Source organism: Scardinius erythrophthalmus (genome assembly GCF_964197995.2).
Source record: "Scardinius erythrophthalmus genome assembly, chromosome: 9".
Taxonomy (NCBI): Eukaryota; Metazoa; Chordata; class Actinopteri; order Cypriniformes; family Leuciscidae; genus Scardinius; species Scardinius erythrophthalmus.
This window is the reverse complement of record NC_138229.1, coordinates 47,791,078-47,852,799: the sequence shown is the minus strand read 5'-3', so window position 1 is coordinate 47,852,799 and position 61,722 is coordinate 47,791,078. Positions and strand designations below refer to the sequence as shown.

Here is a 61,722-nt window from a genome sequence, read left to right as displayed (position 1 = left end):
CCCAATCGGAGAAGAGCCCTTCTAGCCAATCAGAGGCGAAAAGGGCGGTACCTTCCCCTACCATCCTGGGAAAAAAATACAAGTGGGGCTCGATGCAGAGCCAAGTGGGAGGAGCTAGAGCTCCAGCCCCTCCCCTCGCTGGAGCTCCAGCCCCTCCCCTCGCTGGATTTAGTGGGCGGGGCCGCGCATGCGCAGGTAAACTTTCTCGCTATCAAAGAGTTACGTCACGATCTTTTCCCGCAGCGTTGCATTCCGGGAAGGCGCCGCCATTTTAGGTGGTAACTCTATAGAGAGCCTAAGTCCCGCCCCTCCGCTTCCGGCTCATGGGACCTTACTTCGGAAAAAATATGTATGGAAGTCAATGGCGAGAGATAACTTATCTTTTTATTCCGTCTGAACTGTGCCCTGAACTACACATATGATGTTTGTCAATTTAAAAGGTAATTATGAAAGTCAAGAAAGTCGCAGTTTGTCATAAAACAGAAGAGTAACGTTTAGTTTTATGTGAAAATCGCTCAATGAACTACATCTCTCGTCTCGCACTATGTACGTCACAAGATCCGTTGCTCGTATGTGTGTATTCTGGCTCAAAACACTCAGGCATGACGGCGTAACGTTACGATTATAATGTAAGACTATAGAATAAAATGACAGACGTTAGCTTCAGTAAAGTTAGCTTCATTCATTGAGAGAAAAGGTATGACGTCGCATGTGCGCCTTCTGGGTTTGTAGTCTTTGTAATTACGTATTTTCACAGTCTTATACCTCAGCAGTTTTACATCAAGCTGCGACTTTCTTGACTTTAAAATGTATCTTTTAAATTGACAAACATCATATGTGTAAATCAGGGCACAATTCAAACGAGATCAAAATATTTGTTGTCTCTCGCCATTGACTACCATACAATATTTTTCCGAAATAAGGTCCCATGGTGGTCGACCGGAAGGGGAGGGACTTAGGCTCTCTATCAGTTGATCAGTTGCCATGGTTACTTCTACAGTGAGGCCAAGATAAATAGCAAAAGAGAGAGAAAAGATCAGTTTGATATGCGTTTGCATTTTAGCGATATTCCACAGTTTCTTGGGAAGATATGGAGAAGGAAAAAGCTTAAATAAACGGCCTATCACGTTAATGACGTAGCCTACGACATTGCCAGAATGTACGATCTGTCCGCACACGGCAGGTCCAAAATGCACATCCAATATCAGATTTATTTCCACATATAAATAAAACAAATAAAGGCCCTATTTTTAAATATATTTTATATAGTCCTATAATGTTTTTTATATAGGCTAATATATTAAAATGTATATTTGTTAATAGGCTATCTTCATAATTAAACAAAAACACATCTAACATAACATAACCTGAGTTGTTCATTTTTTTCAATATGTTCTTATTTATTTCATTAACGAAATATCAATCTTCGTCTTTATACCAGAAGATAGCCTACAAAAATCTTCAAGATAGCCTACAGTATAACGGATTATCACCTTATAAACAGTCCTTTGTGGAATAAGGCCTGCTATATAGAAATAGCATAGCCTTTTATAGCATCTTAATTTAAACTTTATTTTGTTATTAGGTTAATAAAATGCTAACTCGTCTAATGTAATGTAAAGAGCTGGATACTAATACTTAAATAGGCTTTATGTCATTAGATAAGGCCATCTAATTTGATTAGAGTTGATAGACTAAATATTTTTAACGTTAGTCATTCATTTAGCCTAAGCAATTACTATATCGCATTAATCCATCCTGGGTGCAGTTCAAGCAAGCACCGGCAAAAGTAGGCTAATGATAATAAATGTGTCTGAAAAAAATAACGAAGCATTTTCATTATGTATTAATAGGCTGTGTACAGTAGGCTATCATAACACTGAACAATTCAACATAAATCTGGGGTAGCCTAGTGTCTCAACTCTCCCCCACTGGCCACCCCGCACATTTCTTTTGCATTTACCTTGCATGACACAATACCATGAAATATTTTTTATTAAGTTTTTAGAGCACAGAATAGCCTAATGTTTGATGCATCCGTTGTTCAAATTGCAGGGGACACAATATGTAGGCTATGCACAGTAAAAATTTAACATGAATGTCCATTGGGGGCTATTGCTTGAACGTAGAAGTTGCCTATGATAAAGACATGATAGCCTATAGGCCTACTAGCATATAGGATCGAGCTGTAGCCTATGATGCATTTGCACAATGATAACATAAAAACAGTTACCAATAGGATACTCTGCTCATTTCGTTATTTCAGGTTAGAAGCCAACAGGAAGAATTTCCATCGGAGTAACCCCGGCGACAGCTGACAGCCCCAGACCCAGACCAGACCCCTCCCCAACACACACACACACACACACACACACACACACACACACACACACACACACACACACACACACACACACACACACACACACTCACTCACCCTCACACACACTCACCCTCACCTGTACAATTGTTCAGTTAAAATAAAATCTTTGGTCCTTACAATTTCTCACTTGTCTTCTATGGCTGTTTTCTTTTGGTAAAAAAAGTAAAAAACCATAAAAGTCCCATAAACGTTCCGAAAGGCCGCTGTTGGTCATGTGAACGTCCTTTTGAACGTCCGGAGGAGGACGGGGACGTTCGGGGGGACGTTCGCACAGGCCATTTAGGGGACGTTCTGGGGACCTTTTTTTGTTAGCTGGGTAGCACCTCCATCCCCAGCATCAGCAGCACCACCTCCATCCAGGCGCGCTGGAAGCTGTTTCATGCGAACGGGGCTGAGGGCTGGGTTGGAAAATATGTGACGTCATTATGTTGTGGCTGACAAGGTCACGTAAATGCGGTGGACAAAAAATAAATAGGGGTGCACTATCTAAGCTTTTACATTGCCTTTTAAGTCTAGTAATTTACATAATCAAGCAGACGCTTTTGTCCAAAGCAGCTTTAAAAGTGAGGAAAACAACGAAACCGTTATAAAGATAAAATAATAAATAGATACAAAGTTTCAACCGTTTTTAGAAACAAACACAAACACACACACACACACACACAGTGTGAGTAATGTTCTTATTAGGTGTTTACGCGTTTGTCACAGAAACGATAAATATTTAATCATAATCACGACAAATATTAGAGAAAAATACAATATGATGTATGCCAGCATCTTGCGCATCAAAACAAACTTGTCCTTCCATCACGGTTGAACTCGCACTAGATCCAGCAAGGGTGAGCTAGACCTCTAGCTGCAGCGAATCCCCGCTCACTAAATCCAGCGAGGGGAGGGGCTGGAGCTCCAGCGAGGGGAGGGGCTGGAGCTCTAGCTCCTCCCATTTGGCTCTGCATCGAGCACCATCTCAAAAAATATCGCGTGCGGCACGCTTGGTTTCCTCCCTCACCAGCACACACACACACACACACACACACAGGAGAAGAAGAGCGAGTCCAGGAGCAACAGAGCGAGTCTCCTGCTGAGATGAAGATGGAGTTTATTAAAGAGGAGTGTGAAGACATGAGTGAAGGAGTGAGAGATGAAGATACTGAGGAACAAAGAGGTTCGTGATCTTTCTTCAGTAGCGATAGTGACTGCAACTGACTGAGCATAACTCGAGAGAGAGAGAGAGAGAGAGAGAGAGAGAGAGAGAGAGTTTGCACTAGAATGATAGTATCGCATTAATATCATGATCTACAAACGAGATCCGTCTTCATGATCTGTGAACACGAACGTCTATTTACAATAAACACGAATCCAGCATTAATATTATACAAACACGTGTTTAGATTGAGCATGATTAATGCCGCGTTCCAGGTAACCTGTAACCCGTGTTTTTCCAACTCGTAACTGGGAGTAGGCTACATCGATCTAGTACTAGTTCACGGGAGGGAAGTCACGGGTTTGACTGCCGTTCCAGTGCACTTTCACGGGTATAATAAGGTTGGAAAAACACGGGTTACAGGTTGCCTGGAACACGGCATTATGAACACTTTAACAATCGCCTTTGATATTGTTTCTCTCTGCTTTCTCCTCTCTTACTTAATGAAATACAGGCTGTGCCAATGAACAACGATCCAAGCCATTAGATAAATCAGCTTATTTTAAAAGTTAAAAAAATAGTCGTCTAGTACTAGGCTTGGTCTGTTAACCCAAACCAACACGTGCTTCTCTGAGTAAATATCTGTTTTTAGAGAGGGTCATAGGCATCAACATATGTTTAAACCAATGAGTCTATATATTTATATTAGCCGGGCTGGGTATCGATTCAGATGTTACAATTCGATTCGATTTTCGATTTTTCGATTCTAAATTCGATTTTGATTCCACTCAATGCATATAGATTTAATACAAATCCTATATTTATAAAAAAAAAGAAAAAAGAACAGTGAGCATAGGTTTACAAGTGATTAATTAATAAAAAGAAATTAAGAGCTACAAACCTGTATATTAAACTTTTATTTTATTTTAGGTACACTTGGGTACATTAAAACAGAACCCAACTCTATATTTCAAATGCATACAATGAATAGACCGGATTTTGATGCAAGATGAAAAATTGATGCTGAAAATTGGACAAGTCAGAACAGTCGCATGCCTTGATCAAACAGGTTAACAATCCTCACAAACCCATAAAATAAAAACTCGCATATCATATTTACCTGTGCTCTTCCTGTCTAACAGAAATTGAATAAAGTTATCAAACAGTCTGCGATGCATTAATTATGAATTATATATAGACTAATCCTTATTAAAGTTACAAAAGTTCTTTAGTCAAGAGCAGTGAGTGTTGTTCTCTGTTCCCTTTGTTCTTTCATTAACTTTAACGACAGAGATAATCAGTGGCTACTGTGTACTGTCCCTTTAAGAGCAGCCGCTGCTGACGCGGATCTCACACGCGCCTCATTCTCTCACGAGTCACAACTCTTCACGTTCATCAGACTGCTCTAATGTTATGAAGATACTCGATAAAAATACATTTTGGCATAATTGTGTGTGTTATTGTTCGTTCAAGCGCGAAAGAGAAGTGTATTCTGGGCTGTCTTGTGCACACGATATCAGCGCGAGTCTTTCTGTGCGTCACTGTCAGGACATTCACAGGCAGCGCGCTCTCTTTTGTCTTGAATGGTTTAAAAACATTTGCATGAATAAGAGCGGGATCATGTAACACTAGCCAAAGGATGACAAAAATTAACAGATGCTGCGTTAACAGCACAAATTTGTTTATTTCACATAATATTACAGCATTTTGAGTCATATAATTACGTAGGCTTGACATGGCGATTGCGATATGATTAATCGTGCAGCACTAGTTGAGGTTATTTTATGATAAAGATAAAACAAACATAAAATCTCACAGCATGGAGTTTGCAAGCCTATGAACAGTGGAGGAAAACTAATACTGGCTTTTGGGTAATAGATAAATATGGAAAAAATCGTTTCGTTGCATTTGAGAATCAATTTTGAATCAACCACATTTTAAAAAACGATTAATCGAAAAATCTTTTTTTTTTCTTTTTTTTGCCCAGCCCTAATATATATACATTTATGTATGTCTAATGTGGAAACATCAAACCATGAACCCCGTAGCAGGAATCAGTGGAAACATCCAGACAAGGACCACAAATAGAAAAGTCCTTAGTTGAGCATTAAACAGAATGTTTGTCTGACCAAGGCGGTCGGCCATGCTTTCGTAATCAAGCTAATTTCTTCTGCTGCTCACCTGCTGCTTTATCTGAGCATATACTGAATATTCCTTTAATATTAACTAGGCCTATATGTAGTGCTGGGCGGTGTACCGGTTCATACTGAATACCGGTGTTTATTTTTGTTATGATATGAATTTTTAAAATGCCGCAATAACGATCGGATCGCGGCGCGACACTGTTTGAGAGGGTCCTTTTTCACTGTTGCACTGTGCTGATGCACGTGTTACTAAGCGTGACTTTGAGGGTGGATATAGGTTAAACTATAATTGATAGCTGTCAAATTATATTACAGTGTTTCCCGTACATTGGTTCACAATATCAACACAGCCTTTTGGAAAATCTGTTTGTGGTTGACATTGACATCGTTGAATAAACATGAGCACTGCACGTTTCAAAATCAGAACGCGGCGTGGGTGTTTTTATATGAATGTATCTGAAGTGAACTGACGGTCTTTAGAAAAGTTTCTTTGTTATTACGATTGAATCTTTCTTTATCTTTCCTGATAAAGCAGTGTTTATGAGCGTTGCTGCTTTGTGTACAGCCGTTACCGGGGAAACCGCTATTTCTGCCGCTCCTACAGCGCCTCCTGCTGGCACCTCTTTGTAAACAGCCTTGCAAACCTGTATTAATACTAGTGTGGATTTTTTTCTACAATATTCACTCATGACAGTAGAATAGGGCTTTCTAATGCTGCGTTCCAGTCCACAATTGTCATGCCCTTCACTCGCTAACTTCCCTCCGTCTCGTTCACTCGGATGTACGTCATTGCTTACGCTGCACGAGTGCCCACTACTGGCGGAAACTGCAGTGGGCTGAACTGGAACGTCCTAAGCCCTTGATCACTTGGAATCAGCTGTGGAGTTGATTTATTATTTACATTTTTTTCCTTTAAGAATTTGTTTAATGCAGCATCCAAATGTTTATGTGTGTTTTGGGTTGTTTTAAATAAAATAAAAAATATAATTAATATATCATAGAGTTGTCTGTTGTGGTGGTGATTAGACGAGATATGTGGTGACGTCACAGTCATACTGCATTGTGGGACATATAGGTGCCTGAAGTGTACATTTTAAGTAGACTCGCTCCCTCAGTCAAGATCGAGGGAACGAGGGTCTGTCCATATAAACATGAAGTGGAATGCACTTCAAAATGGCGGCAGAGATTCCCCTGAGAGGAAGTGCTTAGGGAAGTTCTCAAGTGCGTGTCTAAAAGTGGACTGGAACGCAGCACAGGTCAATCTACTGCAGTATTTCCTCTCTCACTCAGTGAAAAACGTGTTTTACATCCAGTCATGCTTGGAAAAAAAAAGTACCGTCATATACCGTGAAACCGGTGTAATTTAGAAAAATACCGTGATGTGGATTTTTGGTCAAACTGCCCAGCACTACCTATATGTAAATATTCCAGGCTGCAACGCATTAACAGTTAATAATTGCATTAACACCAGATATGAGGTTAAAGTTCAACAACTTTTGAGCATACAACTACCTTAAGGAGTTAACTTTTAAAATAGCTTAATTCGTGTTTTCACTGTTATACGGTAGCAGGGTTTTTCCTGGGTCAAAACTGGTCTTCGGTGGTGGCTGACCGACATGGTCATCCACACACAGCAAAGAGTACCCTAGCACCCACATGATCCGCAAGCCCAATATTGACAATAAATGTTACATTTAAAATAAACACAAAGAAACAGTTTGTGATTTTTTTTTTTTTTTTTTAATTTTTTTTTTTTTTTTTATCCATGAAAAAAAGATCACTGTCAGGCTAGATAGTAAAAGAAAGCGATTACAACTTATTTTACATGTAAACATCATCGATACCAAAGTATATTTGAAATGTGATCTATTTGATTTGAAATGTATATATTTACAAATATCACAGCCTGCAGATGAACATTTAACTCGTCTTGATTTGTGCTTTGATCTAGTTTCATCTCACTCCAGTCTTACTTTAAACTAAATGATTGTAGGGCAATTCCACGCAAAAGTCATCCTTACCATGAAAAAATAAAGTTTTTACCTAAAGATCAAAACCCCTTTTAAGTTGTCCATTTGGGTCTGTAATATACTGTTTTAATGTGCTGTATCAGAAATTTTAAGAAAATTGCCTTTTTTTTTCCACCACATATGAGGTGAGCAACAATGCTAAATTTTTCATTTCAACCAGCCATATTTCATGCTTTCAAAAGAGGTATCAAAGATCCCCCTTTTAAAAACTTAATTTGAACATAAAGCATTTTGCTGAAAGATGGAGGCATGCCTGAGAAATAAATACACCAATTTGGTCATAACAGCACTGCCTGTTGAATTTATAAGGGCTTTAATAAAGAGGTCTCGACGCTTCAGTGCTCTGTCACGTCCGTAACGTTTTAAAGATTAAGTTTATATAATATAACAATTATAAATGCAAATAACTTGAAACTTTATATGCAAAGCTAAACTATGTTTATGCTTACTAGGATCGACATTTCATTCCACTACTTTGCTCTGAACAACCATAATAATGCGTTACGGACGTGACCGTTACGGACGCTTCACATCAAAACATATGCACTGATCGGTTTCAGGCTTATCATATATTCAGTGCATATCCAATAATCGCAATAATATTTGTGCTTTGTTAGTTTTAATATGAAAAAATGTCTCAACTTTCAAATCCAGTCTATTTTATAACAAAATGTAAACAATAGAGGCCGCTCTTTAATACGGCGTGGTATATTTCTGTACGCCTCAGTGCGCGGCGGATAAAGCGCACATGAACGGATCTTCTCTTCCTCTGCCAGTTACAGGAGGAAATATGAATATCAGAAGGTAGTATATGATACAGTACAACTTAAAGAAGAACATGTGTCTTATAGCCATAGAAATATGGGATCCTTCCTTCGGGATGTCGCGTTTTTCTCTCTTGGTTAAAACATGAATATTCATCATAATCCCGCGATCAAGCTGACAAAATAATAGTGATATTGCAATCATTTTGACTCAAGACTTAAAAGTAGTTTAAAAGTAGACATTTCAGACGTCCTTTAGATATATTTCTCAGGTATGTGAGGCAAGTAGGCTACATTATACGCGGAGTTTCGGTTCATTTATGAGGCGCGCTCCACTTCACGCTACGGCGCCTCTGTGTCCTGATTAAATTGTCTATAGCCTATTTGCTTCTTATTTAAAAAAATCCAGGCAATTTGTTGATGAATCATTGATTAAAATTAAGATACAATTTATACAAAACGAAATTCACATTAAAGAAAAGATTTCTACAAAAAAAAAAAACTAAATAATTGGTCAAAATCATGTCTGCCCGCTGATATACTGTATCCGATATATTGCGCATCTTATGATCTTACTCATGCTGTTATCCTTTCATATAATCAACATATGAAATAAAAAATACAATTATTTTATTTAAACATTAATATGAGACTCAATGCCTACTCAAATGTAATGTTGGAGCGGGATTTGAGTGAACGCCGTCTTACTGGTGAGTAGGGATGGGTACCGAAACCCGGTATTAAACGGGCCCCGGTGCTGAATTTTGAAATACCGCTGGATCGATAAGCTACTTCTATATATAACAATATTTAACCATTTGACTGTGATGCATTTTTGAGAGAGAGAGAGAGAGAGAGAGAGAGAGAGAGAGAGAATTGAATTTTTTTTTTTTTGAATTTTGAAAGAGACTTTATTACAATTTTTCACATGAACCATTTTTTCAACAAAACAACATTTACCATTTTACATTTACCTTTTATACCACAAAGAAAACCAAAAATTAAGCCAAAAAACAAAGAAAACTTTCTACATTAGTAGAAGAGAAAAAAATATTTTTCCATCAATAACAGAGCACAGAGCCTCATTTTTACACCATTTCATTTCAAATGTGATAACGTCATCCATGGAACTATAAAAACGAAAATCAATGAGTATTCTGGATTTAACTGTGGCTAAAAACAGAATATTAATATCTTGATCTGCACCTATTTCTATCTTGTTTTTTCTACTCATATAGATTGCCAGCTTTGCTTGACCTATAAGAAAATTTAAACACTGGCAAATAAACCTATTTCTTCTAACATATCTAAAACCAATAATAAATACATCTGTAGAAAAAGATTCATTAAAACTATAAAATAAATTATGTAATAAACTAAACAACCTTTTTAGCCTAAAACAATCCATATAAGCATGAAAAACAGTTTCTTTCTTTAAACAAAAAGGGCATTCTGTAGTGACATCAGGGTTTAAAACTGAAATAAAAGCATTAACTGCTATTGCACCATGTAAAAGTCTCCATTGTATGTCCCCAACTCTTTTACTTAAAGGTGGCTTATACAGTGATCTCCATTCTGGTTTATCATCATCACATAGTTTTAAAACATTACGCCATGGTGTATCAACCCTCTTGTCAAGAACTTTTTTGTTAAAAACAAGAACACAAGCTTTATAAAAAACATTACCAGTACTTGAAAAAAAATTAAGACATAGGGATTTTCCAGAGCTTAAAAACATTCCTGAAACATCATCTAACACAGGAAAAATTAAAAACTCAGATAATACATCTTTTTCATTAGGAACACTTTTTTTTTCACAGTAATCTGATAAAAGTCTCAATTCATCAGAAGTAAGTCTTTGTTTCCATTTTTCTAATATACGAAAAACAAATCGTCTAGACTTAATTTTCAGATTCAAAGCAACTTCTTCCACGTTCCCAAAGTCTGGCCCTGTCAAGTTAACTAGACTCCCCATTGTACATATTTTGGAAGCCACAAGTATTTCCGTGAATCCAGGAATTGTACAGTCATTGTGTGTTAAATCAAAACGTGCTCCATGTATTAGCGGTTCTTCAAGGAGCCAGTGAAGAGATTCAAAATGTCCTTCTCTTTGTACTTTGAACATATTCCATACTTTAAAAACATTCCGATAAAAAATAGGCATTCCATTGAGGTTCAGTTTTGACAAGTCCATAAAGAAAAGATTTCTGTCCATTTTCAAATTTCCAAGATTTTGTAGTATTTTACATGCAACTACTTTCCAGCTTGAAATGATTGAACCATTAAGAAGTCTTTGCAAAAACTGTAAACGAAAAGCTGCTGCTCTACTTTGAAGATGTACCAACCCTTGTCCTCCTTCCTCTTTAGGTAAAAACAAAACACTCTGAGGAACCCAATGTAACTTGTCCCAGAAAAAATCAACTAAAACTGCTTGAATCTCTGCTAAGAGACGCAAAGGAGGATCAATGCAGGTTAACTTATGCCATAAAGAAGAAGCTACTAAATTATTTATAACTAAAGTTCGACCTCTGTATGACATATTTGGGATTAACCACTTCCATTTTTCGAGTCGACCTTTAACTTTTTCAAGAGTTCCTTCCCAATTTTTTTGCACAGTTGCTTCATCTCCTAAAAAAACACCCAAATATTTAAAGCCTCCTTTCTTCCATACTAAGCCAGGAGGAAGGGAAAAAGAACCATTTTTCCAATCCCCTATTAGTATTGCTTCACTTTTTTCCAAATTAATTTTAGCAGAGGACAGTTTTTTAAAATCATCAAGTACACTCATTAAAACCTGTACATCACTCTGTTGACTAACAAACACTAAAACATCATCAGCATATGCAGAGACTCTTATACTTTTTCCGAAGTTAGGCAAATTAAAACCTTGTACATTTTTTCTCAATTGTTGTAACAGAGGTTCTATTGCTAGTGAATATAACATTCCAGAGAGCGGGCATCCCTGCCTTACTCCTCTAAAAACTTTAAAAGGAGTGCATAAGCCACCATTAATTTTGAATATGCTCTCAACATCACTGTACAAAACTTTAATTTTATCTATAAAACTTTTACTAAAACCAAAAGCTTTTAACGTTTCCCATAAGTATGTGTGTTCAACCCTGTCGAAAGCTTTTTCTTGGTCGAGCGAAATCAATCCAATATCACTATTTGATAACTTAGAGACATCATACAAATCCCTAATAAGGGAAATATTATCAAAAATTGACCTTTTTGGGACACAGTAAGTTTGGTCTGGATGGATCACCTTATTCATAATTATTGACAATCTATTTGCTAAAATCTTTGAAAGAAGTTTATAGTCACTACACAGAAGTGAAACAGGTCTCCAGTTTTTGATCTCTGTGAGATCTCCTTTTTTGGGAAGGAGGGTCAGGACTGCTCTCCGGCAACTCAAAGGTAGAAGACCTTCGTCCAGACTACCATTGAGTACCTCTAAGAGATCTTCTCCTAAAACTTCCCAAAGACGTTTATAGAGGTCTATTGGTATGCCATCAATTCCAGGCACCCTTCCGGATTCCATGCTCTGAACGGCCTTATGCAGTTCTCCCAGGCTAAGCGCACCTGAAATCTCTGCATTAGCTTCATCAGACACCTGTGGTAAATCCTCAAAGAAGACACTCTCATTGGTATTGTCTGATCCGAGTTCACTTCTGTACAGTTTCTCATAAAAACCAATTGCCCTCCTTCTAATCACGACAGGATTGGACAACAAAATTCCTTCCTCAGATCGCAAAGCGTGAATGATTCTTTTTTGCCCATTTTTCCTTTCAAGGTTAAAAAAATACTTTGAAGGTGCATCCATCTGATCATGACTTATAAATCTTGACCGGACCAAAGCCCCCTGTGTTTTAACCCCTAATAATTCTGCCAATTGATTCTTTTTTTTAGAAAGAATTTTCAAATAACTTTGTTGTTTTGTTGATTCTGCCAATTCCTGTATCTTAATTATGTCATTCTCTAAGTCTTTCATTGACTGATTTAAAACTCTAGTGCTGTTGTGAGCATACTGCTGACAATACTGTTTAATTTGTACTTTGCCAAAATCCCACCATTTTTGTATTGATTGAAAAGATTCTTTTTTTGTTCTGTAATCAGCCCAAAACAATTTAAAAGTGTGTATAAAATCCTTATTATCTAACAAAGTTAAATTAAAATGCCAGTAAGCACTTTTAGGCTTGACAGAATTCAAAATAAAAGAACATTGCACCATGCAATGATCTGAAAAACCAACAGGAAAAATACAACAATTTTTAAAAATACCAACATGATGCTTAAACACATAAAATCTATCCAATCTTGCCAGAGATAAGACATTATCACGTGCATGTGCCCAAGTATACTGTCTTTTATCCTCATGATAAAACCTCCACACGTCACTTAACTCATGCTTATTTATTATTTGAATGAGACGTTTTCTTGAAGGCATATGGGGTTCAATATGATTTCTGTCACAATTACTCACTGTACAATTAAAATCTCCTCCCAGAAATAAATAATCATCATTAGAAACATCTTGTAAAACAGAACATAGTGTATCTAAGAACAACATCCTATCAATTGTTGAGTTGGGGACATACACACAAATAAAAACAAAATTATAATTCTCCATTTGTGCTGTCACTTTTAAAAGTCTACCCTTCAAAAACTCTTTAACTTGATATGAACTTGGATTAAAGTTTTTAGCAAATAATATTGCTACTCCTCCACTTAAAGTGGTGTTGTGGCTGAAAAAAGATAAACCTTCCCATTCCTTCATCCAATCATTAACATTATTCACGTCACTATGCGTTTCCTGAATCAAAGTAACATCTATTTTTTTCTGTTTGATAATTTCATACAGCTCAGCTCTTTTTCTATAATCTCTAGCACCATTAACATTCAAGGAGGCAATCCTCACTTCAGCCATAGTGAAATAAATAAACAAACTAAAAAACACAAGCAAAATCAGATTACTAATGTTCTTAGTCTTCATTTTCATTTAAATCCGTGCCAACTTTCCTCACAATCTTTTTCAAACGATAAACCTCCCTGTTTGAAAGGCACCCGTCTGCTATTAGGCTTTTGGCTTTGTCATGGAACTGCATTAGATCAGGGAAATATTCCTTTACAATCACACCTCTTTTGTTTTTAGTGGTATTAAGAAAACGTTTTATGTCATCAACATCATAACTTCTGCTTATACCTTCAATCTGTGACAACACTGTACTTGAGTCAGACTTTTCACTTTCACTTTCTGACTCTTTCTGATCTTCAAACACTTCTCCTTTTTTAAAACACTTTGCATTACTGATCTTTTCCACATTTTTTTCTTTTTTTTGGTACTTTGAACATCCTATTCTCTGCTTCTGTGTCAGACACATCATCATCCCTCATGTTTTCTACATCACTGTTCAACAACCCAGTTTCTGCAGCTACAGAAGTCTCTGAAGTATCCCTACCTTCATTCACTGATTCCGTCGAGGTCGATCCAGCTTCCACAGGCCCCTCAACAGATGTTCCTTCCCCAGCAGGTTTATCTACGGTCGGCACTGCTTCAGCCAGACCGACCCCAGACGGTTTAACAGCAGTATCTCCAGTTGAAACTCTATCCTTACTACCTCCAGCTGCATTCTTGTCGGGACATGAACGGATTAAATGGCCCGATTTACCACATCCAAAGCACTTTATTTTGTCAGTAGTAACAAACACTACATATTCAAAATCATCCACACGGAAATTTAGTGCCAAGTCCAATTCTGCGTCATCTTTTACGATCATGAATGCAAATCTCCTAAATGAAACAATATGTTTCAATAAAGGAGATTCGCACCCGATCGCAATCTTTTTTATCGGCGAAACCAACTTTCCATAACGTGAAAGCGCTTGTTTCAAAATATCATCACTGAGAAACGGAGGGATATTTGATATTGTGACTTTTTTTGACGGTAACAACAGCGGTAACACAGGTGTGAGTATTTCATCAATGATTATACCTCGCGCAACCACCTCGTTTGCTTTTTCCACCGAATTCAAAAAAATCACGGTCGCGCCATTCATTCTGGATGCAGAGAGAATATTTTGATGGCCAACAATCTCTCCTACACCCAGACAGCAAGCCTCCACACTCGCCACGGACACAATCTTGACTCCGTGACGGCGTGTGAGGACATCAAGCCCCGTCCCAGCCTGAGCTGCCATGCTTTCTAAGAAAGCAGGCACCACAAACAAAAACACACAAAATAAATACTAAATCAAATAAACAACTTAGAAGTAAAAAATAGAAAATATATATAAGGAAAACACACAAGAGAAAAAAACAAATACACGCGCTCAAAGCTCGAGCTCTCACACACGCTCCACAAACGCCGAGAGAGAGAGAGAGAGAGAGAGAGAGAGAGAGAGAGAGAGAGAGAGAGAGAGAGAGAGAGAGAGAGAGAGAGAGATCTTTAACGCGGAGCGACGGCGCGCACATCACAACAGCCCTGCTTAATGAGTGACGATGAGGACAGAACTAAACATTCAAACGGTTAGGCTAAATTTTATTTTAGATTTAGATTGTGGCTTCCAATGATTATAAAAAAGATATTTGAGGTAGCCTATAACCATTAAAAACTAAAGCCGCATTCATTCTGTTTAGCGCAACTTCCCCTCACAGCGGTGCGCTGTCATTTCTCCCTAAAACCCAAACGTAATGTCAGAATCTGCACGATCGGTGATTGTTGTAAAATGTGGTCTATACTGTTGCTAAACTGCGGGACGCGTTTGATAATAAAAGGCAAGTACCAAAATTGAGCAAGAGACGCTGTTTCAAATGCGGCGCGCGCTCCGAAACACACCGCAATGAGACAAGCAACGTATATTTTGGGCTTTGTGCGGATCTAAACGATCAAATATACACAAAAATATATCAAAATGGCCGTCTTGGAGATTCACTTAAACAGTTTATTCACTTAAATACAGTTTATGTCTTAAATGGGCGTAAATAGTTGGGAGAAAATATGAGGCGTAATAATGATTAGATCTGCATTTGGTCTTAAAGAGGCAGCAGTCCAATAATCCTGCTGACGATTGCTCCATTAATGTGAATCAAACAACAAAAGGCAAAGAGAAAATCAGTCGCAGCACTTGAATAAATAATTTTGGCTTTCATAAGCTTTAATCTATCTATGATAAACTATGCAGTGTTATTTTAAATCTGACTTTATTAGATGTCTTTTTAGCCCATATTACTCTTGAACAGTAATGTCAGTAGACATTACTGAAATTAAAGCACTGGGTATATAATTTGTATATTTGTTTTATTGTATACCTTTTTTTTTTGTTTGACCATGTGTTTGTACTTTGTTTTTGGTGTCCTATGTCTTAATATAAATATATAAAACACAAAAGCCTGCACCCTTCTGCATAACATAGCCTACATATTTTATTTGTTTTGTTAAAGCATTGCTTTTTCTTTTGCTATAGATATTTATTTTACATATCAAAATATAAAGCAATATTAATTATGTTCTAAATAATTTTTTTCCTTTTTTAATATAACAAAAAGAACCGATAAGAATACCGTTAAAGTACCGGATCGATAAGGAGTATCGGTAAGAGTAGTAATACCGTTAAAACCTTAACGATACCCATACCTACTGGTGAGCATGTTGGGGGAGAGGTACGATTTTCGAACAAACATCGAATATTATTTTTGCTTATAATGCCAATCCTTAATATTTGGTGTTTTAAATGCCTGTTTGAGGTCTCTGTGAACGTTTTAAAGCAGTATTTTAGTGCCGCTTTCAGAGCGGTCACGTCCGTAACGGAGAACTGTCACGTCCGTAACATTGTTTTTTCCTCATAAATGCGAAAACGAAAAATAACATAAAATGAATATTTTATGTTCTGTGGAGAGCCAACCCTTCTTCATTCGGGGGGGACTATTACTTTTGGTTTGCGCAGTGTAATTCACAGAATTACTAAAAAATATTTTGGCAACAAAAAGAGATTTTTTTTGTCACGTCCGTAACGCATGTGTATTTCCATCATATTAAATATAAAACACATGCGTAGACTGATATTTTTCTAATGTCTGGACTCCTTTATTAACCCTCAGAGGTCGGAGATCACGCCGGCGTGATCTGCTCGCTTTTTTCCTTATGAGTTGAATTGAGACCCGAAATACTCTTTTGACTTTGATTTTACAAAACAAGTTTCATACATCAATCGATTCTGTTAAATGTGTATTATTTTTGTGTATACTCACAATAAAAACAAAGTGTTGTGCTTTTTGCCAAATAAAGAAAAATAAACACGAAGCGAGTTCTGCCTTCTCTCTGCCAGTGTAGTCCATTCTGAAACGCGTCCGAAAATGAACAATAACTCAGCGAATACTCAGTCAAACAGGCATACAGTCACACAGGCATGAAGCTTGAATTCTCTTCTTTTTAATGAAGTAATTTATATAAAAAACAAATATTCTCATCTTGTGAAATCTGTATTAAAAGAGAGCGATTCCAGTCGAGCTAATTACATCTAATTCAGATGTAATGTGACTCCGCCCACGGAGAGCGCACGCTATTCAAACGCAAATGACTGAGGCAATCCGCGCAAACCTGTGAACGCCCCCATATCAGCGCGAGAAAACACAAGTTTATTCAGATCATTACTTGTTTACACCGTCTTGCAGCTGTGAGGAATAATAATGGAAAATGTCCCCCAGAAGTGCGGGTATATCGAGGAGCGAGCTGAGGAATACTAGTAAGTTTTTTCCTTCTCACGTGGGTTTCTGTTTTTGATGAATGAACGGCAGAGATGCGCGCTGTTTACCACAGCTGGCAAAGACAGTTTAAATTTAAATCGCGTGTGTGAATGAATGATGATGTTTCAGCAAACTGTATTGCTATACTGAGATGAGTAAAAATCGACTGAAATATGCTGAAATAAAATGTAGGCTATTTGTATAAGCAACGTATTAAACTGCAAATTAACAATATGCCCTAATATTTCATGAAAACAACGTTACAGTCAGGCGAAATATGAAAGTAATGAATACATAGATAAAATGTAGGCCTAAAATAATTTTTTTTAACAAAGAAAGAGTACACTTGAAATATTGTTGAAATTAAGTCTTCTTCTAAATATATCTTGCATTGTGGCTCAGTCAGTGTCACACCTGAATGAATGGCTAATTATGCAGAGTCATTATGCAGAGTGGGTGGGACATTGTATTCTAAGTTGTAAACCACTCCTCGTTCACGCCCCCTCGCATATTGGCTTTCCAAGCAAAACCTGTTTTACATCAATTTAAATCAATGTCTTGTTTTATGTGAACGATAAAGCAAGACTATTTTCACATAATTTTGAAGAAAAAACACTAGGCGAGGACATCCATTATTCAAAAGTCTTATTGACACATATTTACTATGTGTTTTATGGCCTTATTTCAGAAATTTTATTTTTTATTTTTTTCAATAACCATGCATAAACATTATTCTCTCAAAAATGAAAACATGTACATACACGTGGCTCACATATTATGGTAGCCCTGTTTGTGCTTTATAGAGTGAATTTACACTTTTGCCATTAATATGTTTATAAGCAACTGAAAAAGCACAAATGTCAGGGCATGTCAGAACATCTCAATGGCCCCAAAAACAGCCCAGACCCCAGAGGGTTAAGGGAGTATGGATATATAAACAGACGTTTACAATATATTGGTATTAAATGCATTTTCTGAGAATTTATATTTCAAGTTTTGACTGCAAATGTCACGTCCATAACGCTGGAATTGCCCTGTATAGGTAATTTACTACACATTGCCATAGGCCTATACATACTGTGGATTATTAAGGCTAAATTTGACTAAACACTCTTGCTAAATGAGGTAAGCACATTTACTTTCTCATTTCAGATGTGTGTGTTCTTCTCAGTAATGATTTGTTATACACCGATTCAGACACTGACGGGCAGACCACTTCAAACTGGATAGATTTTTTTTTTTTTTTTTGCGTTTATTTAAAGTTATGTCAGCTGTGCGGAATGCTCGTCACAAGCTGTAAGAGAAGATAAGGCAACTTTTTTTTGACTACAATTCACACCCAGCGCTAATTCAGCTAAAATATTCTCCGAATGCACCACGTGAAACATGGATTCGGTCTTCCGACCTTTAGGGTCAGTTGATTTTGATGCGAGGGAGAGAGCAAAGACAGAACTGAAGACGGGGTGCCCGCGCGGGGGTGGGGCGCTGTGATCGTTCTCTCCGTCACTCCGTCAGTAGAGCCCGCTTCACTCACAAAACCCAATTACAGATCAAATAAGGCTTTGGCGGGACAAAAAAAACGTTTTAGCGGCCACCAAAAAAAGTTCAATGTAGGAAAAACCCTGGGTAGAGGGGCGTTATTACACATCGTCTGAAAGAGTACAGAATCTCCTGATCAAAACACAGATGAAGCAGCAGCAGAAAAAAGCAATATTGTAAAATAATGTGATCAACAATATATAAATCAAAACTGTCTAATGTCACTGAATGAAATGTCGACCCAGGACAAGCTATAGGACTGAAGCTTTGAGGTGTTGATGAACTTGATCTACTCCATCTGAGTTTTATCATCAAAAGACTAAATCCAGGTCGTCAAGCTGGTTCCCCAGTGTCCACTGAATCCCATTTATCCTCCCTGCTGTTGTCGTCTTCAGGATCCAGGCAATTGCCAGGAGAAATAGGAATGGTGACAACAGGCAGCCTTGCCTGACTCCCGTTCTAACCCCGAAGCTCTTTGTGAAATGGCCGCCGTTGGCCACCCTGCAGGTCATTCCTTCATAGGAGTTCTTGATCAGGCTCGTTAGCTTGATTGGTATCCCGTAGTGCCGAAGTAACTGCCTGAGACTTTCTCGGTGGACGCTGTCGAACGCCTTCTCATAGTCAACAAAAATGTTTGTACAGGGACGAACTCCATTCCGTAGACTGTTATAAAATGAGACGCAATGTTGCGATCTGGCCGGTGCATGATCTTTCGTTTGGGAATCCAGCTTGTTCGTCTCTCAGCCGATGGTCCACTGCATCTTTCATTCTGTCTAAGATTATCCCGTTGTAGATTTTGCCTGGGACTGATAGTAGTGTGATTCCCCTGTAGTTTGCACAATTGCTCAAGTCACCCTTCTTTGGTCTCTTAACCCTCTGGGCTTCCTCGCCCGAAAACGGGCGAAAACTTGAATGTTTCGAATTTTTTTGCTTCATCGGATGGGGGTGAAACTTGGTGACTTGTTTTATTACCTATATGAACACACAAAAAAATCAAGGAGATGATTCTGATATGTTAAAGGGTCGTAAAAGAAAAGTCACACTTAGCTTCCTCCCGCCCGAAAACGGGCGACATAGGAAATGAATGGGAAATACGAAAAAATAGGAAAACTCAGAGAAACTTTTGGAGGTACAAGCTACAGATCAGCCACTGTGCTGAAAAAAAGTGTACAGCAATGAAGGGGTGACACTCTAAAACAGCACTTCTCAAAGTCCGGACCCGGAGGGAATTCAATCCGGACCCGCCTCCATTTCGTATTTCAACAGCAGTAATTGCGTGTAAGGGATTAAAAATCTGGATTTCCTACTTTGATAAACGCATGTCAAAATCATTTGTTTAGTGTTTTATGTCTTTTTGGAGATGGTCCGAAATTAAAGCGAAGGCGAGATATTTAAGGTTTTCCTCCGTGATTCAGTTGCCATGACATCCAGTGAGCGTATACTATTGACGTAATCGGGCGCGAGCCGCGCAACGCGACACTTCACCGCAATAAGCGTTTGAAAGGGTGTGGAGGATGTCATTGTCCAGGAAAAGAAAAGTTGACGAAGAAAATAGTTTTCAAAGATGATTGGACAGAGGTATGCGTTCATTTTGCCCCAATCCAGCACAGTGCCATTCTGTTTGATTTGTAACTAGGGCTGGGCAATCGTTTTTTAAAATGTGGTCGATTCAAAATCGATTCTCAAACGCCACGAATCGATTTTTTTTCCATATTTATTTATCTATTACCCAAAAGCCAGTATTAGTTTTCCTCCACTGTTCATAGGCTTGCAAACTCCATTTTATAGCTAATGCTGTGAGATTTTATGTTTGTTTTATCTAAATCATAAAATAACCTCAACTAGTGCTGCACGTTTAATCATATCGCAATCGCAATGTCAAGCCTACGCAATGACTTGAATGTCCTGTGACACACAGAAAGACTCGCGCTGATATCGTGCGTGCGCACAAGACAGCCCAGAATAGAGTTATCTTTTACGCTTGAACGAACAATAACACACACAATTATGCCAAAATGTCTTTTTGTCGAGTATCTTCATAACATAAGAGCAGTCTGATGATGAACGTGAATGATGAGGCGCGTGTGAGATCCGCGTCTCTGTTAGCAGCGGTTGGTCTTTTAACCCTCTGGGGTCTGAGGGGTTTTTGGGGTCCTTGAGATGTTCTGACATGCCCTGACATTTGTGCTTTTTTCAGTTGCTTATAAACATATTAATGGCAAAGGTGTAAATTCACTCTATTTAGCACAAACAGGGCTACCATAATATGTGAACAACTTGCATGTACATGTTTGTATTTTTGATAGAATAATGTTTATGCATGTTTTTTTCAAAAACAAAAAACTGAAGTTTCTGAAATAAGGCCATAAAACACATTCTAAATATATGTAAATAAGACTTCTGACTAATGGATGATGTTGCCTAGAATTTTTTCTTCAAAATTATGTGAAAATCATCCTGCCTAATCATTCACATAACACAATACATTGATTTAAATCTTGTAAAACACTTTTTGTTTGGAAAGGCCATATGCGGGTGGGCGTGATTCACACCTGCGGAGACAATGGGGCCCGCATAATGAGGCTGCATACGTAATGAGCCTTTCATTCAGGTGTGTGACTGAGCCACAAGAATGCAAGGACAATATATAACTGGTTTGTTGTTTTTTTCCACAAATTTTGCTTGCAAATTGTACAATATCCAAGGTAAACATTTCTAGTAATTGTGCAGTTAATTGTTCTCATACTGTATTTTCAGATTTGGAATATATTCTCTTCCCAAATGTGTCACTAATAAAGCATAATAAAATTATTTAAAGAGAAGGCTTATAATGACCTTTTTAAGATTTTGTTTACATCTATCCTTATATATATATAAATATTTATATATATATATTTTAAGGTTATACAATTACAACAACATTTAAAACTGTAACAATATTTCCAGTGTAATCTTTCTTTGTATTCGCGATTCAGATTTAAACAGTATTTTTGCCAGCTGTAGTAGCTCCACAACAGCACGCATCTTTGCGTTCATTCATTCAGATTAGAACAAAGCAAACAGAACTGACCTAATTCCTCAGCGGGATCCGTTTGCTCCTCGAAATGATACTTCCAGAATGATACTTCTGAGTTACAGTTCATTTTCGGACGCGTTTCAGAATTGACTTCACTGACGGAGAGTAGGCAGAACTCGCATCGTTTATTTTTCTTTATTTGGCGAAAAGCACAACACTTTGTTTTTATTATGAGCATACACAAAAAAAATACACACTAAACAGGATCGATTGATGTATAACACAAGCATATAAGATAAAAATTAATATTTTTTATTTATTTATTTTTTTGCACTCATACGGAAAAAAACGAGCCTATCGTGCCGGCGCGACAGCCGACCTCAGGGGGTTAAAGGGACAGTACACAGTAGCCACTAATTATCTCTGTCGTTAAAGTTAATCAAAGAACAAAGGGAACAGAGAACAACACTCACTGCTCTTGACTAAAATCGCAGACTGTTTGATAACTTTATTCAATTTCTGTAGGCCTATATGTCCTACCTAGACAGATAAAATATATGCAAGTTTTTTTTAATGGGTTTATATGAGGATTTTTAACCTGTTTGATCAAGGCATGCAACTGTTCTGACTTGTCCAATTTTCAGCATCAATTTTTCATCTTGCATCAAAATCCTGTCTATTCATTGTATGCATTTGAAATATAGAGTTGGGTTCTGTTTTAATGTACCCAAGTGTACCTAAAATAAATAGTTTAATATACAGGTTGGTAGCTCTTAATTTCTTTTTATTAATTAACCATTTCCAAACTTATGTTCACTTTACTTTATTTTTTATTTTTTTTTATTTAATTTTTTTATAAATATAGGATTTGTATTAAATATATAGGCTATTCATTGAGTGGAATCGTAATCGAATTTAGAATCAGAATCGAGAATCGAAATCGAATCGAATTGAGAGCTTGAGAATCGAAATCGAATCGAATTGAGAGCTTGAGAATCGAAATCGAATCGAATTGAGAGCTTGAGAATCGAAATCGAATCGAATTGAGAGCTTGAGAATCGAAATCGAATCGATTTGTAAAATCTGAATCGATACCCAGCCCTATTTGTAACGAGACAGTTTGGAGTTGTGAAGAGTGGAAATGATAAAACGGCATTATGAAACAAAAAAACGGTCATTTTGAACGGCAATATCCACAAAATACAGAGGTACGGATGGCAAAACTATGACAACTAAAGTCTTAATATGAATCAACAAATAAGTTGCTTGTGAGACAGTGGCGGCTGGTGAAAAATATCTTAGGTGGGGCTGTGTCATATTCAGTCGGTTTCAATAGTCTGTTAATGGGAGTCTTTTAGCGTAACGTCAGTGGCTCCGAGGTTGTGGAATGTTCGTCAAACATCCACCCTTCTCTCCTTCAAAAACACATTTTTTTTATCTGAATATTACTCTTCAGCTCACATTCTGTAAATTCTACATTGTTATTGATATGCTATTTGTTTGAATCCCTCTTTGTTTGTGTCTTTAACCTAACGTTAACTTTGTAAGTGACCTCTGAATATTAGGCCTACTTTCTGCCCTTGGTAAGTTATGTGTATTGTGCTTTGATGTTGATGTTTATTTTGTTCTATTCCTTAACCCAGTCCCAGTGGTTCTCAAAGTTTTTAGAGATGTACCCCATGAGGCTTTTAACTTCCTTCTGCGTACCCCCACTCTCCATTCACACCTCTTTAAGTAAGGGACAATATTTGCCCCCTTAAATCGAATTTTCCAGTGCATTTTTACCTTTACAAATACCTTTATAAAATAAATAATGCTTTAGATTACCTAATTTTTTCATAAAATGAATGTTGATTTGTTATGCATGTTTATTAAAAACAAGTTTTGTAATTACCAATAGTTCCGGACCTTTGTCATTGATGAAAATTCAGATTTTGACCTTTGAATGAAGACTTTGAGAACCCCTGCTTTAGAACATCAAGAGTGCAAATAAGACACCCTCCCCCCCCCCCCCCCCACACACACACACACCCCCACACACACACCCACACACACAAACACACACACACAGAGAGAAATGAACTGGTAAGACTGAAACAGCACATTTTGCCCCAAACTATATAAAAATGATATAATCATAATAACTCCAAAACTATAGCAAGGAGAGTCAAAAGGTAGGTATCGTTTGAAAGAACTCTTTAAATTTTTTGAAAATATAAATTACATTACATTTAGACATTGTCCTGGGCTGCGTTTCCCAAAAGCATCGTAAGCCTAAGTTGATCGTAAAAACGATCGTACGACTGATCTTAATATTATAGTCTGTTTCCCAAAAGCATCATAGCTTAAGTAGCACTTGAAAATCTTCGTAGATCTACGAGTGCTCTGGAGTAATCGTACATCCCCAAGTGCATCGCAAGAAGACAGATTTATGAGGACACCTGCAGGACAACCGGCAGATTACACCTTTAACTTTATTCAAACGCAATGTGATTATAATACAAGGTTTTGATTGTACTTTATTGTACACTTTATTACAGTTTTTTTTGTTGTTGGTTAAATAATGTATAAATTAAATAATTAAAAAGGTCAGAAAACAAAACAAAAAAATAGAAATAATTTAATCTGATAATTTTAATCAAAATTAATGTAATGAACAAAAAAATAAATAAAAAAATCCTTTAAATCTGTTAAAAATTACATCTTTGTTTCACTCTATCTCCTCTAAAAGGACATTAATTTCATCTTTTTGAAAGGTATCTTTTCGTTTTTTTTTTTTTTCAGCCATTTTATCAGTGCCTCCGCCTGTAGGTGCTTTATATAGACTTGTCTTGATTGCTAATCCACAACAGATGACAATTATTAGGTTAAACGTTCAGAATACGATTCCATATAAGGTTATATTTCAGCACTTCACGAATGGACAGCGACTCTTAAGTAGCACGTAGAGCGCGTTCTCGCGCGTTCATGTTAAGTGCATTTTTGGGAAACGCTCGTGGAATTGCTGCGAGCATTCGTAACCTTGCACGTAGAAAGCGCTCTTAAGAGCTAAGATACATCGTTATCGGGAAACCCGGCCCTGGCAAGAAACAGCGGATAAAAGAAATATATATATATATATGTATAATTTTTATTATGATTTTGCATATCTTTCTTATTTGTCATGGAATAACTCAGGAAGGAAATAAGGTAGGAGGAAAATTCTTTTTTAGTGAAGTCCCCCTACATGTTAGCTGCATCTGGATAAAATTTTAAATAAAAATTATTATTATTATTATTATTAATAAATTAATAATTTTTGGATAAAGGAATCAAAAATTACAGCATTTGGAAAAGAGATAGCCTTTTTGTACAGTCTTTGACACCCCCTCATGGGCAATATTTTCTCCATGAAGAATATCTTGTCATAAAAGCAATAGATTATGTTAATTTTGGGCTCATTTTAATTGTAATAATATGCTGTAAAAAATGAAGTGCCATTTTCAATTATCTGAGAATGTTTCATGAGCTGTATGATGTTTTTGACACATTGCAGTACATTATTTTATAGATTATTAAAAAAAAAGAAATTCTATTTATCAGCAAATAACTCAGCAATACTTAAGAGTTTTTCAAAGTGGATACATTCACTGTAAAGTTCAGACTCTAAGCTTTCAAATGACATCAACTTTGTGTTTATCAAGGCAAGATTTTTTAAAAATATGGTAAAGAATATTTTCGCAGCTAGGTGGCGCCTGCTGGCGGTACACTCGGTTTTAGAGGAATTACTCCGCACTCGTTAGGAATTAATAAATGTAATTAGATGCATTACAAAGCTGAGATCCTAAGCTTTAAAATTATATATAATTTGTGTTGTTCCATTCAGTGGTTGCTTAGTAATAATTTTTTTTCTTTCCGAATGGGAATAAATCAAATAAATAAATAAAAAAGCTATAGGCCGCCTATAGGCGGTTATAGGACATGACACAAATTAATACATTTTGAAGCCACTAGATGGCGTTCTTCTCATTTGAAAAACATTTTTTAGGCCTGCACTCTATTTTGATGTGAAATGTTGCATTTATTGAAAAATAAAATAAATAAAATAAAAATATATATTAATTCTAATGGAAAAAATAGCTCATAAAAATTATATAATTAATGCAAAGTATCATAAAAAATTTAAAAAAATCTAAATAATAATCAGAAAACATTATAGAACAAAAATATATTTGATTGGTTATCCTGGGAACAGGGTTTCCGCGGAGTCATAAAAAGTCATAAAACGTCTTAAATTTAATAAGAAGAATTTTAGGCCATAAAAAGTCATAAAAACGTCCGGATTTTCCATACAAGGTCATAAATTTAATTTAGCCACGTCATAAATTGATATGCTCGTTCATTCGTTGGTTCTACCATTGCCTTTTCCCCCTGAAAATGCGCTGGTGGCATAATGTTAAATGCACAGGTTAAATGCGCCAAAAGCGGAACGCTCATTTGAACCGCGCGCCACACGGACCATTTACCCGCTCGGCTCAAAGTCCAAACGGTAGCGCAGCGCGAGCTCAATAGAGCAGACGCGTTTACTCTGATCGGTCTCGGTCACAAGATCCAGTGAGAAGTGCTTGAATTCAGCGAGGAACACAAGTGTCTCCGTGATTTAAACCAGTTTAAAGGCAGATGAAGCAGCGCTGACAAACAGGAGAAACACTGTGCGCAACGATACAGTCAGAAGGCTTTTCCGTCTACAATCTCCCATCATTTATCATGGATATACTGTAACGTTAGCCTAGTAAAATTAACTGCACCATGTGGGATATACATATTGAATTTTATTATATTATTAGTGCTGATAATGTATTAAAGGACTAATGGAATATTTACAGTATTTAATAATGTATTTAGGCTACTGTTTTTCATACATTTCCTGAAGATGCGTGCCATCAAAGTTAGGCAACACAAACCTGTTTCAAGGCTTAACCCCTATTAGCACATGCAGAAACTAAGTAATTATTTTCCCAATAAAGGTAATTATTTTCCCAATAAATATGTTTGAATGTCCTACCTCAGATTTGTGAAATGTTCACCAGTTTGGCAAGTGTTTGTCATTATATTTTCTGACAGTAAAGAGTAAAGTTAGTTTAAAACCACAATTAACGCTCTGGTTTCTACAACTTTCACTTAGAAGCAACAGTCTGCCTTTAAACTTGAAAGAAATAAAGATTTGACATTTATCGTGATAATTATCGATATTGACTAATATAAAACAATTATCGTGATAATTGCCTTTGGCCATATTGCCCAGCCCTAACTGAAATCTCCCGGTCTATCACAATGGGAAAGTGTACATTTAATGATGCCATGGCTCAAAGATGGTGTGTTTAGTAGTTGGCTCAAGCCCGTTGCAAATAATCAGTATCAAGCATATTGCACACTGCAAGAAGGCGTTGGAGCGGTCTTTAGGCATTTAAATAATACATCTTATTACTTTAAATGAAAGTCAATAAAAAAAAACTTTTGAAAGGAATTTTAATGAATTTTTCGTAATTCGTGTAGGTCATAAATTTCAATCATAATGGTCATAAAAAGGTCTTAAAAAGTCTTAAATTTGACTGACCAAACCCTGCAGAAACCCTGTGGGAAAAAGTAAAGTAAAATTTTAAGGCTTCGCCCGTTTTCGGGCGGGAGGAAGCTAAGTGTGACTATTATACGAAGAAGCCCAGAGGGTTAAGGAGGTAGCCCTCTTTCCAATCTGCTGGTATGTCCTCCTCCTCCCAGATCTTCTCAAAGAGAGGGAACAGCAACAGTGGTTTCAGTGTCTGCCTTCAGTGCTTCTGCCGGGATGTCATCAGAGCCCGCAGCTTTACCACTCTTTACCACACTTTGTTTGCAATACGTCTCTGGTTGGTTTGCTGCAGTCTATCGGTAGGTCAGCATCAGATGCCTGGATATCGGGAGGGCTCAAATGTTCTGTCCACCTGCTCAGTTGCTGCTCTATCCCCATGATGACCTGTCCCTCCTTATCCTTGACTGATCTTTCTGGTCTACTGTATTTACCAGTTAGATTCTTGGTAGTGTTGTATAGTTGTTTCATGTTGCCTGTTGCAGCTTGCTCTGCCTCCTCTGCTAGGTTTTTTTTTTTTTTTTTTTTTAGCTTTATTTAACCAGGTAAGCACGTAGAGAACACGTTCTCAATTGAAACGGCGACCTGGCCAAGATAAAGCGAAGGTGCAAGATAACATAAAGTTACACAAAAATACACAAGCAGATAAAAATTATGGATAAAAATTAGAGGTGGGCATAGATTAATTTTTTTAATCTAGATTAATCTAGATTAAAATGGCTCATTTGAATTCTGCCGAAGGCATTCATAATATGTGTGCTACCCAAATAATGACTATAAAAGTAAGTCTTTGAGAACGGGTTTCTCAAGCCAGGTGGCGCATTAGACTAGGGGCTCATCTCCTGTTTCCAAAATGCATCACAAACTGCTTGAGTAAGCTGTTCTACTCATAGACTGTAAAAGGTTACTACTGTACTGTTACCGTCCGTAGGCAACATTTAGGTAGGCCTATGTTATTATCAACTACTATAGGCTATCAATTAGGGATGGACGATATGGCCTAAAATCCATATTGTGATATACATTGCAGCCTCTTGCGATAACGATATTATAATAAAACCATTTCAGAACAGGTTACATAGACCCTGCTAAACAACTGCTAAATGTTTTTTTTTTTTTTTTTTTTTTTTTTAAAGGGTGCATGTAGTTTTGAGAACATATATTGTGCAAAACTGTAAGTATACAACATAATTTTGCAGATAAATAAAATTTAAGTACACTAGCTGCAGAGACTTAAGTAGGTCTAATGTTTATTATGGCTTGGAGCTTATGAAACCCCAAATTTAAAATTAGAATATTCTAACTGATGTCTTTTCAGTTAAAAAGAAACACAACAACGATTCTTTAAATCGGGCGCAGACAGAGATTATGTTCTACACCACTCAGATATATTGGGAATAGTACGCGCGCGCTTCAGTGATATGTTTCGTTTTGAATTTGAGGTGGTAGAACGGATTAGTCGTGTGTTAACTTACCGAACTGTTACACCACACAGTCTACGTCGGACGGCTTAAATCCGAACCAAGTCCAAATAATGGATGCTTTCACTTTCAGCCGTGTTTACTTAAGATGACGACGAATATGATGCGTTGCAGCCGGGTGTAACGTTACCTCGCGGCCGCGGGTAGATTGCGTCATCATAGCTTGTGTAGCTTGAGCCAGCTCCCAACCCAACTTGGAGAATAGATTAACGGCGATATTTTTTTTATCGCGCGATAAGAGTCTTGCGTTAACGCAGCGCATTAACGCCGATAACGGCCCACCACTAATAAAAATACAAGTTTTCTAGGCAGTAGTAAAAACAGCCTTGGTATGCATACAGCTAGTGCATCACAATGTACAATAAAGGATTGAGATGATAATAAAATAACAAGGCAACTACATAAGTAGTAATAATACTGGGCATAATTGTGCAAGGAGAAATTGTGCAAATAGCGTACAACACACAAACAGAGTGCACGAGACTCTCAGCAGGTCACCAACGGACAAAAAGGCACCAGAGCAGAGATAAATTAAGTGCAATATTATAATTAGGGAGATCAACATGTGCAGCGAAGAGGAAAAAGCTCTGATAGTCGTGCTTTAAAAGACGTGAGGGTTGTCGATATAGCTCTGCTTGTCCTCACACTTCACTTTACCTCTTGGTGGGCTTCTGTGTATTCAGCGTGTGCTGCTCTGCTCTTGTGCGGCTAATGTTGAGGGCTTCTTTCTTCTGTTTTCTCACTTGTATCTTGTGCATGGTGCCTGCTGTCTTCCAGTCTTCCTGTTGGGGCTTCTTTGGTCCTCTTACTTCCTGGCAGGTTAAGGCATTTTTAACTCCATTCCACATGGTGTGGAGATCTGTTTCCTCCTCATACAGCTCTTGCTGCAATTGGAACTTATTTGTCAACGTGAGCTGGTAGTCTTTCTGGATCATTGGATCTTTCAGGAAACCAACATTGAACTACTGTCTTTTGGTTTGTGTGTCTGTGAAGTTCTTTTTTTAACTAGTAGATGGTGATCGGTTGCAGCATCTGCACCCCCCTTCAGTCGGACATCTTGGAGTGATCTACTGAACTTTTTGGAGATACACAGGTGGTCTATCTGGTTTTCCATGGCGTGATCCGGAGATGCCCTCGTGGCCTTGTGGATCCTTTTGTGTGCGAAGATGCCGCCCCCGATGAACTTGTTGTTCAGTGCACAGATGTCCGCAAACTTCTCTCGTTTTTCGTTCATTTCACCAATGAACCGCGTCTGGGCCCATCACTGCCATTTAATGCCATTTTGGCATTAAAGACCCCCATCAGGATGTTCACATCTTTGCCCCATCTTCTGTCCAGTACAGCTTGAAGTCTACCATAGAAGTGGTCTTTCGTGTCTTCGCTGCTGTCATCTGTTGAATGTTAAGCTTGATGTTTTTCTTTTTGGTTTTGAACGAGGCAGTCATCATCCTTGGTCCATCGGCTTCCCAGCTGATCAGCGCCTTCAGTGCCTCTCTGGACAGCATAAGTGCCACGCCTTCTGTATGTGCAGTACTGTCGCAGTACTGTCTGTATGTGCAGAGCTGCTAAAACTGTGCATCTCGGCTGCTACTTGCGCTGTTTTCCCTGCCTCCTACATTGTCCTGATGTTCCAGGATCCGATGGTTAAAGCAACACTAAGAAACATTTTTTACCTTAAAAATAATGTTTCCAAAATCATATCAGTGGTCGTAACAGGGTGAAAGGCACTTCTGGATTTGCTTTGCAGCCCCATATCTGCTATAACCACACGATGCAAGTTTGCCAAACCAGGTCACGTTTCTGTAGTTCGAATGAGACCTAAGAAAACTACAAATTTGACTTGCTTTACGTCAAGCATTACAATAGTCTTGGCAAAATTATTTACGACAACAGTAATGGACAATTCTGCTTCCAAAGGAGGAAACGTTCCTTAGTGTTTTCCTGGTTGATAAAAGGGTGGTGGCATTGTGGCTTCCTTTCGGCTTTCACCACAAGACGTCATACGTTCTTGAGACAAGAGCCCTTTCTCTTCCAGGAGCGGAGTTTGATGAATTGTTGTCGACGTTTCTGTAACAAGATGTTTTTTTTTTTTGTTTTTTTTACGGATAGGGTTGTTAGTCCTAAGCCAACCTCTTTATCCTCGAGGAGAGGTGGTCCAGGTCGGTCTGATCTCTATCCTTTGACCTGTCCAGCATGGGTGACCCCTCCAGGAGCACAAGCTCCAGCTGGCTTAGGCACTACTTGGGAGTTAATCAAATTGGCACTTTCACTGTAAAGTTCAGATTCTAAGCTTTCAAGTGACACCTATTTTGTGTTGATCATTTATGATTTACATGATTTACTAGTACTAGTTTTGATAAATATGATTGTGAATTTTTGCGTAGCTAGGTGGCACCCGCGGGTGTTACACTCCGGTTTAGAGGGAATACTCAGCACTCGTTAAGAGTTGTTCATAATGGTTACATGTATTAAAAAGCTGAATTTCTATCTTCACTATTTGGATTTGTAATTGCAATCTGTTAACCCTTCCCTGAGTCCTTTACTTCAGTATTCTGATTTGTGTAATCTTTCACAGTGCAGTTTTGGCATGTTAACCCTTTCTTGAGTCCATAACTTTATATTCTGATTTGTGAAATTTCTCACAGTACAGTTATGGTCAGTTAACCCTTTCCTGGGTGCCTAACTTCCCTATTAGAAAAAAAGTTAATTATGAAAAATGCCTACCTTTCACATTCTTGACTAGCAGACTTAAAAAGAGTTTGATGCTTTGCTGTGAAAAAAATTCACATATCAAGCAGGTCAAGATGAAACCACTTTCAGTCTTCGGTTTGAGCTAAAGGCATTATAAAATTAAGAGTCACTGTGAACAATTTAAAACGCTGATTTCGGACAGAAGGACCGCTTCACTTTTACAATTTCACACATTTTGAAGAATCACATGCGATTATTAGATAAATCAAGAATTTCTGCCTGAATTTCAAACTGGGTAAACTGGGGTAAACTCATTTCATCTTTATTCATCTTCAATTGAATTAAATTTTTGAAAATGGGGATTTAATTAATTTGTTCCTTTTTAGATCTGATTAAAGTGGAAGAGGAAAGTGAAGAACTGAGTGAAGAGGAAAGTGAAGAACTGAGTGAAGTGGAAAGTGAAGAACTGAGTGAAGTGGAAAGTGAAGAACTGAGTGAAGAGGAAAGTGAAGAACTGAGTGAAGTGGAAAGTGAAGAACTGAGTGAAGAGGAAAGTGAAGAACTGAGTGAAGAGGAAGAACATCAGAAATCTCAGAATATCACAACTAGAGGAACATCTTCTAGTCGCTCAAAGACCAAAAAGAATGTTTCACAGAAAATAACTCAAAGATCAGGAGCTAAAAGGCCATCATGCACCTGCCTTCAGTGTGGAAAGAGTTTCACATGTAAAGGAAGCCTTAGGGATCACACAAGGATTCACACTGGAGAAAGACCTTTCACATGCAGTTACTGTGGAATAGGGTTTAAACAAAGCGGAAGCCTTACAGAACACGTAAGAATCCACACTGGAGAGAAGCCTTACACGTGCAGTCAATGTGGGAAGAGTTACAGGCAGAAAGGAAGCCTTGGGATGCACATGAGAACTCACGCTGATGAGAAGCCTTTTACATGCCCGCAGTGTGGGAAATGTTTTACACAGAAGCAAAACCTTAACCTTCACTTAAAAACTCACTCCGGTGTGAAGCCTTTCATCTGTCCTCAGTGTGGAAAAGCTTTTAGTCAGGTGTCACACCTTAAAACGCACCAGGTCGTTCACAGCGAAGTGAAGCCGTTTCACTGCGCACCCTGTGGAAGGAGTTTCAACGAAATGTCTGTCCTTAAAAGACATTTAAAATCATTCATGCATAATAAATACAGGTCCCTGGAAAAATTCATGATCCCAGCTGTAGCCTCAGGTCATGGTTTTCCCTCGGGAGCAAATGTGTCCCAACAGAGCAATATAATAGGGTCGTCTACTAAAGCACATTACCTGCAATGAGAAAGGCAGTACAGGGGACATGAATGTATTAGTTCAGAATACAATCGTGACACACAAATACACAAACGACTCCACTGCCATATTTAAATATTTACTCCACTTGAACACAAGCCTCAGTCATCAGTGTCCGAGCGTCCTGTGTCTGGATTGTGGGGAAACTGGAGCACATGGAGGAAACCCAAACTGCAAACTCCACACAGAAAGAGATGCTGGCTCAGCCGGGACTCCAACCAGCGATCGTTCTGCCGTGTGGAGACATCTCGAGTCTTCGTGTTCCTCTTGAGGTCATGGTCATTTTATTCATATATATATATATATATATATATATATATATATATATATATATATATATATATATATATATATATATATAAATTCTCATCAAACATCATTGATCTGCATTAAGACATTTATGTTTTATTTTTGCAACAGGATGTTTTCTATGCTATAATGTATTTCTATAATAAAAACATATATCTTACCTGTGGTGATTAGTTGGTTTCCCCTAGATGGCAGTAGTACCAAATATACAAGTTGCACATTACCAAATTTATAGGGGTAAATAAATGTATATTAGAGAAGCTATTTTTATTTTTCAGACTGTTTATTCAATGAACACCACATGTTCACAGGAGTACACTGTCTTGTGATGCAGCAGAGTATAGATATTTGTAATTTATAACATTTGGAAAGAAAACAATTTGTTATGTTTGGGGTCAATTTGATCATTACCATCAGAACATCAGGAAGGAACACATGACCGTTCATTAACAAGAAAGAAATATTTACAAAACCACCTATAAAAAATACATTTGAGCATTGTGTCAGGAATTGTTTTATGAGACTTTAAAGCAGCACTCAGTAGCTTCGGGATTTCTTCGCTGTATTCTCGCTTTTTGCTCGCAGGTTTCTCTCTAGAGCTCCCCCCACAGCTTCGGAATAGATATTTGACAACACTGTTGTAAAAACTCGTTGGTGATTCTCAGACACCAGAGGCTAGTAGATCAACGACATCAAAGCAGAGGGGACATTCTTTAAAACGTCTTCTTCATTCGGGTTCGGACAGCGTGAGGGAGCGCAATAATGGCAGCATTTTAGCAGATTTCTTTTGGCCGTAAAGCAATTGTTTACATCGCGAGACCTGATATCACGCGATACTTCCTGCCGCGGCTGCCGGCGGCCCGCCGTCTCAAAGTTGCAAGTGCCAATTTTCCGCTCACGGGCACCAGGGGGGTGCGAAACGACCACCATTCAACCCGAAATAAGTAATATAACCATTCTAATGACTCCGAAGCTGTTCAGTTAAGGTAAAAAAGTTACTTAGTTCACCTTTAAGTGCTTTATGCAAATATGAGTTTGACAGAATATGAACAGCATATTTGTTATTATCCTACAGCCCACAAGGTACGTTCCAGCCTTTCGTCTGCACTACTTTGTCTGCTCACATCAGTGATGTTGAAGAAAATGTCAAGGTGCCAACGGGCAGTCATCGGCAGCTGAAGGTGTGTGACCTTGTCCAAATGATCAACCCCTCCCTTTGTCTCATTGTAGTCTGGGACCATTTGTGGTTTTTGGTCTTCTCTGGTGCATCTTTGTCCATAGTGCTCATTAGCAGGACATTTTTCCCTTTCAATGGGGCAATAGGAGACGACAGTGGCAAAGCAGTGAAGGCAAACATTAAAGATGATAAGCACTAAGTCTACCCTGTCGTTCAAGTGGTGAACGGGACCATAAGAACTTTACATTTTTGGGAGGTTGTAACCGTCCAACTGAGAACTCTCAGAAGGGCACATCACAAATAAATGTATAAGGGAGACATTGAATATAATGGATTTAACCAGACACAGAAACGCTCAAACCAAGTACAAACACAAAAGTAATTGCAGAAGTGTTAATATAAAAATATGTCAAACAAAACCATCAAAACAGTGAGTCAACAATTGAAGATATGCATGTATACGCTTTTCCACTGCATGGTACGGTACGATACGGCTCGCTTCGGCTCGCTTTAAATGGTACCACCTCTGTTGAGGTTCCAAGCGTACCGTACCGATACTAAAATGTGACATGAAAACACTGCAGATCACTGATTGGTCAGACAGAATCATCTCTACCAGCGTCTTTGTATTTACGACACGAGACACTAAACCCGCTAGATTTAAATAGCCAGTAGACAACAGCCAACGCTGTAGCACCTGTTTTAAAAATATTTGCTTCAAAAAAAGAGTATAAACTTCAAAAAAAGAAATGGCTGAATCGTGGTCAGTGGACGAGGTGCAGATGTTCCTCTCGTCGGTTGCCGAGGAGCGGATGGGGAAACGGAATGAAAAATTCGCATTTAATATGATGATGTCATGGCAGTAGAGACGGCAACTATAACGATCAGCCCCACCCACTTTGAAGCGGTACTAACTGCAGTGGAAAAGCAACCGAGCTAAAGCGAACCATGCCGTACCGAGTCGAGTCGTACCACGCATTGGAAAAGCGAAGCGAGCCGAACCGTACCGAGCCGAACCGAGCCGTACCATGCAGTGGAAAAGTGCCATATGTTTTCTAAGTTGTCATAGTGAAAAAAGATATAAAAAACCAAGCTTATTGGGTCATTGTCCATGAAATGGCTTTCCTTGAAAGGTCTTTGCGCAAGGTACAGGTGAAGATAGGGGTTTGTCAAACAAGAAAAGAGCAAAAAGTCCAGTAGTTCATTTCAAATTCTAGCTTCAGTTTAGGGTATGTTGCAACAACAGTGTCCTTGCAGCACTCAAACATCCCAGATGTCAGTTGATTCAATTTATCCAATGATGATATTGGCATGACTAAGTAGAATCCCCACAAGGAACAGTACAGCATAGGATGGAAGAGTTCTCAATCCCGTAGACAGTGGCGCCTCCAGAAATTTTTCATAGGGGTGGCACACCAAAACTATAAACTATAATTTAAGAATTTTATTCTACTGTTGTAGTAAACCAGCCTGTAGAAAACTATCAGAAAGACTTAAGGAAACTCTGATATACTTTGGTTTATTGTGTTATATTTAATGTTACTATTGATATAATGTTAATAGACTAATAACAGTACAGTTAACATTTTGAGTTGCACAACAATTCTGTTTTATTTTGCAATTATATTTGGCATAAGGTGTACATTTATTGCAAACAAAACAGTTACTGGGGAAAAGCAGATACAAATATATTGTATTTATATATTAATGTCAAGAATTCAGAAGTGTATATATTTATATAGCCTACACTACAAAGAAATAATATACAATTAAATTATGCTTATTTTAAATGTATTAAGCAGGCTAGGTATAAAAATATAGGCTTTTAATAATCTTTCAGTGCGCAAAACAATGATAATGTGAAACGCTTCAAAACAGCGCACAAAGCGCGTATGCGCATCGCGGGTGCTGTGATGATGTGCTCAAAGCAACATGGAGTCACAGTGTGCAGCGCTGCACAAGTGCGCATTTAAAAGTTCACGGCACAAAGCAAAGAAATGTCGAGCGCACAAATCCTAGGGTATATCTGTCTAACAGTGTATTGATCATTTGTTTAACAGTTTTAAATTCCAGTTATTGTGCGTTTGATGCCGATTCATAGTCCTTGTGATGTGTGTGTGATCTAACAAGCACACGGTAGTGAGTCGTTTAAAAACAGCAACAAACTCCAACAAAATAAAGTAATTTTATGCAAATCCACAACCTTTTATCTATAGACCATGCATTATAATGTGAATATATCACATTGGAGAGAGTTTTACCATACATCCAGCCGGAAGAGGCGCGCGCGCTGTTTGAATACTGAATGGAGAATGATTGACAGCCGCAGAGGAGGGAAAATGAGTTTCTGTATACTTTAATGATGTAAATAGACTTATGTCCCTCACATTAAGCTATGGAATGACTTTAGATGACTTTGTCACCCGAACTGACGTGAAAAAAGCGGGAGGGACCGAAAAGCGCGCTGTTTGCATCCCTGCTTATCAAAACGTGTCAAAGACACATCAAAAAGCTGTTGTAAAAACAACAGTTTCTCAACCCGGACTCTACACATAATGGCTAGTTCACACTACAGGATTTTAAGCCCGATTTGCAAGTTAAAGGGTTAGTTCACCCAAAAAATAACATTCTGTCAGTAATTACTCACCCTCATGTTGTTCCAACCCCGTAAGACCTTCGTTCATCTTCGGAACACAAATTAAGATATTTTTGATTAATACATTTTCTGGGACAGCAAGTTCCAATCCCTTAGAAGCCTATGGAGGAGTGATCTAGCTCTCAGATTTAATCAAAAAATATCTTAATTTGTGTTCCGAAGATAAACGAAGGTCTTACGGGGTTGGGACAACATGAGGGTGAGTAATTACTGACAGAATTTTCATTTTTGGGTGAACTAACCCTTTAACGAGCTTGCCGACCGGTCGGGCTGTAATCGCGTGCAAATCTGCGGGTGATCCGCGCTCGCCAATCTTTAAGCGTGAAATACTTAACGACGCATCAAAAACGCTCGCTGATGCGTCGCCAACGCCAGACAAATATCTAGCATGCCAAATAACTTGAGCTGTCAGCCTGTGGTGTCATGTGTCGCGACGAGCAATGACATTACAAAAGCCTTTTGTATTTGTAACCATCGTTGCCAAACCACAACAGGCAGCTGCTTTTTCATTATAATGTTTTACTCACTTCCAACTCTCTCTGACAGACAATCCCTGCTGCCCGCGTGTGCTTATCCATCCTTTCACCCATATTCTTTTTTTTTTCGGGGTTCTAAAAAGATCATTGCGCAAACAATATATATATATATATATATATATATATATATATATATATATATATATATATATATATATACAGGGTTGGGGAGTAACGGAATACATGTAACGGCGTTATGTAATCAGGATACAAAAATCCAATAACAGTAATCCGTTACAGTTACGTCAAAAAACGTTGTAATCAGATTATAGTTACATTTTGAAAAAAGGGGGAATACTTTCAGGATTACAATGGTTTCATTTGAAACTAAATAAATAAGTATTTTGGCCTAATAACACTATATTAAGCGCTGCTTGATTATACAGTAGTTCCTGGTTCTGTTGCCAGTAATGACTCACGTGTGCCACGCGCTGGTGCATGCGCAAATAACAGCTTTCTACAATCTCCTCAGACGCAGATTGAATCACTGCTGCTAGTAGAAACGATGCTGCCTGCGGGTAAAATCGCTTTTAATTCATGGAAATCCCGCTGCTATTTTGTAGAAATTAGGAGAGTAGCTTCTTTAGTACCCAAAATGTCCTTTCTTAATCTTTTCTCACGTAACGGGATGTTCACTGTCTAGGTAACGTAGGGGAACTCCCACTGCCAACGCCCCAAGTTCAGTCAGGCAAATTAAGAAAGATCACGGCTTTAGTCAACATGTAGGCCTATTTTAAAATAAACTGTTTTACACAACTAAATGTTGTGTTTTTATTTTTTTTGTTAAAAATTAGTTAAAAATAAAACAAAATAATCTGTAATACCATACATTAGCCACTAGATGTATAAATATAACTAGCTCTTTACATAAATATATATATTCAGGCCTGTGTGTATATTTTGCAAATATTGTACACTGGACCAAATTCTTAATAAATAAAAGTTTACTTATTTATTTTTGTTTATTATTTCTTCTTGCTTGACTTTATTTATATACGTGACCTTGAAGTAATCCAAAAGTAATCAGTTACATTACTTTCATATTATAGTACTTGGATTACGTTACTGAATACTTTTTTTAGGAAGTAATTTGTAACTGTAACGGAATACATTTTTAAAGTAACCCTCCCAAGCCTGTGTATATATATATATATATATATATATATATATATATATATATATATATATATATATATATACTAGGGCTGTGGGAATTAACGTGTTAATCTTTGCGATTAATTTGAGATGCTTAACGCGTTAAAAAAATAATAACACAATTAACGCAGCACTTTTTTTTGCCTTGTTTTGATGACTTCCTGTTGCGGCTGCTATTGAAAAGGCCGAAAATATGCCATCCCGACTCTCCGTGTTCGGCAATCAGGTTTCTTTCTCGCACAGCTTTCATGAGCAGGTCTTTTCCGCTCAGCGTGCGTGTGTGTGTGTCGGCGCACTGCGCTCTCTGCTCAATGTTCCGCTAGGTGATTGCGCTGCGCGTTCTGCTCTGTCGTTAGCGGCCCAAACGCTCAAATCATGTACCGATCACTCACTGGAAAAGCAAAGTCCGCTCAAATAACGTGACATTTCTCAGTAGTAGACTTCTGTTTGCTGAGCTGGTATAGACATGCTGGGCAACAATGGTAAAATGACCTGCTCTGATCACATGCTCTGGTAATAATAGCTTTGTAGGACTATATTTTATTTTGAGAATTATTTAAAAAAAATGTTAAATTGATTGTTTATTGAAAAAGAATAATATATTGATAAATTGATGTTTAATATTATTTTAATATAGGGCGATTTTCTGTTCTTTTTTTCCCCTGTGTTGATTAATTTAATTAGGTTATTCTAAGTTTAAATATTGATGATTACAAGCTTGGGGGAAAGGCAATTAATTGCAATTAATTACAGCAAATTTTGCAATTAATTAGTTAATTTTTTTTAATCGATTCCCAGCCGAATCGATAATCGATAACCCCCTGAGGTCGACGGTATCGCCGGCGATACCAGCTCGCTTTTTTTTTTTATCAGTGTAAAAGAAACTCATAAATACTCTGTTGACTTTGATTTTCCATAGGAGTTTCATACATCAATCGATTCTGTTAAATATGTATTATTTGTGTGTATACTCACAATAAAAACAAAGTGTTGTGCTTTTCGCCAAATAAAGAAAAATAAACGTGATGCGAGTTCTGCCTTCTCTCTGTCCATGTAGTCCATTCTGAAACGCGTCCGAAAATGAACTGTAGCTCAGCGAATACTCAGTCAAACAGACATACAGACACACAGGCATGAAGCTTGAATTCTCTTCTTTTAAATGAAGTAATTTATTTAAAAAACAAATATTCTCAGTTCATGTAATCTGTAAGAAAAGAGCGAGATGTCAGTCGTTCTCATCTCATCTAATTACTTGTAATGTGACTCCGCCCACGGAGAGCGCGCGCTATTCAAACGCAAATGACTGAGCAATCCGTGCAAACTGTGAACGCCCCCCATCAGCTCGAGAAAACAAGTTGGATCAGATCATTGTAGCCTACTTGTTTACACCGTCTCACAGCGCTGTGAGGAATAATAATAATGGAAAATGTCCCTCAGAAGTGCGGGTATATCGAGGAGCGAGCTGAGGAATGGTGTAGTAAGTTTTTTTCCTTCTCACGTGAATCGGGTTTCTGTTTATGAATGAATGAACAGCAGAGATGCGCGCTGTTTACCACAGCTCGCAAAAGACAGTTTAAATTTAAATCGCGTGTGTGAATGAATGATGATGTTTTAGCAAACTGTATTGCTATACTGAGATGAGTAAAATCGACTGAAATATGTTGAAATAAAGTGTCTAGGTTTTGACATAAATGCAAATATAAATGTAATTTTACAAAATATTATCGATTTTCAAATACTGCTGTATTGAATGAACAGCTTTTAGCAAACTCTATTTCTATACTGAGATGAGGAAAAATATCAAAAAAGAATTGTTGTAATTGTAACCTTTTTGATAAAAAATATATATTTATAAGGTAGATGTAAACAAATAAATATAATTTTTTTCTTTAAATAATTTGTATTGTGTTTAATTAGTGACAAATTTGTGGAGAGGATAAATATTCCAAAACTGAAAATACAGTATGAGAATTAACTGCACAATTACTAGACATGTTTACCTTGGATATTATACAATTTGCAAGCACAATTTGTGAAAAAAAAAAATGCGATGCTTCAAACTGTGAACCAATTTGGTAGTGTGTATATATATATATATATATATATATATATATATATATATATATATATATATATATATATACATATATATATATATATATACATATATACATATATATATATATATATATATACATATATACATATATATATATATATATATATATATATATATATATATATATACATATATATATATATATACATATATATATATATATACATATATATATATATATATATATATATATACATATATATATATATATACATATATATATATATATATACATATATATATATATATATATATATATATATATATACATATATATATGTGTGTATATATATGAAGTTCAGATGCAAAAGCCTCAAAATGCCATCTGAAATTTTCTTCTAGAATGATCATTTTTATGAAGCTTTTATATTTAAGTTAGCTATAGGTGACACACCTGAATGAATGGCTCATTAAGTATGCAGGGGCATTGTCTAATCAGGTGTGAACTACTAAATATGCATGATCGTTTACGCCCCATCCGCATATTGGCTTTCCAAACTGAAAGTGTTTTGCAAAACTTAAATCAATGTATCGTTTTATGTGAATGATTAGGCAGGATGATTTTCACATCATTTTGAAGAAAATATTCTAGGCGAGGACATCCATTAGTCAAAAGTCTTATTGACACATATTTAGTATGTGTTTTGTGGCCTTATTTCAGAAACTTTCATTTTTAGTTTTTTCAATAACCATGCATAAACATTATTCTCTCAAAAATGAAAACATGTACATACATGTGGCTCACATATTATTGTAGTCCTGTTTTTTTGCCATTGATATGTTTATAAGCAACTGAAAAAAGCACAAATGTCAGGGCATGTCAGAACATCTCAAGGACCCCAAAAACACCCCAGACTCCAGATGCTTAATAAATATAAATAAATATATATATATATATATATATATATATATATATATATATATATATATATATGTGTGTGTATATATATATTTTTTTTTTCCACCAATTTTGTCCCGCCGTCCATTTTCAAATAGACAATGCGCCATTTCCCATTCCAATTCTTGCGCATGTTTTCGTGACAAAACAGAGTTGTTGTCAGCTCGTGTAGTGTGTAACCCCCTGTTGCAGATCATTTATGTAGTGTCACATAGTGTGAACACCACAACGACTTCAAGACTCCAGAGCAAGTCATGTAGTCTGAACAGCATAGCAATCTGCTGACGTTTAAAGTTGTGTAGTGTGAACTAGGCATTAGGTTAGCAAAGGAGGCCATGCTTCTCTCCAACCAAACATACTCCAACTCTACTTCTCCCTGCATTTTATCCAGAGGAAGAGTAGTCTGGAGAGCCCCCTATTGGTAGTGAACCATATAGACAAAGTGTAGATGATGAAGGAGAACCTTCCGATTCTCCGTCTGAATCTGACTATTCAGATTCTGACCCGAGGGGAGAGCAGAAGTAAGAAAAAGCTCTCTCCTCTTAAACCACAAGTAGATTTGTCTCTTGTGGCAGCCATTGCAAGACAAGAAAGGGGAAGAGTAGAATCGGAATCAGAGGAGGAAGATATGACTCCAAAACCTAGGCGTGGTCCGTCGAGACAGACCAAAGGCGATAGCATCACCTCAATTCAGCTGTTACAGAATATGAGATTCCCAGGGGCAAAAGACAATAAAATGATAAAAGCAAAAATGGTAGCTGATTTGGGGAAAACCCTAAGTGCCTCAACTAGCCTGATCGAACAAATGATTAAATATCATACAGGATTATCCTTAAAACTGGAAATCCTAAATGCCCATCACTCACAAGTGATAGGGACAGACGAAGAAGACTAATTCAGGAAAGAATTAGAAATTATAAGATCTATAGGACTATCTTTCTGAAAAAGCCAGCCAAGGCTGGACTGAAATGAAAATGTTGGCCAAATTAAAAAAGCTAGCCCCAGAACTGCCAGGCTGCAGGGAGATAGCAAGCTGGGGGTCAGAGACTGATTGGTCCGAACTGTCTAAATTTGCAGCAAGATATGACACGGAAACTAACAGAAGAAGTAGGATGAAGGAAAACTCGGGCTAAGACAGGAGTAGACCAGCAGAGGGGGTTAGAGTCAAACAAAAAGCTAACTTTAAAAAATTAAACATCAGACCCAATGATAGAAATCAAATAAGGCCAAGCAGATATGAACCCTCAAAAAACTTGGATCAAAAACCTAAACTGCAGGCCAGACCAGCACAGAATAAGAAGCCTGAAAGAAAAAGTACATTTATAGAATCAGAAGTATGGACAAAAATGACAGAAGAACAGAGAAAACCCCATATGAATAAGAGAAACAAAAAAGCGGAACCAAAAAGAGAGCAGGCACGCGCAGTCAAATCTAATAAAACAGAGAGAGAGAATAAACAATAGGACAATAAGCGACCATCGCCTCTGATCTGGTTGAAGAAACCAATGAGCAGGAATTTTTTATAAATTATAAGGGTATTAGATTCCTTTTGGACACAGGCGCCGAAGTGACGACCGTATTCAAATTGCCTCCAGGTGCTGTTAAACTAAAAAGAAAATATTATATAGCTTTAGTAATGAAATGAAGCCAGTATCCAGAGATAGATATTTCTGGGAGGGATTGCACTGTATAGTGGACAGCTCCAATTTGATGCGTCTAAAAGATGCTATTTTAATTAAAGAAATGAAGGAAAAAGATCCTGATAATGATAACAATCAGATGGCTTAAAAAGGTCGACCTGGAGTCAGAGATTAATAGGGTTATAAATGAGACCCTATTGCCAAAGGACGAGTTAAGAAAATTACTCGAAAAATATAAGAATAACTGCGCAAAAAGCAAAAATGATTGTGGAAAACTATCAGATAAATATGAGTACACCACAATGGGAGGAATTCCAGTACCGCAAAGACTGTACCCGCTAAATAAATCCGCGTATGGAGAGATAAAAGAAACAATAAGTGAATTATCTCGCAAAGGGTAATAAGTGTAGAGGAAAATTGTCCAACAAATTCCCCAATCCAAGCCGGACGGCAGTTGGAGACTAGTCACTAACCCTAACCCTAACTATAAAGCAGGGGTCACCAAACTAAGGCCTGCGGGCCGACTCAGGCCCGCCACCCCCCTTTGACTGGCCCCCCAGCCCCTCTGCCCCCCACTACTTGAACCGGCCCTATGAGGCAATCCCCAAAAGTCGTCATGGTACGGGCGTCACAGTTTGGTGCATACATTTACACGGAGAATACACGGTATAAAAATAAATAAAACTTGCATGCAATTTAATTAATGTAATGCGGAACTACTGTTAGATACGCGGGTTCTTAGGGACACCTAATCTGTAGCTCCACCTCAGCTCTGAAGCTCTGAAGCAGGCTGCGGTGTAAAGATTGCAATGCTGGAATATGTTGAAAGAGAAGTGTGGGCGCGATCGAAAAGTCGTAAAGTGTTTACTTATGTGTGTGTGTGTGTGTGTGTGTGTGTGTGTGTGTGTGTGTGTGTGTGTGTGTGTGTGGCACAGCCACGATCGAACAGTGGAAACATAAAAACATACTCCGTCATTTAGTTTATGCAGGACATCATTCAAACTGCAAAGTGTTTAAGTTACTGTTAATTACATTTTTAAGGAAAACAAATATATTAATCTGAAATGTAGCAGATTAATTTTCAATTAATTCAGGTCCAATTACCAAACATATCAAGGTATTTTTATTAATTGAATTAATGAACTAATTATATAAAACTATTGTCAGTGTTCTACAAATAAACGTACTCGGTTACTAACGTAACCTCGGTTCTCTCTAGAAGAGGTCTCTCGTACTGCGTAAGATATCTTACGCTAGGGGGAAAATCCTTTTCCGCGAGATATTGAAGCCAAAAATTATCCTTAATTTTGTAATAATGCAAAACGCGTTGCAGCAGCAATGCAGACTAGAGGTCTGCACTCCCGCGGGAGTCCCGCGGGACCCGCGGGTCGCGACGCAAAACAGTGCGGCGCGGGACAAATTTTGAAAGGTCATTGCGGGCGCGGGCGGAATGATCCGGTGCACTTGCGGGTGTGGGCGGGAGGGATGATACGCTGCACTCCCGCAAATTAAATATTAGTGTAAAGTAAAATATATAAATGGTTAAAGTAGCGTTCATAATTTGTACTTGTGAGAGAGATTCTGTTTGTCAGCAATAAAAACGTTTTAAACAATCTAAACTTGTGGATGTTGTCGTTTGGGGTAGAGGGGGGCGTAATCTCGCGCACACTTGTTTAGAGACAATTCCTTCCCGCTGCTCCGTGTTCGAATACTTCATTCAAGTTCAAAATAGACATCATGGACGAGGAACAGACTCAGAGCACCTCAGATATAGCCCTAAGCGCTTCAGATGTAAGTACTAATATAAAGAAAGGCACATTTACTACAAAAAAATCACGAAACCTCAAATCAGACATTTGGCAGTCTTTTTCAATTGTGCACGATGGAGAGGGGAATCAACTACCTTTTGCCTGCTGCGATAAATGCCAAAAGGTGTTAACATACAACGGACACAAATCTGGAACATCAGGCCTGAAGCGTCATGTATGTACAGTCTTGAAAGGACAAAGATTGTTGGAGTTTAGAGGAAACACGCCGAAAGTGTCAAGTGCTCTAAAGGCGAAGACAATAGACAAATGTGTGGACTTTGTTTCTGCTGACCTCCGTCCATATGACAGCATTGCTGGTGAGGGATTCATTCAGTTGACACAACATTTGGTAGACACGGCAACCACAATAGGCAGATATGATGTGAGAGATATTCTGCCTCATCCAACAACTGTGTCACGCCATGTAGATGACAGGGCACACAGATTTAGAAGGGCTGTTGTCGATGACATGACTGAGACAATTATTAAATATGGATGTGCTGTGACAACTGATATTTGGACAGAGACAAACCGCAAAACCTCTTTCCTGTCAGCCACCATACATTACGTCGATTCAGACTACAATTTAGAATCCCGAGTGCTATTTTCTGCCCCATTTGATGAATGCACTCCGAAGACAGGTGAAAATATTCGTGCTTTATTATTTCAGAACTTAAGAGTCTTTGGAATTGATTGTTCTCTTTTGGGAAAAAAAATTGTTTTTGTCACGGATAGAGGAGCTAACATGGTGGCCTCCTTACGTGGGTTCACTAGACTGAATTGTAGTGCCCATGTACTGAATTCAGTTCTCGCACATGCTCTCTCACCTGCTGTGATGAGCCAAGTCCCCGAAGCGGCCCAGCTTATCACCAACGTGAAGAAACTGGTCAGCTATTTTAAACATTCTGGCCTGCAAGTCAAGCTGGGGAAGTCTCTCAAACAGTCAGTGGAGACACGATGGAATTCGACTGTGGACATGCTGGATTCTGTCTCACAGCAGTATGATGAGGTCACAACAATACTGCTGGAAAATAAGCAGTATGACAAAGTAGGCTGCATCAATAAACACACTCTTGAATCCCTGGTGGCGTTTCTCAAACCCTTCAAAGACGCAACGAATGACCTGGAGTCGGACAATACGGCATTAAGTGCGGCGCTTGTTCTGCCTTGGTCCGTGAAGCTAATAGAGCATTGCGAAGTGGCCAAGGTTGACCCCCTACTCAATGTTATCGCATCTGCTTGTGTACAACGTCTAGACCAGGGATTCCCAAAGTGTGGTACGCGCACCCCCAGGGGTACGCGAGCTACCACCAGGGGGTGCGCGAGAGGAAAAATGTAATGGCGGTCTGTTTTTTTAAGTGGGATTTTTCCATACAATAAAAAGCATGAACAGTAAACATTTCCTTTGTAAATTCCTTTTCCTTTTATTTTAAATAAAAAAAACTATAATTTATTAGTTTTTGATAAAACAAATACATATGAAATGCACAACGACACACCTAAAGTCGCTCACGCACATAGGCCTACAAGCAGGGCCGGATTAACAATTTCCTGTGCCCTGGGCAACAAGACTCAAGGCCCCCCGTAGTTAGGGGGGTTCGGGGGCATGCTCCCCCGAGAAAATTTGGATTTCTCTGACCTACATATGTGCAATTTAGGACTTTTGAAGGCCAAAAAATTATAAGAAATAGGCTAGCTTTAAAACCTTGTCATTAGATTATTTGTCTGCTCTCTCCTCATCTTCATATTTCTTATTCTCTCAGTATTCGTATACTGGCCTATTTCTACCTCTCCTAAAGCTGAACTTTGACTGATAGTCTTTTCATTTTCGTCTGTGTCAGTGACGAAAATAAACATAGGCTCAACTGATATTTATACGTTTTATGAATCATTTTCTTAGACATGTTAATTTACTCAAGGCTACCAGGAAAGCTGTATAGCTGTAAAGTCAGTATTGACATTAGGAACCTTCTGCAAGCTTTGGGATTTGAAAACGTCTGTTTTTAAATGTTAAAAGTAATTTTAAATAATACAAATTATAGACTACGTTTAACGCAGTTGATGGAATTGGCAGACGTTCCCTTAAGCATCGTGCGCTGTGGAAACGCGTCAAAGCATTCTCAGGTATAATTATGCAGCATTAATGCACGAATGATTTTGAACAAATATTTCATCATGTCGATATACAATGGTCACATAATGTTAAAACTAATCTTGCTATTGATATCTTTGTTAGACTACCGACCCTATAGAACAAATGTCCGGCTAATATCGAAACTGAAACGAACTTTACCGCGCTCAACCAGCGGGAGTGCATTTCACGAATTAGTAATCGCTGGCGTTCAGCGGGGAGGGAGGAAAGTCGCGTGAACCCGCGTAGATGCACTTTATGCAGTGAAGAAGATCGTAAAGAGTTTGATAACTTTATTAAATTTCTGTGTATTTCCTACCTGTCAGGGCCCCCTAGATGTCATGGGCCCCTGGGCAAGTGCCCAGTTGCCCTAATGGTTAATCCGGCCCTGCCTACAAGCAAACTCTACACACATGAGACCCGCGGAACTCCCCGCGCACATACTCATATGAGACGAGCGCGCGCACACACAAACTCTCCACGCACATACTTATAAAACGCGAGCACAACACACAAACTCGCGCACATACACATACTCAATGTGTCCCGAGCACACACACACAAACTCTCCGCGCACTTACTCATATGAGACGCGAGCACACACACACACACACACACACAATATCATAAAGATGTGGAAAAGTCGATCAAAAGTATGGCTACATTTCTCCAGGCTCGATGCCAACAGCGCGCGATGCAGTATTTGCGGTAAAATAATTGCTGCAAAGACCACGACGAATACGAATTATTTGCCACGACAAATATGATGAAGCCCTTGACAGTGCACGGAGTAAACATAAGAGCAGAAAGTGGCTCCGTCTTCGACTGGTAAATGAAGTTCTTTTGAAAATTTTATACATCAAAGAATCATGAAAAAAATTATAGTTTCCAAAATATTAAGCTGTTTTCATATTTCTGAAGGGTCATGTGACACTGAAGTAATGATTTTGAAAATGCATCTTTGACATCACATGAATAAATTACATTTTGAAACATATTCAAATAAGATTTAAAATTGTAATACTATTTCACAATATTACAAGTTTTACAGTATTTTTGATCAAACAAATTCAGCTTTGGTGAGCTCTTTATATATATATATATATATATAAAATATTTTTCAAAATATTGATGTTTATTTTATGTTTGAGCCTATGCTCTTTGTTACTTATGTTGTGGATCGTGTGAAGGCTAATTTTATTGTCGCACTTGAAAAGTATCAGATTGATCCTCGTTTTTATTTATTTTATCTATTTCGGAGCCTATTCTCTTTAATGTTGTGGATCGTTTGTAACTTCATTGCAATTTAATTCAATGTACTGTCATTCTAATTTCCATAACCGTTGTGTTATGATGATGATGCTAGCTCCACGGTCATTTAATATTGCTGCAATGTTTCTTTTACGCGGCTGAAAATAACCGTGCTTTCTACTGAGCCTGTGTCTGTCACTCGTCCTCTTAAAAGTGGAAGCTTGTGCGTAGCTTTGTTGCATTATATTGAAACTTTGTTGATGTTGATGTTGCTATTGTCATGCGTGTTCTGGTTATTTGCGCATGATTAAACATGAGTCTTTATATGGCGATAAAACAAAGTTTTGTTGCGTTATTTTTTTTAAGTGGGGATTGGGGGTGCGCCAACCCGGTTAGGACATAGAAGGGGGTGCGCAGGAAAAAAAGTTTGGGAACCGCTGGTCTAGACGAACTGTTGTCACCGAGTAGCCTTGCTCCAAATGGAATTAACATGCTCTATAAAATAGCAACATTCCTGACTCCCAAACTGCGTCAGCTTAACCCTCTGGAGTCTGAGGTGTTTTCTGGGCACTGGAGGTGTTCTGACATGCTCTGACATTTGTGCTTTTTTCAGTTATTTATAAACATGTTAATGGCAAAGGTGTAAATTCACTCTATATAGCACAAACAGGGCTACCAAAATATGTGATCACCATGCATGTATATTTTTTTATTTTTAAGAGAATAATGCTTATGCGTGGTTATTGAAAAAATTAAAAATGAAAGTTGCTGAAAGAAGACCTCAAAACTCATAATAAATATGCATGAATAAGACTTTTGAGAAATGGATGTTCTTCCTTCGAGTTCTGGCTTCAAAATTATGTGAAAATAGTCTTGCTTTATCGTTCAGATAAAACAGTACATTGATTTAAATTGATGTAAAACAGGTTTTGCTTGGAAAGCCATTATGCGAGTGGGCGTGAACGAGGAGTGGTTTACACCTTGGAATACAAAATGTCCCACCCATTATGCATAATGACTCTGCATAATTAGCCATTCATTCAGGTGTGACACTGACTGAGCCACAATGCAAGGACAAAAAATTAGAAGACTTATATTGACCATTTAAGATTTTGCTTGCATCTATCTTGTAAATATGTTTTGCTATTTTATTAAAAAGGTTACAATTACAACAATAATTAAAATTTCAACAATATTTCAAGTGTACTCTTTCTTTGTAAAAAAAAAAGATTATAGGCCTACATTTTAGGCCTATCTATGTATTCATTAGTTTGAATATAGCCAAAATTGGAACAGCTAACATCTTAGTTGATGACTTTTTTTATATATATATATAAAAATTGCTAAACAAAAGCTTATTTGATATATATATTCTACAGTAAAAACTGTACTCAAATCTAGTCAACAAAATGTTGTCTTTCATATTTCGCCTGACTGTAACGTTGTTTTTATGAAATATTAGGGCATATAAATGTTAATTTGCAGTTTAATACGTATTGCTTATACAAATAGCCTACATTTTATTTCAACATATTTCAGTCGATTTTTACTCATCTCAGTATAGTAATACAGTTTGCTAAAACATCATCATTCATTCACACACGCGATTTAAATTTAAACTGTCTTTTTGCGAGCTGTGGTAAACAGCGCGCATCTCTGCCGTTCATTCATCAAAAACAGAAACCCGATTCACGTGAGAAGAAAAAAAAACTTACAGTATTCCTCAGCTCGCTCCTCGATATACCCGCACTTCTGAGGTAGGCTACTTTTTTCATCAAAAGCTTATGTGGCAGTATATTCTACAGTAAAAACTGTACTCAAATCTAGTCAACAAAATGTTGTCTTTCATATTTCGCCTGACTGTAACGTTGTTTTTATGAAATATTAGGGCATATAAAATTGCAGTTTAATACGTATTGCTACGTACAAATACGTACAAATAGCCTACATTTTATTTCAACATATTTCAGTCGATTTTTACTCATAGTAATACAGTTTGCTAAAACATCCTCATTCATTCACACACGCGATTTAAATTTAAACTGTCTTTTTGCGAGCTGTGGTAAACAGCGCGCATCTCTGCCGTTCATTCATCAAAAACAGAAACCCGATTCACGTGAGAAGAAAAAAAAACGTAGTATTCCTCAGCTCGCTCCTCGATATACCCGCACTTCTGAGGTAGGCTACTTTTTTCATCAAAAGCTTATGTGGCAGTATATTCTACAGTAAAAACTGTACTCAAATCTAGTCAACAAAATGTTGTCTTTCATATTTCGCCTGACTGTAACGTTGTTTTTATGAAATATTAGGGCATATAAAATTGCAGTTTAATACGTATTGCTACGTACAAATACGTACAAATAGCCTACATTTTATTTCAACATATTTCAGTCGATTTTTACTCATAGTAATACAGTTTGCTAAAACATCCTCATTCACTCACACACGCGATTTAAATTTAAACTGTCTTTTTGCGAGCTGTGGTAAACAGCGCGCATCTCTGCCGTTCATTCATCAAAAACAGAAACCCGATTCACGTGAGAAGAAAAAAAAACTTACAGTATTCCTCAGCTCGCTCCTCGATATACCCGCACTTCTGAGGTACTTTTTTCATTATTGTTATTGCTCACAGCGCTGCTGAGGCGGTGTTAAAGTAATGATCTGAATAAACTGATATGTGGGCGTTCACAGGTTTGCTTGGATTGCCTCATTCATTTGCGTTTGAATAGTGCGCGCTCTCCGTAGGCGGAGTCACATTACATTTGAATTAGCTCTAATGAGGTCGACTGGGATCGCTCTCTTTTAATACAGATTTCACAACATGAGAATATTTGTTTTTTATATAAATTACTTCTTTTAAGAGAAGAGAATTCAAGCTTCATGCCTGTATGTCTGTTTGCCTGTTTGACTGAGTATTCGCTGAGTTATTGTTCATTTTCGGACGCGTTTCAGAATGGACGACACTGGCAGATAGAAGGCAGAACTTGCATCACGTTTATTTTTCTTTATTTGGCAAAAAGCACAACACTTTGTTTTTATTGTGAGTATACACAAAAATAATACACATTTAACAGAATCGATTGATGTATGAAACTTGTTTTGTAAAATCAAAGTCAAAAGAGTATTTTGGGTCTCAATTCAACTCATAAGGAAAAAAGCGAGCAGATCACGCCGGCGTGATCTCCGACCTCTGAGGGTTAAGATGGTCGATGAAAATGAAAGAAAATATGTGACTGAAGCTGTGAAAGAGCAGATTGAGGACTTGGGGTTTGATGTCCAAGCTGAGGAAAATTCTGAGCCACCTCCACCTAAAAAGGTGACATTTCGTGATTTTGAAGAATGGGAAGATGTAGGTGCTACATGTACTGACTCGCAGAAGTCTTTAGATTCTGAGATAGAGGCGTATTTGAAAGTAAAACTGGATGGATCCGAATCACACCAACCCAAAGATATCCTCCCGTGGTGGAAGAAACATTGCTTTGAATTTCCCAAACTTTCCAAACTGGCACGCCATGTACTATGTGTCCCAGCCTCCAGCGCACCGTCCGAACGGGCTTTCAGCATTTGTGGTCGCATACTGGAGCAAAGACGCAGTGTGCTGAAGCCCTCATCAGTAAACAACCTACTTTTCCTTCATGGTTATTCAAAGAACCCGATAGCCTAAGCAGCAGCTGATTCTTTTACCTTTATTTTTATCATTTTCATTTATGCTGGTAGCGACCTGCTGAGTTTTTATTTTTATTATTATTATTAAAAGGTAAGCCCAGGCTATTTTCAGTTTAACACAGGTACTCAAAGCCCAAATAGTTTTTTAGTCTCAATGTTTTACGAATGTTCATGGCTAGCCTATATTGTGACCAGAACGTTATCTAATATAATTATATATATTAGATAGATAATAATATTTCCTAATCGAACAGATTTTATATTTTTGTTTTTGGTTACGGTTCGCCTAGGCTACTATTGTGAATATTATGCTGTTCGTAATACGGGACCGTTTCGTGTTTTGTATGTTTTTAAATGTTTTTATGTTTAAATGTTTTAAATGTTATTTTGTTTTTCAAATGTTCGTGTAGGCCATGCCTGTTTTTAAGTTAGACTACATAATTAAGCCTATTGGAATCTGGGCCGATTGTGTATCTTTGTTGGCGTTGGTTACTGAGGCCTATTTAATGTTTTGTATGGTCATATGCAGGCTTACCAATAAATATGTTACCAAGTAAGGAATTATGTGTGCACGCATTTTTTTTTTTTTTTACAAGACCTTTCGTGAGACAGAAAGTGAACATCCATCCTGCCCAGGGGCAGTTCTAAGGTCATTGGATATTCGGGTCTTCAGCCCAAACTAAAATTGGGTATTTTTATTTAAAGGAATTAATTAATATAAACGCGATTTTAAGGGAATTAAGAAAAAGAAAGGCTTAAGTTGTGTTAGTGAAATAATTGTAACTATTTGCAAATAATATTTTATTTTTAATTATAAATGAATCAAGGAAATTATAGCATATTTTCAATTAAAAAAAGCAAAATTTAATAAATAAATTAAAAAGTTGAGTAATTTGCGTCACCGGATAGGCTACTGTCGGCAGTGACGTGCGGTGATGTCTTAAAGAGGCTAGGCACTGAGTTATGAAAGCCAGATTACCTGATTTATTGTTTAGGCTAATAATACATAATAACAGTAAACGTTACGCACAAGCGCGGCATATCAAGAAATGTACAAATCAGGATGTATCTCTCTCTCTCTCTGTCACGCACACACGTCTCACACACACACGCACACACACACACACACACACACACATACACGCACGTCACACACACACAAGCGCAGCACACAGGCACACACCGGTAACAGTAGTTTATGTCCACTCCAGCATTAGAATGCAACCATTATTAATCCTTATTGTTGCACAACGGCCAAAAGTAAAAGTAAAATCACACACTGCTCAATTGAATATGAAGGCAAATGGCTTGCATTAATTCAACCATATTTATCAATTCAATATTAAGCCCAAAATAGTTTTTGACTCACCAATCGGTAGATTATTTGTAGCCTACATAAAATTCATCCGCCGCCCTTTCCTCGTGAAGACGTCGATCACAGCTTTGTAAAACTCGTCTTTACGGGCCTTCAGTTTGCAAAGTCTCTGGTTCTCAATTTAAAACATTAAACTCTGTGATGACGGCCTTTTAACTCCGGTGCTGTCATTTTGGCTTTGAATTTGGCGCGGGGATTAGGCATGTAGGCTAGCTGTGGTGTAACGTTAATGACGTTAGCTGCGCAAATGTCCAGTAATATCTCGATTTTAATTGGTCCATGTCTGATATGTTACGGAGATGTTACGGGCATACCATATTTACGTCCAAAGGCACAGCAGAGTTGTGCTTTTTTACGTACATGTTAAAGAATACAGGATCGAAGTGCGCATGCGCAACATGGGTTTTTCGCTTGCTGTCTGCAATGAATGGACAGTAAAAGCACTGCTTATTCTACGATTTGTTTTTTATTTGATTATGCGTAACTGCTACATTTGTCATCATAACACACATATTGCATATATAAATCACAAGAATAAACAGTAAAAATACAAATACAAGTTTATTATTTAATAAACAATTTTATTTTTGAATTTTGGCAGGGTAGGCAGTGCCTAGTTTGCCTACCCAGACCGCACGTCACTGACTGTCGGTAGTTGATAATTTCTATTGTAAAACAGTCAAATATTACATTTTTATCTACTTGCATTTTACCAGGCATTCGTTCGCTTCTTTAATCATTTTGACATTGATGAGCTAGACCGCTGAACTTTTAGTCATCCTAACAACAAACAGAGCATTGCGTAATGTAGTGCATCAGAGCAGCATCAAGAATATCAAGTGCACGCGCAACGCTGCTCAACGCTGCAAAAAAGCACATCGCTTTAATGCAAAATGGAAAAATATAAATAAAACTGTAATATGCACATGATTAGGTAATCACGACTGCTGTAATCTTATTCACATTTCTTTTTCTGATTAATTGTTTTGCTCTATGAGAGACACAATTTAACAAAATTATTCGAGACAGCTCGCGCGCCTATTGGCTGCTCTGCGGCAACTGCAGCAGCCTATCGAGCGAGGCCTGGCGTGACGTCAGACCCAATCAGGGCACTTCGCGCCCGCTGCGTCACGTCCCGCCGAAACGGGCGTGGTCTAGGCCTATAAATATCGCTCACAGGCAGCTATTATCTGGTTTTTCATCATCGAAGCAACCAGAGCGTGTGCATGCACGGCAAGATACGCAGTACTCGTTCCCTCTTCTAGAGAGAACCGAGGTTACGTTAGTAACCGAGTACGTTCTCTTACGAGAGGTCTCTCGTACTGCGTAAGATATCTTACGCTAGGGGACCCAATGTAAAACGCCGTGTATGCTGAGATCTGACACCAAAGACCCAAGGGCGAAAGCCCGGGGTACATATAGTGCACAATCACTCAGTGAACTCACAGGGAGTCCGGGAAGAAGGAGGGGTGCAGCCTCACTTTTCCACATAAAGTAGCGTCGAAAGGACGCGAATTTCATCATACAGACAGGGCGGGGTACGGCCTGAACTGATGGGGAAAAATGTGGGTCTTACACAGTTTGCCCAGCTTTATACTGTCGAACGCTGAGCTGTGCTCAGCAAACGCAGCATTCTGAGCTGAACGCATCAGGTCAGATAATACTGGTAGTTTAGACCGACAGCAGCCTGGCCTGCAGGGCGGGAACCTCTAGGTTATAAAACCTTATAAATGTAGACGGGGAGGCCCAGCCTGCCGCCATACAAATATCTTGCAAGGCAATCCCACTTGACCAGGCCCACGAAGAGGCCATGCCTCTCGTGGAGTGCGCTCTGACACCCAAAGGGCACTGCATGCCCTTGGAGGCGTACGCCAGCGCTATAGCATCAACTATCCATCTGGATAGGCTCTGTTTCGACGCGGCTAGTCCCTTAGAACGTCCGCTAAACGAAACAAAGAGCTGTTCCGTCTGTCTGAAAACAGACGAGCTAGACACATAAGCTCGTAATGCCCTGACTGGGCAAAGGAGGCTCGCGTCTCTTTCCTCATCAGGGACCGGCAGGGCTGACAGAGAGATAATCTGCGCCCTAAACGGTGTGTTGAGGGATTTTGGAACATAACCGTGCTTAGGTTTGAGTATAACTTTTGAGTCATTGGGCCCAAACTCCATGCACGCCGCGCTCACAGAGAGCGCGTGCAGATCCCCTATGCGCTTCACTGAAGCGAGAGCCAGCAAAAACACCGTTTTGAAAGACAGGTATTTCAAATCGATTGACTGTAAAGGCTCAAATGGCGCACCTTTCATGGCTTCCAGAACCGTAGAAAGGTCCCATACGGGGACTGAGGGAGGTCTGGGAGGATTCAGTCTCCTAGCTCCTCTAAGGAAGCGGATGACTAAATCGTTCCTTCCTATTGACTGACCAAGCGTTGTTTCTGAGAACGCTGCTATAGCCGCCACATAACCTTTGAGCGTGGAGGGGGCCCTGCCCCCATCCAACAGCTCTTGTAGGAAGGAAAGCACCTCCGTCACATCACAGTTTGTGGGTGACACACCACGGGCTGTGCACCAGCCCGAAAACACTGACCATTTCGAAGAATAGAGTCGCCTTGTAGACGGAGCTCTAGCCTGCGTGATCGTGTTTAATACTCCTTTAGGGAGTCCAACATGTACCCGTTGATGGCCCAGACATGAAGGGACCATAGCTCCGGGTGAGGATGCCAGATCGAGCCGCGGGCCTGTGAGAGGAGATCTCTCCTCACTGGTACTGGCCACGGGGCAGTACTTGCTAACTGCATCACGGCTGGAAACCAAGGCTGGTTTTTCCAGAACGGTGCTACCAGCAGTACTGAGCATCCTTCTTCCCTGATCCGTTCTATCACCTGAGGCAGGAGAGAGACGGGGGGAAAAGCGTAGAGCGGGCGGCGGGGCCACACATGGGCCAGCGCGCTCCTGCTCTTGGAGAAAAATTCTCGACAGTGAGCGTTTTCTTGAGATGCAAACAGGTCCACTTCCGCTCTGCCAAATTTCTTCCACAGCAGTTGGACTGTCTGTGGGTGTAGAGACCATTCGCCAGCCGGAACATTGTTCCTGGACAGTCTGTCCGGTCCTAAATTCAAGATCCCTGGCACGTGCGCCGCTCTGAGCGAGCGCAGGTTGCACTGAGCCCATACCAGGAGGCGTTCTGCCAGCCTGTACAGTTTCTCGGATCTGATGCCGCCCTGGCGATTTATGTAGGTCACCACAGACATGTTGTCCGAACGGACCAAGACGTGGTGACCTTTTATTTGGGGACAAAAACGCGTCAGCGCGTTGTCTACTGCCAGCATTTCGAGGCAGTTTATGTGCAGGAGCTTCTCCCGTTCTGACCACTGGCCGAAGAACGGTCTGCCCTCGAGCAGCGCTCCCCATCCCGAGGTGGACGCGTCCGTGGACACCACTCTCACCCTCGAGGAAGTCCCCAGGCTTACACCTGATTGGTACCAGTCGTTCACTTTCCAGGGTTTCAGAGCTGTGACGCATTTCTGATTGACCCTGAGGCGAAGCAAACCGGGTGCCCACGCTTCGCGTGGGACTCGCGCTTTCAGCCAAAACTGCAGCGGGCGCATGCGGAGCAGACCCAGCTGGAGCACTGACGATGCTGAGGCCATGAGACCTAGCATCTTCTGAAATTTCTTGAGCGGGACAAACGCGCCGCAGCGAAAAGAGTTCGCTGTGCGTCGAATGTCTACCGCGCGCTGTTGTGATAGTCGCGCTATCATGGATAGTGAGTCCAGTTCTGCGCCCAGGAAAGATATTTTCTGACTGGGTGACAGGGAGCTCTTTGCCCAATTGACACTCAGACCTAAATCCTCGAGGTGATCGAGTAAAATGGTCGTGTGTTCTATGAGCACTGCGCGAGATTGCGCTAGAATCAGCCAATCGTCCAAATAGTTCAGCACTCGTATGCCTCTCATTCTGAGGGGTGCGAGCGCCGCATCCATGCACTTCGTAAATGTACGGGGTGCTAGGGACAAACCGAACGGCAGGACTGTGTACTGATATGCCTGGCCCTCGAAGGCGAATCTCAAATATCGCCTGTGACGTGACGCTATCTGTATTTGAAAATACGCGTCTTTCAGATCTATTGACACAAACCAATCTCCTTGGCGAATCTGCACAAGGATTTGCCTGGTCGTGAGCATCCTGAACTGTCGCTTCACAAGCACTTTGTTCAGTTGCCTTAGATCTAGTATGGGTCTGAGACCCCCGTCTTTTTTCGGTACCAGGAAGTATCTGCTGTATAGCCCTCCCTCGCTCTGATCTTGAGAGAGAGGTTCTATGGCCCCTTTGCTCAATAGTTTCGTCACTTCGGCTCGAAGCAGATGTGCTACTTCTGTTTTCACCGTGGTCTCGACGCGCGCCACATAGCGGCGAGGGTGTCGGCGCTGGGCACGGCGCTTTTTATGGCGCGACGCGACTGCGAGCGATATTTATAGGCCTAGACCACGCCCGTTTCGGCGGGACGTGACGCAGCGGGCGCGAAGTGCCCTGATTGGGTCTGACGTCACGCCAGGCCTCGCTCGATAGGCTGCTGCAGTTGCCGCAGAGCAGCCAATAGGCGCGCGAGCTGTCTCGCCTATGTCTGCATTGCTGCTGCAACGCGTTTTGCATTATTACAAAATTAAGGATAATTTTTGGCTTCAATATCTCGCGGAAAAGGATTTTCCCCCTAGCGTAAGATATCTTACGCAGAACGAGAGATCTCTCGTAAGAGAACTGGTTCTATGCCTTTACTTTATTAATAAAACTTATTTAAAAAAAAAATACAAGGCTTAAGACATTTATTTTTCTTTTTGTTGTATGTTAAGGGTGGCATTGGGGTTGTCCAATAGGGGGCGGTGACGTACCATGTTTGTGGGCTGTAGCACTGTTAAAAGCAGAGAAGAACATGCCGTGTGGTGTGCTTGTGAGTGTATATTGCTGGCTACAGAGATTAGTCCTAATAAAGAGAGACCATTCTGAAGTTCTGTTGTTTATGAGTTTTCCCTTGGAATCTACGATACAACATATGGCGACGAGGATGAAAGTCAGAACTGTGGAGCAGCTGGATGCCAAGTTCAACGGGGTGAGCTGAGGAAAGTTAATCACTATCACCTGGAGTACTGACTGAACTGAACTATGGCTGGTATGCTGGGATCCGTTACACCGTTTGACAATAAGTCACAATCATGGGAGGAGTATTGTGAAATATTGAATTATTTTTTCGTGGCAAATGATGTTGAGGAACCAGAGAAAAAACGAGCCATATTGTTGAGCTGTGTCGGAGCTCAGACATATACACTGATGAGGAATTTACTGAGTCCTGAGAAACCGGGATCAAAACGTTTTGAGGATCTGGTGAGTTTGCTGAAAAATCACTTTAATCCAAAGCCCAGTGAAATTGTTCAACGGTGGAAGTTTAATTCACGTAACAGACACTGTGATGAAAGCATAGTAGAATATGTGGCCGAACTGAGGAAGCTGGCACAAGATTGCAATTTTGGAGACACACTCACTGTTATGCTGAGAGACAGATTAGTGTGTGGTGTTAATGATGACAGCATACAACGGAGATTACTGGCTGAGGATGGACTGACGTTTGAGACAGCGTTAAGGAAAGCTCAGGCAATTGAAGCTGCTAATAAGGATATGGCTGATTTGCATAAAGATAAAGGAAGTCGAATGGGTACTACTGTTTTCAAGATGGACACAAGAGAAAAAAGTAAGTCAAGTTTTACACGACTGTGCTATCGATGTGGTGGAAGTAATCATGGGCCCAAAGACTGTAGATTTGCCAATGAAAAGTGTTATAATTGTGGTAAAATTGGACATGTGAGAAGAGTGTGTAGAATGGAACCACAAGAAATGGCTGTTGATAAAGACAAGAAATTTTGGAAATGGGGGAGAGGAAATCAATCAAAGAGGGCTAATTATCTTCAAGGAGAGGAGGAAGATCAATCTGAAGACGTTTTCACCATGTATAGTATAGTATAGAGACACCACAGCCCCATGTACCCCCCATGACACAGACACTGGTTGTAAATGAATGCCCTGTAAAGTTTGAAATTGACACTGGATGTAGCGTGACGGTCTTATCACAGATGGAGTATGGCAAATTAGAAGCTAAGAAAAACTTGCCTAAACTTAAAACAAGCTCTCTCAGTTTAAAAACATACACCGGACAGTCAGTGCACGTTCTGGGTACCATCAAGGTTAAAGTCAAACACAAAGGGCTTATCAAAGAACTCACAGCAGTGGTGGTAGCAGGATCTGGGCCTAATTTACTGGGAAGATCATGGCTCACAGAGCTGGAACTCAGCTGGGAAAAAGTGACAAAAATTAAAGACAGTTCAGAGTTGTTACAAGATATCCTAAGGAAACATGAAATGGTTTTCAAAGAGGAACTGGGAACATTAAAAGGAGCCACTGCTAAGATTCATGTACCAAGTAATGCAAAGCCTCATTTTTTTAAGTCAAGGTCACTGCCTTTTGCTATGAGAGAGAAAGTTTAAGTCGAACTGGATCGTCTGATTAAAGATCATATTATAGAGCCTGTGAAATTTTCAGAGTGGGCAGCACCTGTTGTGCCTGTTTTAAAACCAGATGGGTCAGTAAGACTTTGTGGAGATTACAGAGTAACCATTAACAGAGAGTCGTCACTGGAGCAGTATCCCATTCCTCGGATGGAGGACATGTTTGCAGTTTTAGCTGGAGGTGAAAAATTCAGCAAGTTAGATATGAGTCATGCATATCAACAGATTCTGTTGGATAAGACATCACAGCCGTATGTGACCGTGAATACACATAAAGGGTTGTTCACGTACACCAGATTACCTTTTGGAGTTAGTTCCAGTCCAGCAATCTTCCAGAGGACCATGGAAGGGGTCCTGAAAAATATTCCGAAGGTCACTGTATATCTGGATGATATCTTGCTGACAGGACGAGATGATCAGGAGCATTTGAGGACACTGGATAAAGTGTTGCAGCGGCTGGAGGAGTATGGTTTGAGGTTTAAAAGGGAAAACTCATAAACAACAGAACTTCAGAATGGTCTCTCTTTATTAGGACTCATCTCTGTAGCCAGCAATATACACTCACAAGCACACCACACGGCATGTTCTTCTCTGCCTTTAACAGTGCTACAGCCCACAAACATGGTACGTCACCGCCCCCTATTGGACAACCCCAATGCCACCCTTAACATACAACATTTCCCCTCCACTTAACTCAGAGGCCATCCATCCTTCCTTCAAGACACCAAATCTTTTAGAACAACTGTAAAGTGATTTTTATATATATATATATATATATATATATATATATTTTTACATCATTCAACTCATAACATTTCTTAATGCAAAAAAAATTATGTCACAAAGTCTTTATGATATGCTAGTGGTTATGCATTTTATGTCACAAAGTCTTTAAGATATGCTGGTGGTTTCCTCTCTCTTACTGACCGTCGTAGACATCCAGAAAGTGCACTCTCGGGCTCCCGTCTAGCTGGGCTTTGAGTCAATTCAGGCATTCTTTGAGCACTGGGTAAATCTGGCAGTTGATTGCTTTGACATCCAGATTTCAAACTCTCAGGCTCCCAGTTATCTACAGTTGGAATTGATTCAAATGTTGTCGACGTACTGAGTGATTCTGGCATTTGAATATCAGCATCCATTGACACAACATCAGTCTCATAAGGTTGAACACACAAGGCATCTTCAAAGTCTTTAGTCAGCATCTCTTTTTGTTGTCGACTGAATAATTGATCAACATGACGTCGCACTACTTGGGCACTTCCTATCGCTACTTTATAGGATACAGGTCCTGTGATATCCTGAATTACTCCCTGCACCCATTTTGGTCCATATCCAAAATTCCTAGTATACACCATATCTCCTACTTCAAAATAGCGAGATTTTGCATGTTGGTCATGTTGCTCTTTTTGAACTACTTGTTTCAATTCAATTTTGCTGGTGAAGTCGGGGACATGCACAAGCCTTCTGCATTTTTGTTTTGCTTTTCCCTTTATTGTACCCAACCGTGATGTCTGAACCGAGGTATGAACCGAACCGTGACTTCTGTGTACCGTTCCACCCCTAAAAGAGAGTGCAGAGTTTTC

The 61,722-nt window shown here is 38.8% G+C and overlaps 1 protein-coding gene across 1 annotated transcript; it reads left to right on the top strand.

Moving 5' to 3' along the window:
- Positions 1–3,488: 3,488 nt before the first annotated feature.
- LOC308696321 (uncharacterized protein) lies at positions 3,489–33,016 on the top strand. The gene is made up of 2 exons (XM_081374897.1): positions 3,489–3,548; positions 31,924–33,016. Exons 1-2 carry the CDS (start codon positions 3,506–3,508, stop codon positions 32,853–32,855), a joined length of 975 nt encoding a protein of 324 aa, XP_081231023.1. The 5' UTR covers positions 3,489–3,505; the 3' UTR covers positions 32,856–33,016.
- Positions 33,017–61,722: the final 28,706 nt, after the last annotated feature.

Excerpts from the sequence above, each read along its gene's own strand:
- LOC308696321 (XM_081374897.1), top strand. The coding sequence starts at position 3,506 with ATGAGTGAAGGAGTGAGAGATGAAGATACTGAGGAACAAAGAG. Across the intron at positions 3,549-31,923 it reads AGATACTGAGGAACAAAGAG|ATCTGATTAAAGTGGAAGAG; the intron begins GTTCGTGATCTT and ends GTTCCTTTTTAG.